This window comes from Emydura macquarii, unplaced genomic scaffold (assembly GCF_026122565.2).
Source record: "Emydura macquarii macquarii isolate MOO-44397 ecotype Brisbane River unplaced genomic scaffold, CSIRO-AGI_Emac_v2 contig_1253, whole genome shotgun sequence".
NCBI classification, from domain to species: domain Eukaryota; kingdom Metazoa; phylum Chordata; order Testudines; family Chelidae; genus Emydura; species Emydura macquarii.
This window is the reverse complement of record NW_027131390.1, coordinates 43,804,038-43,875,844: the sequence shown is the minus strand read 5'-3', so window position 1 is coordinate 43,875,844 and position 71,807 is coordinate 43,804,038. Positions and strand designations below refer to the sequence as shown.

Genomic DNA, 71,807 nt, shown 5'->3' with positions numbered 1-71,807 from the left:
TGTCCTCATATCCTGATGAGGTTTGAGATAAAAGGCTGAAAGCTGAATAAGCTGATTTATGTGGAATGGGAAGTCACCTTGTGAGTGAACTTCGGATGGGTCTTAGCATGACCTTATTAGGGAAGAACACCATGAAAAGTGGTTGCACCATCGGAGCCACTATTTCCCCTATCCTTCCTGCTGAGGTAATGGTGATGAGGAATACTGTCTTCATGGCAAGGTGAGCTAATGAGCAAGTGGCCATTGGCTCAAAATGGTGGTCTAGTTAGCCCTTTTAACACGAGGCTGAGATTCCACTGAGGAGTGGGAAGTGTAGGCTGTGGGAAGAGGTTCATCATGCCTTTGCGAGACCTCTTCGTAGCTGGATGGGAAAAGACTGAGTAATCTTCTACCTGTTGGTGGAAGGCTGCAATTGCTGCTAAGTGAACCATTAGTGAAATAATAGAGCTGATTTTCTGAGAGCCAGCAGGTAGTCCACCACTACCGATAGGATGGCTGTATTAAGAGTGATGCCATTAGGTTGGTGCCATATCTGGCATCTCTTCCATTTTTGTAGATAGGTACAATGAGCACTTCCTGTACCTCCTCAGAGCAAGATGTCTCTGTCTGCTGGAACCGTGGAGGAGCCAAAGGATCCATAGGGTGGGATGCAGAATGCATCTCTCGTTCTGTGATAGGAGGTGAGGAGTGATTGGAAGAGTCAATGGTGGACAGAATGATAGGTGTGACAGGTAAGGGTGCCATATCTGTCTGGGCCATGTGGGAACAATCAGTATGTTTGTTTTTTCTTTTTTTTTCAACAAGACTTTCAGTAATAGAGGGAATGAGAGAAAGGCATAAAGAAGGTCCTTGTCTAATGGAAGAAGGAGACCGTCTCCCATGGAGTATCATCCGATCCCCACTCTGGAGCAATACTTTGGACATTTCTTGCTCTGGTAAGTAGCGAGCAGGTCTATTACTGGTGTCCCCCATTGATAGTCAATAGTACTCCATGACATACTCCATCTCCCATTCGTGATGGTGTGGGAACTTGCACTCTGAGACTGTCAGCCATCATGTTGTGTATTCCCGGTAGGTAGGCCGCTGATATTAGGGTATTGTGAGAGATGCACCAGTTCCATAATTTTAGTGGCTCTACACACAGAGAATGAGACCTGGCACCACCTTGTTGGTTTATGTAATATATGCAGGCCTTGCATGCATGTCTTTGCTCATTGGGAAGAAGTGAGTGCATGAATTTCTGACCCCTCAGTTTGAGAAGGTTGATGTGGAGGCATGTCTCTGCTGGAGACCATTTACCCTGTATTGTGCGACCATTGAGATGCGCACCTCGTCTTATGAGGGATGCATTGGTAGCCAGGGCTAGAGATGGAGACATTTACTGGGTCTTTCCTCCAGGCCAAGGATTCCTTGACCCTGGTGGGCATCAATAGAAGTTTGCTTATGCTGTCTCTGTTTGGCCTATAACCAGTTCGGTGCTGCGTTACCAATTTTAGGCGGGTTCGGTGCTGATGGAGACAGGAATCGTTTTCAGCTTGATCGGGGACTCAGACCTTCTCTTAGTGGTCTTGTGTGAGTGGCTCGTCTCCCTCAGCTCACCTCCCTTTGACGTGAAAGGTTGCAGGGAGAGTTGCCACCTGGATTCTGGGAGTTGAAGGGTAACTCCATGAGCAGGAGTTTGAAGACTTAATTCTCTGTCTTTCCTGGACCTGGGCTTCAGTTGTTGGCATAAGCCACGCTTTTGTGAAATGTACTTTTCCTCCCGGCAGAGAACACACTGTGAGTGTCTGTAAGTTACAGGGATAGACTCCTTGCAACTGAGCACTTTTTGAAACCTGGGCAGCCGGGCATACCCTTGTCCAGGGGGTCACTGGAGGTTAACAGGAGGCACACCCTTCATCCTTAATTTTTTCTTTATTTTTTTATAGCATAGCCAAATAAAATGTAAATGAAGTAGCAAAGGAAAAAAAGGCTTGATGGTAAGCTAAAATCAGCCAGTCTAAAAGGAGTTAATGATTCGAGAATAGACAGCTTTAGCTCCATCTCTAGCCAAGGGTGGTTGAGAAGGAACTGAGGAGGATCACCTGCGCATGTTGCTGGGCCTCATGGCAGGGGAGGAGCAGCGCATGCGCGGGCGGGACGGACGCTACCAAAGTTCTCATCAGCAGCACAGTGCACCACACCTACAGTGGATCATACAGACTGACACTACTCGAAGGAGAACTATGGGCTGTGCACAGTGTACAGGTATTTTGGCTCACAAGTTAGCCTACAGGGACCTACAGTTGTACAGGTGACAACTGCGCTAGTCTTAAACCTTGAGCCTTGCTATATTTTTTCCCCTCTGTTATTTTATTCGCTAAGTGGAGTAACACTCCCTAGGCAATGCTATCTAAACACAGCCACATGCCTAGCCCTGGATTATCACTGATAAAGACCTATAAGATTTAGAGCATTTTTATCACCTCATTTGAAAGAATGCTTTAATTTTAATACTAGTGGACTAGGGCCAGGTTTTCAGACTAAGAATAATATTTAGCACTTGTGTGACACTCTTAATTCAGTCTTAATTTAGTCTTTAAAGTGCTACAGGACTCTCATTGTTTTTACTCTGAATTCAGAGATCTCAAAATGTTTTGAAAACATGGATGTGCAGTAGGGTACAGAGCAAATCAATGACAGAACCAGTAAAAGAACCCGGGCATCCTGGCTCCCAGCTCAGTACCCTATGTTGTTAGATACTGTAATGTAAAGTACCAGAGCACTCTGTGACAGAGACTTTCTTCTTTGTAACATGGCCGTGCAGCACCTAGTGTAAGGACCAGGATCAGTCCTTGTCTGTGGTTCCCAGGTGCTACCATAATAACCATAATTAATCCTTAAGACTTGGATAGCGGGTACAATTCATATTGCATGGCAGGATTGTGACCATCATTAAAAAGAGAGAACCAGCATAAATGCATCAACTTCTAATGCTTAAGCTTTGAATAGGAGCTGATGCTTTCAGGTCTGATTAGGTGCATCTTAACATTCCACTGACGTTCATCCAAAATCTATGGATGAGGACAGCACAGCCACAGTCGTGGAGGGCTCGTAGTGGAAGGGTTAATGTTCTGTTTGAATCCACCCCTTTTGGTGATTCACACTCAGTTTAATTTTAAGTAGTTCTAATTGGATGGTGATGTCATCCCTAGTTCTAATTGGATAGTAATTGTTCCCCAGCCTGCAAAGGAATTGTTTTGCAGAGTGCACTGTGATGGGTCTTCCCTGAGCAGCAGGTGCTGTCCTGTTTAATATGGATAATCCAGCCATTTTTCCATTTGACAATTCCCTTGACGTTCAAGGCAAATGAGTCATAGCTTAGCCTTGAGGAGTGCTGGGGCTGCACTCTGAGATCTGAAAGCCTTTTTAGAGTACCAAGTGAGCTGTCAGCAAAGATGTGCCTTCAGGATTTGTCTGGTTTCATGGGCCTCTGAGGCAGGATTACAGTTTACTAACTAATTACTAACTAAAATTCACAGCACCCTAGTTAATAACTATTATGGTAGCTCCAAATGAGGTCAGGGACCCCACTGTGCTAATAAAAGGCAGTCCTGACCCAGGACAGCTTACAATAAATGGAAAAGGCGGACAGAAGAAAGAATGCTATCCCCATTTCACAGGCAACAGAGGCACAAAGACATTGTGATTTAAGTCATACAGGGAGTCCTTAGCAGAGCCAAGAATCAAACACAGTCTCTTAGCTGCGGGATAGTTGTTTATTCCTAGTTTACAGACAAGCAAGTCACATAACTGTGCTATGTTTCAGCTTCTTTAAGGCCACAGATCAAATGAGAGTCAGAGCTGGGATTAGAACCAAAGATTTCCCCCCCCCCCCCAGATCTCTGCTTAGTTATTAAACCATGCTACAAGGCACTGTGGTTGGCTCAGGTGGTTGGTAATGGATATAATGTTCTTATCTCTGAAGAACCTGAGCTTTGGTTACTTCTATAGGTTAGGGAGATAGGACTAAGCAGTGAAATTCAGATTGTATTTGAGTCGGAATTTACCTGAAGTTTAAAGGGGTTGGGAGATTTTCCTGTTTGTTTTTGTCATCATTTTTATCCCTTGGGGCTATAACACAAATAGGCCAAGGTGCTGATGAGCGCACACTTGCTGCAACCACAATGCTGTTGGTATGGGTGCTTTACACTGCTACTGCAGCCCTACAGAGAAAGGTGGAAGTGCTTTTATGATACCATTAACCCTAGGGAGAAGAAGGATGATCCAGTGGTTAGGGCACTGCCCTAGGACATGGGGGTACTCTGCTTTAAATCTGTGCTCTGCAGCAGCCTGCCGACATGACCTTGGGCAAGTCATTTAACCTCTCTGTGCCTCTGTCCCTCATCTGTAAAATGGGCCTAGATTTGAGGTGGCTGGCAGTCTAGGTACCAAAGCCAAAAAACCAACAAAAGTCGGACTTATCCAACCTCTATATTTGAAGTAGGAGATAATGACTAATGCCCTAGGGGAGATATGTATTTCAGTACTGACTAACCTCTCTTCACTCGCCATTCTTCAGTAATATTTCTTCTCAACCCTGTTGTTCAGTTTGCTCGCTGATGTTTCTCTGCAATTTGAAGTGGTTTCTACAGCAATCTCTGGTAGTTAGCAGGCTATGGAGAGAAGTGTTTTCCCAGTAAAGAGTCTGTAAGAGGATGAGAGGAGAGATTCAGACAGGGCTCCCAAACAGATCTGCTTACACAATTGGGACCTAAGAGCCATGGTTTGAAGCAGGATCTGAATGCCTCCAGAATTTTCAGCACTCTTCAATCTCCGGGTGTCACTTCAGTTCAGGCCTATCTCTAGAATCGGCCTGGCTGATCATCATATTATCTGTCGGCTATGCTAGGCTGAATGTCAACCGATTCAGTACATATTTATTTACATATCTGATATGAAAATACCGGTTATCAAACAGGGCCACCTGCACTGAACGTACCATAAAAACAGTGTCTGGAAATCAAAAGCATTGGTCTGCCATTAGAAACATCCATTTCTTATCTGTATCGTGTTTTTGCCATAAAGTTGCCAGTGTTTTGGCAGTATCACGATGATACCCACCCCCAATGCGGGTAGGAAGGGCAGATATTGATATTCCCACGGACAAGTATATAAAGATGACCTGAAAAGGGCTGGTGAATATCACAATGCTGATTTCTTGTGAACTCTCACCGCTTCATTGAAGGACTAGAAGTAATACATTTTGCCTCTGTTAAAGATTTATTTGGCAAATGGAGGCAAACAGACTGGCCAGTATACATCATAATAGATTTGCCTGACAAAAATGCTGCAGACACCTAAACAAAACAAAACAAAACTATATTTCCCAATTTAGCTCTTGTTTGTCTGTATTCTCACAGACACCCTGAACTTGTACAGCACAGGTCTGAGCAAAAGATTTTCAGCAAATAACGTGCTCATGCATAGAGCCAAAAATCTGCCCTCCATCCTCCCAAATCCCTGAGGATTTGAAGTGCCAGACTTCAATCCTTATGTGGTGTTATAGTTGCATGTGATAGAATGATTGATTTGTTCAGTCCTCACCATGTGAATTAACTAAACCCGTGTATGGTTTTTTAAACACCCTTTAAAACAAGGTTTATATTTTTTTTTAAATGATAATCTGTCATTGATGGCGCAACACACAACAAAAATATAGATGTCAGTCATGTGTCACACATTCTGATTGCCGGTGTCACACACCAGCATCTAGAAAGGTAGGGACCAGTACTCCATATTGAATTGGGAAAGAAGTGGAATGTGTGGTGCATAATACAGAAATGCCCTAGATACCTAGCCCACCTTTTAGACCATGGATCTGAAAAACAGCTGACCCAACAATGAACCATATAAGTACCTATATGGAGAACAAAATATTTAATAATGGGCTATTCAATTTGCACAGAAAGCTATACCATGAGCCAATGGCTGGAGGTTGAAGCTAGACAAATTCAGACTGGACAGAAGATGTACATTTTTAATGGTGAGCGTAATTAACCGTTGGACCAATTGACCAAGGGTCATGGATGTGCCATCACTGACGATTTTAAAATCAAGATTGGATGCTTTGTCTAAAAAGAGCTGCTCTAGGAATTATTTTGGGGGAAGGTCTATGGCCTGTACTATGCAGGCGGGCAGACTAGATGATCACGGTAGCTGTGGTTCTATGCCTTTCTAGCCTTTCCTTTTTTCTCTTATGTGCATGGAGGGAATTTTACATTTACAGATTATATATGCCACACATGCCTGCGCCAATGCATACGATCTCCTGTGTGCCACAAAAGCTGCTTATTCCAGTTCTGAGTCTTTGTGTTGCCATAGCAACCCATGAGCAAGATGGCCGCTAGCATAGCAAGGTGGGCTGTTCAGAGCTGTACCGTCACTGGCTCTCATGGGCTTCGGTCAGACAGGGTGGAGGATTTTTATAGGCTGCAATATAGTCATACCTAAAGTAACCCTGATGGAAAGCTTGTCAATGAAGCTTCATAGCAGATGCTTAATAAATGGTCATGATTGCTATGCGAGCTCTTTGCAGATGAAACCCCCGCGCCGTCTCACTAATGGGGAGGGGAAATGTGCTGCTGGTTCACTCCTGCAGCAAAGGGATGTACAAGAAGCACCTCTTGTGCTTCGGTGCGTCCAGAGCAACCAGTCCAGAAGGGCTGTTGGGGTCCCGCCAGCTGACTGCTCAACAGGACTTTAACACAGCAAACCTTATAAACAGGAGCTAGTGACATCACCAGCGATGACATCACCAGAGGGGGGTGGAGCCTCTGCAGAGGGGGTTGGGTCAAAATGACAGTTGAAGGATGGACGTCATAGCGTGTTTGCGTCCAAGGTCACAGCATCTAGCCCGACCTCCTGTATAACACAGGCCTTAGAGCTTCCCCACACACACTGACTAGGGCAGATCTTCTACAGGAACAGCCAATCCTGGTTTAAAAATTGTCTGCGAGGGGAATGCACCTCCCTCAAGAGGGGGAGACCGGGGAAGGGTGGCAGGGCATCACAGCGAGCCAGACAAAGGGTCTGGCCCCACTTGTCTGGAAAGAGGGGGCTAACTTCAGAAGGGTTAGTAGAGCTCTGAGGGGGGAACCTGAAGAGAGCTCAGCTTGGTGTCCCGAGCCCCAGCTGCTCCCCACCAAGTTAGATCGTGGTGGGTGTTGGAGAGGAGCGATTCCTCAGAAAGTGAGGGACTTCTAAAGCCACCCCAGTTCCCCAGCAGCAAGGGTTGGTGCTGACAGCGGATACTAACAGGTCATGGCACAATGTCTGACTATTTGTGGATAGTCAGGAAGGCCAGGCTAGTCTCACGCTGGGTTCTATGAGAGGTTTCAGTGTAGAAAAGCATTTCTTTCGTGCTTCTAGTTCCATGTTAGAGTACATTTGTTCCTAGTATAATAAACAAGACTGGTTATTTTCAGGACCAAGCCTGATTTGTACTGCTAAGTTATTTAGACCCCTGGCTGTTACTTCTCAAAATGATGCTGCATAGTAATTACCACATGCAAGAAGAGTGTATCTCTGGGTTCTCCAGTTCCTGGGGACAAAAGCTTAAAAACTTTTAGTCTAAAAGAGACAAGGCATGACTAGTGGTTGGTGGCAGAAGTGGTAACAGATAAAGAGTCACCAAATATGTGTATGTGTCAGCTGTTCACTCAAGGGGGCGTTATATACTGCACCTGTATCATGCAAGTGCACAATGTTGTCTTTTTCTTTTTTGGTGTCAGTGGTGTGACAGGAAACAGCTGGTGGAATAGCACTGCCAGGCATGGGATTATAGCAGGAGAGGGTGTTGTGACAGAGAGAGCAAAAGCAAAATTTTCCGGCTGGAAGAGTTAACAAAGACCCAGTCTAACAGAGAAACTTGAGTCAAGCGAATTCCCCGAGCCCCAGGCCTGAAGAGGTCAGGGACATGCCAAGGTGACAGCTGGAAAGTCTGGTTACCTGACTTGGCCAGTGACCATTGGGCATGTGACTACGCCAGTTGAAAGGACAGTTTACTTGATTTACCAGTAATAGGGACAGTTGGGCTGTTTGAAAATTCAAAAAGCAAGGGAGTGAATGAATCAAGGTTGCTAGGCAACCAAGAGCCCTAGATCTAACCTATTTTTTTAATAGACACATGAGACTCTTGTTATCTCATGCTGGCTCCCTGAAATCCTCCCAAACACCCTGGATGCCCCTTCCAGGATCTTGCAGTCCCTAGAAATGGCCTCACCTATCGCTTTGTTCTGGGCCTAGCCCGCTCCCGGCTCACCTGCACCTTTGCCGGCTCCCATTTTAGCTTTCCACTGCCCATGCTAAGTCCCAAGTAAGACAGCAGCCATTCCAACTTGGCACTTGCTGGCTTTGAGTCAGAGTCCCGCATTCCCTTAACCTCTGTAATACCTGTCTGACATGGTTCAGGTGTTCACCCTATCTATTACTAAATAAGGCAAATCGTCCATATAGGCTCCAGCATTCTACACTCCAGGCTATCATCAGCAATTTGTGATACATATAGCTACATCTAATTTTGCCTTGGGGGCAGGTATCAGTCGAGTAAATTGTAGGGGGAAGGAGTCCCCAGGAGTTTACTTGAGCAGAAAGTTTCAGTCATGAAAGAGGTATATGCTACTGTAGAATGCATTAGCACCGTATAGCATATATTTGTATGGGCAGGAGTTCATAATGATGACAGAGCACACTTTACTATCACGGTTGCATTGGGGATGCAGGGATAATGCAAACCTCTTACGATGGCACATAGACCTGCTGCAGTACTCCTTTACCAGACCGCACCAGAAAAGAGCCAAGAATGCAAAAAGAATTGGACTGTCATTATGGAGACATCTCAGGCATGGTGTGGGCTGCAATCTTGAGATGGTCATCCAAGCAAGGGGGAAAGAAGTGTGAAGGAACTGCTAAGGGGAGGGCAGTTGGACCCTCGGGGCAGTTTGGCTAATGTGACAGTTGGGGTTTGGCTCTCGAGAGGGAGATATGGGTATGGTGACGGCAGCACAGGGAGTTGGAGGGCCAGACAGAAGGGCTGGTTAGACTTGCTTGGAGTGGTGGGCTAGCTTAAAAAAGGATTAGTAGAGATCTGAAGAGGGAAGCTGAGGAGAGCTCAGCTTGGTGTCCCAAGCCCCAGGTGCTCCCCCCATAGATAGCTCATGGTAGATCTGAAGGGGAAAACGTTCTCCGAAAGAGTAAAGGACTCCCAAAGCCAGCCCAGTAACCCACCACAAGGCTAGATCACAGAACACGGACACAGATAGGTCACAGTACAAAACATGTATATTTGAAAATAATTGAGACGTGGGGCTGATGTGTTGTTCCAGTTTTGGGGCCTGTTTCCTTCCATTCCCATTTGTGGTTGCACAGTAGGCAGGTTTTTTGCTGCATCCATAGCCGAGTGGGAGTGCAGGGCTCCTTCCAGGGTGGAGTAGCTGTGGGAGGTCAAGTCTGTCCACCACAGGAATCACATGACCCCTACAGTCTTTGAGCTGTGGGATTGGCTCCCTGTAATGATGGGGCCTAATGCTGAACCCTCCCGCTTCCACCCATGCCCTCAATCCCCAACTAGCATCACTCTCAGCCTGGCATCCATGGCCCATGCTACTGCCCCCTCCCCTCACTGTGGGTTCTTTCCCTCCATGTCTCCTCACAGCTTCACTCCTAGTCCCTCCCCAGCTGGCAGACCCATGGGGCAGTCATCCCCAGAGTGAGGGGGACAAAGCTGGGCTCTGGGGTAAGTGATCTGGGTTCATAAGCACTTTTACTCTCATTTGCCCCTAAGAAAGAGGGAAGTAATGGACTCATCATGTAGCGGAGGCAGTTTCAGAGGAGGGGCTTGTGACTATATGCGCAGCTGGGAGTGCTGACCTCTCTGGTGCAGTAGCAGCCGGTGGATCCCCTCCCCTGCCTCCTAATGTCCTGTGCTGCATCTGGGATGTAGAGACCCAGCTGTGCTACAAGCTGCCCTATCCGGAGGAAATCAGATGAGTTCTAGTGCAAGGCGGAGGAGAGCGGAATCCATGAGCGTTTCATCTTCAGCTCCCAGTCTCTTTTGGACCAGGAGTCTCTCCCCTCCCGTGCCCTGTGTAGAGGCATATGGGGAGAGGAGCTAGAGCCCTAATTCTCTCTACCCCAAAGGCGGCCTGGAGCAGAGGCACTGGGGCAGCGCTCTCCATGAGGACTCATTCCCCCAGCTGCTGCAGGGTGACAAGAAGGGCCCAAGCCCGGGCCCTATCAGGCTGCAGTGGCTGTGGAACACAGACCCCAGGGACACCACTGAGCCAGGAGAAGAGGAGCTTGCCTCAAGCATAGCTAATTCCCAGCTCTGACTGCATCCCCCCAGGGCCGCTCCCTGCAGCCGTAGATCCACCAGCCTGCCTATGCCTGGGACAGTACACGGGGGGGACCAAAGGTCACTTATGCCAAATCCTGGGAGCAGGGTGGTATATTGGAGTTAGGGACTGCTGGTCCTCATGGCCCTGATGTTCTCCTGGGCAGCTCTAGCTTGGCAGAGAAGCCAGTGTTCTGTGGGAGATGGAGGCAGGGCATAGTCAAAGGGTACAAATGAGACCTCATGGGGCTGAGATTTTGTGTTGCGGGTGGGGAGGGCCAGGGAAGATGGGACTCACCAATCTCAGTGCTTTAGAAAAGGTTTGCAGCACCCAGAACATTGCCTGTGTCCTGCCAGTCACAGCCCATCATTGGCTGTAGACTGGGACACTGTTCAGTCTCGGGGCTGGTCCTTTCCTCACTAGTCCCCTGAGTCACAAACAGCTTGTCAGGCAAGAGACAGACCCCTGGGCCCCACCCAGCTCTGAAGCCCTCCGTGGGATGGAGGGGGTGACGGCGAGGACAATCCTCCCAATGTCCTTTGCAAAGAAAGGCTGACTTCCCCAAGGACCTTCTTGTATCTCAGGGTCTCCCCAGGGAGGAGCCAATGTCCCTGGTCCTTATGGGGGTTTGAGGCACTCACTGCCCAAGCCAGCCTGGTACACTGTGAATGGCTATGCCACAACCCCGCCAAAAGGGGTCTGCAGTCCTTTGCAGACCCAACCTTGACAGCCCAACTCCTTCCCTCTGTCCCCCACAGGAGGCGGACAACACTGCATGTCACTGCCTGCCATGACCCATGGAATCCCAGCTAGGGGGCCACCACGTGAACGTGGAATGTCCAGTCTCTCCTTTGTAGCCCCGCCCCAGGCAGAATTCCCCTCAGGCCCTGGCCCTCCCCCCTAAGGCATGCTGGAGCTGGTCTGTGTTGGGGGACGCTGCTGGTAGGCTCCCCAGAATTATATCCAGGTTCTCTGCCAAGGCCTTGTGCAGAACCCACAAAGGGCGTGGGTCAGCGTCATGGAACCTGGGGTACACCTGCCATGGGCTGGGTGGGGGTGGTCCATGGGGAGCCCTGGTAAGACCCGCCCACTCAGCCTGGTCTCTCCATTCCAATCCCTCACGGTGTAGCTAATAAGAGCGCCTGGCAGGATGACAGCATGCCCCTCAATCCTTGCGCTCAGGGGTTCTCTGCTGAGAGCCTGGCACACAGCAGGTAGGGCAGTGCCAGACTGCCATGGGTGGGAGCTGGGTTTGTGGGCAAAACCCAGGCTCCAAAGCACAGAACAGGGAAAGACAGAATCTCCCATGGAGGAAGCCCCCTCCTACCCCTCTGACCTCTTCCCATTGCGGTCCACCCTACCCCATCGCAGCAGCTCCAGTGAGCTGAGGGAGCAGGGCCCACAGGCTACGTCTGCTCCTGGCGTGGAGGAGTAGGATACAGTCCTTGTCCATGGCAAACACGCTGTGCATGGCAGCCTGCAGGAGTCACGATCGAAGCTCTGGATCCAGAGCAGTTTGTTGGCAGAAGAGAGGAACCAGTATTAGACTTTCCAGTGCAGGGCTGGGACTGGCACTAAAAGGGGCATGAGACTGTGAGGACCTAGACGGCGAGTGGAAACTGAGGCACCAAGCAGGGGAGTGGCAGGGCTGGGGTCACCAGCCAGTCAGTGGCAGGGCTGGAATGGAGCCCGTTCCCCTGCCCCCTGGGCCTTCCTGCCCCTCCTGTGAGATCCCTGTAGTGATCCTCTTCTTGGGGCCATCACAGTAGACAAATCCCCAGCCCAGCCAGGAGGGAGGGAATGGCCCAGCCTGTCCCTGGCCAAAGGAGGGAATGGCTGCAGGTGGGAGGTGACCTGACGGGTGTGCAATGACACCCGCTTCTGGACCTGAGCAGCACCAGGACTCGGGGAGCCAAAAGAGGGAGGCGCTGGGTCCTGAGGCTGCTCACAGTGCCCATGGAGTTGGATGCAGAGTCCAAAGGCAGCACCTCAGTCAGCGCCTGTGAGACCCAAAGGAGACAAAACAGCATGTGAGAGTCAGGCCCCACTGAACCCTCGGGTGCTTCCCAGAGGGGAGGCTGACAGCACCCAGCCACAGACAGCAGGATCCCAGCCCAGCACTGTTGGACCCTGTCCTTCCAATTTCCCCTTCCTCAAACTTCCCACACATCCCACTAAGCCACCCCATATCTCCCTACTCTGCTTCTTAGCTGCACGCCAGACCCACCATTGCCCACTTGCCTCTTATCAATTATGCCCAGAATTTCCCTTTCTCGGCTGCCCAGTCCTCAGCCCCATGCTTTCTGCTGCCCCCCCACCAGCATCACCGATCCGCCCCCCCCCACTCCCCCGGCGAGGCCCCTCATCTCCTGCTCTCCCCTCACATGCCTAAAGCAGTGATGCATTCACCACCCAAGCCGCTTTTGGAGTTGGGTGGCTCCAGGGTGTCCTGCCCGCTCTTCGGTGTGGCCAAATACATGGGGGGATGGTGTGCAGGAACCAGATCTGCTCAGCTATGTCCTGAAACCAACTGGATGGGATGGGGACAGAGAGCGCCTGTTAGTCAGAGACCCCGCCCCCACCAAACTGGTGCTAGGGCGCACGCAAGCCATGGGAATGGCAGGAAAGAGCCCCCTCCTTTCCTGGAGCCAGAGCCTCCTCCAGCACAGGCAGGGTCAGGAACTAGGATAAACCCTGGCCGGGGGGGGGGGGGCCCAGCTTGTATGGGACAGCTGCCCTCTTCTGGGGAGACCCACATCCACACTGATGAATGTCCCCATTGGGACATCCCAGATGTTGTGCATCCCAGACGAGCCCCCGCCCCCTCCTGCTGGGAGCTAGGATGGGCCGAGGGGCAGGATGGATTTGGTTCCCACTTAGCTGTGCAATGTTTGTACCTTGCCGCCACCCTGGAGCTGCTCAATGGTGATCTGCTGGGCAGCTTCCTCCATGGTCAGATCCTCCTCCTCTGGGGCCAGATCCTCCTCCTATGACTGGTCACTGGAGGGGGGGGGGGCGGTGTCACTATATCAAGGCAACACGGGGCAAAGGTGGCTGCTGCTGCTGAGGAGGACAGGGCACAGCAGAGAGAGAGAGAGCGGTGTTAATTTTTTCCCTCTCCCACATAAGGGCCCCATGGCAGAGACAGCCCCCACTGCTCCTCCCACAGACCCCTGGCAGAGCGGGCCCAGCACTGTCCCAGCCTCCCTGGTCGCTCTCCACCAGCGCATCAAGGACCCACTTCCCAGCAGCTACCCCAGGCCCTGCTGCAGAGGGCTGTTGTGCGATGGCAGCCGGTGTCACTGGGCTCAGGTCAGAGCCCTCCAACGAGTCTACCAGAGGGGGGGCATAGGGTGTTCCTTGCCCAAGGCTCTCCTCACCTGCAGCGACGGGGCACTCAGCCGCCAGGGAACTGCCGCTGGCCCCTCAGAAGCAAGCTGAGCTGCTGGCACCACTGCTCGGGCAGGTATTCCCCCATTGCCTGCCCTGGGGAGATCTCCAGGCACGGTGATGCTGGCCCACAGGCCTGGGCTCCTGGGGGGGTCCAGCAGAAGCTGCCTCAGAGAGACGCAATACCTGGTGCCCGTCATGCACTGGGTCCCACATTGTGGACCCCCTCCATCTCAGCAGGGAGGTCAGCTCGCTTCCCTCGGTGCTGGCTCTGACAGAGGGGCTCGTCCTGGGGAAAGTTGGGTACATCCACCTCCTGGGCTGGCTGGGAGCGGGGACAGAGGGGCTGCGCCAGGGCCACCTGCAGAGCCGTATTTCTGAGCACGTCCAGAGCTGGGAGCACCCCCAAGCCTGGGGCAGGCAGCTTCTCCCCACTTGGCCTGGCTGCCCCCTGCTGGGCGATTCCCCTTTACCTGACGTTCCCCCCAAGTGGTCCCTGGACTGGGCTCTGCACAAACTGGCTGGCGCTCACAGGCCAGGCTGCTCCCAAAGGCCCCTTTGGCTCAGGGGTGTCTCACCTGTGCCGAGCAGTGGGGGCAGGCACTGAAACCTGCAGTCAATCTGGACAAGCAGCTCCCTCCTGCAGCCTCAGGCCGTCCTCTCTCCCTGGCCTGAGAAGGCAGAGAATCTAGGAGCCTGGGCCTCCCCTGGGAAATTTCCCTGGCTTCGCTGCAGAAGGTCCCAGTCATGGGCAGTGGAGGGCCTTGATTCCCATTGATTTCAATGGGGGGGTTGCTGGTGATCAGCTCCCCACACAGGAGCTGGCCTCGCAGAGACTCCCAGCCTGGGGCAGTGTCCTACAGGGGAAGGGCTGGGAGATTTCCAAACACACTGGAGCTGGCTCTGGAGAACACCCTGCAGGGAGCGTGCTGCCCAGCCCCAGAGCGAGAGGCTCCAGGGGACTGTTCTTGGAAATCAAGTCTCTTTGGGGGAGATTCCTGCCCCTCCCTGGACAGAAAGGGGACGCCGCTAACGACCCCCCCCCAAAGGCACTCACTCACTACAGAACTGGGAAGGGGTTTTGGGGGGGGGGGGGGGAGCGGGAGGATTTTCTGAGTCACTGTCTGCCCCTCTCCTGCCGCCTCGCTTTGCAACCCCAGTGCGGGCTGCAGGGGTCCTCCCCGAGGCATTACACTGCACGGGGCAAACAACATCTGTGGAAACAAGAGCAGGCCTTACTGTCAAGGGACAGGTCCACTCAGGCCAGCAGCAGGGACCGGAACATTGACCCAGTGTGTGCATGTGCATGCACGTGCGTATGGGCGGAGGGTGATGCCTCCCAGCTCATGATCCCCCAACACTTGACACACATGCCTGAAGCCTCCCACCTGGGCTGTAGGGATTGGGGATCCAGGATTTACTGATGAGGAACTGTGGCCTAGGCTGGGGAAGCCACTGGCTCAGCACCACAAGAAGAATCAGTGACAGAATCAGGGTGTCACCCAGGAGTCCTTTTTTCCAAGGCCTTGCACTAACCCCTACAGCACATTTCTTCCCAGACCTGGGTCTTGCACCCAGGCCCCTGGCTTGGCGAGAGAGAGAGCGGGATCTGCTGCTGTGACTGCAGCAGGGACGCCTGGGTTCGGCGGTTGGTTCTCTTATTGACTTTTGGGCAAGTCGCTCCCCCTCTCTCCGTAAAATGGGGATCTAACACTTCTCTGCTGTTGTACAAAGCTGTGTGATTTACCCAGCGAAAGTGGCTTTTGATTCCACATGCAAAGATGTGTTATTATTGGCTTTGGATGGTTAGCAGCAGGAAAGCAATAGGGACTCTTGCAACAGACACCACTCATCCACTGTCTTGAGGTCAGAGGAGTTACCTGATCTGCTCAATTCCAGTCCATCCACACAAGGGGGTGGGGGAACCTCTTCTAGTAACCTGGGACACACAGGGTGCCATCCCCTGGGGAAATCTTTACGCCAGATAGTAAGCTACGAGTATAATCCAACACCCAAGCAACAAAATAATTACCACAATACCCAAAGTAGCAATACAACAGAGGGTGTTTTATTAGGTACAGGGAGCAAAGGAAAGAACAGGCGTAACTAGAACCATCAACAATACCTTAAACCTTCCACTCCAGAGCATTTACAAGGGGCCCAACCCCCTCAACTGTCCCCAGCCCCTGCCTTAGGCAGAATGGCAGTTGGGTATCAGGTCTGTATTGGATGGTGCCGAGCCGTACTCATTGGCTGGCTTAAAACTCACAAGCAAAACCAAACAAACACAGGTGATCTTACAAAGTCTTCACCCTAAGAGGCAGGGGCTCCCTGTCTGGCGGTCAATGGACAAGTTGCCTGGCTCTCAGTAGCCTGACCAGGAATCACTCCTCAGCCTCCTGGGTTGCTGGTCTCTGCTGGGCTGACACACGTCAGTGGCCAGTAGCCACCAGTGAGGTCCAAAGTCTCTCTTTGAATAACAGTGGAAAGGTCAATGGGCCTCTCCCACGCTGTGATGCGTCTCGCTCCGCTCCATTCCACCAACAGCTGACATCCAAATGTAAACCAAACCCTTTGTCTAGGAGTTCAAGCTGCTGAGTGGGTCTGATGATAGAATATGCTGGAAGCTATCTCCGCCCTGCATTCCAGGCATGCTGGGAAGTGGCGTCCTGAGACTCTGCAGCCATCGCTGCTGTTGTCCAGAGCGAGTCCCCTCCAGGCTTAGTGCAGTATGTCAGGAACAACCAACTCCAGAGAGGGTTACAGGTAGGATGAGTTCTGTGACCCAGGGAGAAACGCCAAGCCAAAGCAGGTTCTTGCCCCCAGTGGAAGGTGCAGGGGGAGAAAGGCAATGTGGCTGAAGCCGCAGCAGCACGTGATGGCTTTGTGGCGTGCTCTCCTAGACCCTCCAAGTCTCCCAGCTCAGATCTGCAGCATTCAAATGTAGAACCTGGGTTGGAGCAGGGGCCGCCTGTGTTCCATTGAATCCTCCCTCAGCGCTTGATGCTTTCCTGTGAGAAACCCATGTGGGAATTAATACAGAGCTGCCAAGTGAGGTGCAGCTTCATGCGACAAAATGATCAACTTGCAAATATGCATAAAACCACAAGCTGATTGTTCTGTGGGGGGGACCAAGCTGTTGTGGGGAGGCAGGACCTTATTCCTTCCCTCCCTCCCCCAGGGCAGTGGGAGAGCTTGCAGAGAGCCAGAGGTAGCTTTGTAGAAGGGGGACTTGGGTAAACCACAGCAACCTACAGTAGGGACGAGCCAGGTAGTTTCTGGAGTGAATCTAGGAGGAATGCTCTGGGCTGGCTGGCTGTTCCCTTCTTGAAATCCAGCAGATGAAGTTATGATACACATCATCTGCATGTGGGGGTGGGAGGTTGGCCAAAGCGTGTGGGGGAAGAGCCTTGTTTGGAGGGGGGAGTCGACTGGACCGGGCATGGCTGAAGCAGGCATCCCAGCTGGAGTGGGTAGTGGAAGGAGGCCCAGCTCAGCATGGAGCTTGGGCTAAATAAACAAAGAAGTGTGTGACTCTTCAGTTTACTGCTGCCTGTGACATGTCTATGCCGCAGGATAGGGAAGGAACCAGCAAGGAACAACTTCTTAGATGTTAATGGCTTCTGCAGTACCAACTAAATGGCTTAATGGGCTGGGAAAGAGAGAAGGAGCTGGAAATGTTGGTGGGGGCTCTGTGTTCCAGAGAATGGTAGGGCAGGGGGTGGAGAAGAAGAGAGGACACACCAGTCTTCTTTCCCGCTTTAAGTTACTGTAACAAGCAGGTGATACTGTCAAGGTTTCAGGACAGCCCATGGATGAGATTTCTCTCACTGGCCCACACATTGCAAATATTTCAAAGCATGACCAGTCTCCCCATTCCACTATACCAAAATGTACAGAGGGGAGAAGAGCACTGAGGAATCACATAGCAAGCAGGTGACCTAGTGGAAAGGCCACCGGACAGGGACTAATTCCTATCTCGGCCACTGGCCTGCTGGGTGATGTTGGACAAGTCACTTCAACTCACTTTTTGCCTCAGTTTCCCCTCTGTTAAAGGGAGATAATGATGTTAAGTTCTTTAAGTCCTGATGAAAAGCACCATTTAAAAGCTAGGTATTCGGATAATTACCAAACCACAGTAGCACATCAACTGCAAACCTAGGTGAGAACTACAACTGCCTAAATGACCACATAACTACTACTAACAAACGTTTCTATTTTGTTAAGATTGCCTGGTGATAGCACCTGCCCATCCAGGACACTGAGTTCAGTAAAACTCAAATGTCTGAAAACCAGGAAATGCTGAGTTCTGGTGAACTCGCATGCAACCGTAATGCTGCCCTCTTTGAATGATGCTTAAAATGCCCATACACCCCAACTCTGCCTCGGCACCATAATGGACAGGTTATGGGGCACTTGCCCTATACTCAGACTCTGAGTCGATTCCACCAACACAATATCAGACTTGGAAAATGTAACAACCACTTCATGCTTGTTTACAACCTAACCCTATACTTTGCCCTACCCAGAATTAAATCTACTGCCTGCTCTCATCTCCCACCTCACTACTGACAATACCCATGGTAAGCAGCTCCCTGTACCCTGCTGCTGACACAATCTACACAACGCCGTATTGAAATGCTGCAAATGGAATGATCCACATGCACCTCTTCCCTCTTATAACACGCGCCCGGGGGAGGCGGGGGGAACACGGATGGACTCGGACCCAGATCTCCTCATATCACGCAGTTCATCCAAGCTGCTGCATCTTATTTCTCCACCATTCAAAACAGCTACAGCTAAAACAGTGAATGCAGCTGGATTTCATGCACAGAAGACCCAGTGGCTATTGCCAGCTCCAGGGGAGAATTTAAGTTGTGTGGGCGTTTACCTTAACTCTGCCTTGGTTTTTTTAGAGAAGCTTGAGTTTTGCTGAATTTGATGTTCTGGAAGGGCATGAGCTATCACAGGGCAACCTTACCTCTGTGTCAACCAAGTTTTTTTTCCCCATTTAATCATGATAGACTCAAGGAGCTCAATCTAGGTAGTCCAGCAAAAGACAAGAACTGAAAATAAGGTTTAAATGTTTAACAGTGAGAGTATTTAGCCATTGGAACAATTTATCAAGGCCAGTTGTGGATTGCCTGTTACTGACAATATGTAAATCAAGACTGGATATTTTTCTAAAAGATCTGCTCCAGTTCTAATAGGAATTAATTTAGGGAAGTCATATGACTTGGGTCATAAACAGTCAGACAATGATCTTTTCTAGCGTTGGACTCTGAAAAAAGAGTTCAGTCTTCTTTCCTAGTTGTTTTGTTTGTGTTGTGATTATAATTTGATGAACAAATATCTGATGCCGAGGGGAACTGGTTTGCAAAAGAGAGGGCCATGGAATAAGTGGCCCACCCCAATTGTCAGTGTATGTGGATAGAAGTTTATAAAATCCAGTAAGGAACTGGTAAAGGAAGGCCTGGGGGCTGCTCTATACTGCACCAAAGGACTATGGTCCCTTAAGGACCATATGCCAGTTGAGGATTCCCAGAGCACTTTGCATTGCAGGCCCCCTCACACAGACTGGAGAGAGGGAAGCACACGAACTGGCTGCTCTCCTGTGCTAGAGGTCGTGACACTGGCAGACCCAGGTGTCAGCTCATGACACAGTCCCCATACCTCAGTAGAACACTGACAAATACCCAGCTAGAACTAGCCTGGCTCACCTGTGTGTGAGCATTATTATAACAGGTATTAGGATTATAAGAATGTGTTTACAAGGTCTTCAGCACCCTCTTTTTGACTGACTCTCTCTAAAGGTCTTCAGTGCCCTATCTGTTAAATGTTTGTTCGTTGCTGCATTCATTAATTTCATTTATAACATCTGTATCCCCTATTGTAAAGTAATATTTGAGCAGTTGTATTATACACCTCTATAACTGTATTAATCACCAGAGAGGCGAGAGACACTAACTAGTGGGAAATGTGGATCTCCAACAGTAGGTGTTATGTCCTGCCTGACAAGGAAGGCCCATCAACACCAGAAAGACTAGAGTGGAACATTAAAGTGGACAAAAGCTATTGTTGTTTAATCCCCTCCTCTCCATCCCCCAAGATGACTCTTGCATGCGAATTCCTCCCATCAGCTGAGTTTGCAGCTCAGAGCAGAAGGTGGGAAGGGAATAAAAACCCCTAACAAAGAGGAACTGTATCTTTTTGATGCATGAACTCTGAAGGGCAAGAATTACTAAGCATAAGCAAAAGATCCCCACTGCTAAGGCCAAGTTAGCCATAAAGGACATGTAAAGCTTATTATAGAAGCTTTTATTACTTTTAGAAACTTAAGTTTGGACGTCATTTGTGCGTATGTTTGCTTTAACCTTGTAAATAATTATTTCCCTTTTCTATTAATAAATCTTTAGTTTATTGTAGGATTGGCTATAAGTGTTGACTTTGGTGTGAGATCTAAGGTGCAATTGACCTAGGCTAAGTGACTGGTCCTTTGGGACTGAGAGTAACCTGATATTGCTGTGATCCTTAGTATCAAGCACCATCTATCACAAAGGTAGAGCCACCTGCATGGCAAGACAGATCTCTGTACCCCAGGAAACAGTCTATGACTCTAAGTTAAGGCTGTTACAGTGCCTGAGGAGTTTATACAGGATATACATTTATGACGTACATTTCATCATAACTCATAATTTGGGGTTTGTGCTCTGGCTCTGAACAAGCTGCCCTGAGGTGGGTACTCATGCTTTCGAGCCACTGCAGAACAGCTCTAGCTGGTGAGTTAGGAGAGACTTCCACTCTTGCACGAATTGAACTATTCAAAAGGAGCAGAGCAGGCCAAACACTATGAATAAGAATGAACAAGGATATAACTTTTCCCACTAATTTCGTGCAATGCTTGAAACGGAATTCTAAGTAAAAGCAATTCCACAAGAATCCGTGTTCTTTATTAACATATGTATCCAAAGGAAATGTAGGGAAGGAAAACAAAAACTGACCCTTTGCATACATCACCTGTGAAACTGTGTAGCATTTATAAATACAAAATACTTGGAGCAGGTTTACAAACTTGGATCATTTGCCTTTTTACATGTTGTGCTGCATTGCATTTATTTTAATGGAGCAGCTACAAAGGTCTTCAGTGCCCTATTTTTACTCTCTATGTACTGCTGCCTCCACTGCTCTTTCCAGAAGTTCCAGTCTTCTGGAGCCTGCTAGCACTTGGCTGCCGAGGCATTCTTTGGACAGATCCTTCCCGGCTGCACCGTTCTGCCAGACCTTGGGTCCCGCTGACTGAAGAATTGGTTTTATTTCTCCCTAGATGGACAAATAAATACATTAACTTTGAAGTTCCGATCTGACATCATGACTGCACTGCACCCATGCTGCTAGTGTTCCTTGAGAATTCATATCATAGGTAGGGTTTTATTAGATATTGCGATTTTACCAGTGTCCAATATAGATACAAAACTCATGAGCTGTAATTTAAGAGATGTCAGGTAGCATAAATCTAAAACAAAGCCTACAATAGTAGGACTAATCATATTCATCACAGTTTGTTCCTCAGATAAATCAAATAGCACAAATCACTTCGTTCTTTAAATGTAGGCACACGTTTAGCACAGGAACACCAGCACTACAAATTGCACCGAAGGAAAAGCATCTAATTTAAAGAGCATCTAACATGTCATGGCTAGGACAAGTGAACCAATGTTCCAGACTCTATGCCTCTCACAAGCCCACAGGTGACAGGGTACAACCCTGCTGAACCTCTCCCATTTGTCATTTGTCAGATTAACAGACCTCTCAACTCTCCTGGTATTCCGGTCATGCTCTAGAGTTTTCTGGCAGCATTTTGGATGCCACACAGGAATGGACATTCATAGATTGCCTTGCTGGGTTCAGAAGGGAGCTAGAATGCTCCTCCCAAGCCATCTTGCTCTTATCCTGGCACTGTTAGCTGTGTCTATGATGCAACACAGCTGCAGGATAAAGCACTAAGTAGCACTGTGTAAACCAGAGGGCGGGGAGGACAGGAAGTGTGGTGCACACAGCTAGCAAGAGGCCTGAAGGGGAATCCTGTAAGGTTCAGCGGGAAGAGAAAGGGAACAAACAAACTTGCTGCAGGCAGGGCAAGTGAGGGGGAGAAAGAGAGAGTGGACCATGAGAAGAGCAGGACCTGACACACCTCCTTGCATTTGGGAGAGGATTGTCTTAGAGGAGCCGCATCACGTGTGGTAAAGAAAAAGGCTAAGGTGGAAATTACACAAATGAAAGGTCAAAAAGAAACATGGGAGAACAATCTACCTTAGAAAGAGATGAGAAGGACAGAGCTAGCAAACAAAGAGCAGGCTCCAACGCTTTTAAAAGAGTTTTAGTAAAACTCATACCAGTAAAGAGATAAGAGCAAAAAGCAGGCCCTTGGAAAGTTAATTTAAAACATTTTTCTGCACAAATTAGTTACATTAATTACCTGCTTAGGATGTGAAAAGTGCTGTAAGACAACCAACTGATGGTGACAATATTCAGTAACATCCCACTTATGTTGTTTAGAATCCATCATCTCTGCAATTTGCATGGCCAATAGAACAGTGAACTTTAGAAACTTTATTCCACTACTGCATTACTTACCAAAGAGTTGTTTCTATGTAGCAAAGTTCCAGTTCCTTAAAAGCCACTACTGACAGTAGTCTATTGCACTCGAGAAACATTCAAATGGCTCCCAAAGAATAAAAATGGAAGTGGCCCATTTGCATCTGTCAATAGTTTGACCAACTAAAACCATAAACAGCAAATGCATCCATTTGCCTCAGACATGTCAGTTGCTCTTTAAGAAAAATCTACTACTGCAGTTATCAGCCCAAAGCCAGCCAGCCTTGCAATTCTCTTTGCTGAAGCACAGAAGCCCTCAAGCAACTTTACTAATGCAAGTGCTGTCAATGAATGCGCACAAATTGCAGAAGAGAAATTAAACTTTACTTCATTTAAGAGCAAGAAATGAATTGACAGCAACAAAATTGTCCCCAAAGATTATTTGAGTCTTTTAGGAACCAAGCAAGCAGGTGCACATTTGTGTATGTAAATATCTTCTTCCCTTGAATGTATATAATCCCATAGAGAGCAAATCCTTCATTTACATGGGCACCAACCCACGTAAGTCTCTCTCTAGCCATGTGCACACAAAAAAAGGATCTGGGTACACAGGATAGGCAAACAAAAGCCTAACTAGCTGGCTACTGGAACTCTGGTCCTTTACCCTCTAAATGACACAAAATGCCTGGAAATAAAGAATGATCACTAACTATATAGACAGTGATCTTTAAATAAAAAGTATGACTTCAATCCTCCCATTTCAATCAATGGCAAAGCTGCCATTGATTTCAGTAGGGTAGGCTCAGACCATATTTGTGGAAGCAATGCAGCAATCAGAGTGGGTGTGCTGTGTGCACTTCTGCCTTAACATTTGTATTAAAATAACACTGATCAGGGAAATCAAGGCACATTAGTGTAACCCATGAAAGAAAAGCATTTCAAGAGACTTCCTCCTTCAGTAAGGGAACTAATATTGATGCTAACAAAAGGCTCTCCCACTTATTTGAATTGACATATGACATCCTGTTACTCTGAGGTGCACTTTGAGTTGTTTTTCATAGAGACCCAGTGTTCTGCAAAGATGTAGCATGATATAAATGCGAGCGATATTCCACGTGAGACTTCTGACTTCTTTTCAGAGCGTGGAGTACCTCAAAGCCCAAAGAAGATGACTCCAACAGGAGCAGTCAAGTGTGTGTCCTGCAAAGGGGCTGATGTGGGTGCATACAACGTATACCAGCTTGCAATGGTCATTCTTCCCTCCAAACAATACTGAGATAGATGGGTTTAAAACCTCGGTGTTCAACAGACAGATGTATGCAGAGGACAGGCAAGGCTGCGTGGTTGCACTAGGGAGATCGCACTGGCAGCAGACGGGACTCTGCAGTGGCACAGAAGCAGGGTCATGAAAGTGAATCAGGCCCCAGAGAAAGCTTCCAGTGGTCCCCAGGTGTTTTTAGAAGTAGCTACCTACTGCACTGCTTTCTTTGCCTGTCCTCTGCCCAGGCAGATGGTGCTGTCCCCTTCATTCCTCGGTAGCAGAAAGGACTGTGCAGGTTTCCCATCCCCTCTGGAGCAGTGTTTTCTTGTCACAAGGAGATACCCAAGCCTCAAACTCCGCGTTTCAGCTCCCCTCTGTTTTTCTTACTATTCCTGTTTGTAACACGGTGACAGCAGTGCTCCCAACCAGGCTCCAGCCTGGAAGTGGACATGAGGGCTGGGACAATCTAGTCAATTTCAAAACCAGAGTTAAAAGTCCACTGCTGCTGCCTTGCCCTGAGCCCCTGCAAAGAGCCATGTGTGTGTTCATAATCTATGTATCTATATTAATGCATCTATATTTTATATTTTTTCTTTCCCTTGTAGTGAGAGACCCAAACGAATAACTGGGGAAAGTGACAGCCTGACCTTAGTGGGAGAGCAATAACACCGACTCTACACGCAGGCCTGTCGACAACACAAAAGTTAATTTTTTCAGTCCCTTCTTTCAGTTGTAATATTAATTGTTCCTGGAAACAATCAGAGGCAGTGGGTGATTTCAAAGGGATGGGGTGCCCTTTACACAATCTACATGTTAATATAGAAAGGTGTCCGCCACCTAGAGCGCCTTCTAATTCATGCATAGAAAGGAAATTAGCACAAACCTTGCTTGAAACATTGGCTGGTTTTGAAAATAAAATGTGTCCTCAGCAGCAAGTTTTATTTCTGTGGCCTGGCTGAAAAGCACTGACAGCTGAGTTTTTCTCCTCTCACGTGCCCCACAAGCAGATTACTAAGGCTAGACAGCTCTGCTCCTGTCTTTCCGTCCCTTCTTCCAGCAGATGCTTTACTCCCTACTCACCCCCAGTTATAACAAACCTCATCCAACACTCCTTTACGGGGAACACATACCTCTAGCCCTGACTCTTGTGCAGTGCAATCCCCTGGGTGAGTGCCTGTGTTTATGCAGAGGACCCCTGAAAGGGAAGACACCAGGTAACCAAGGTAACGGAGAAGTGAAGGATCCAGCTCTCCCATACCTCCTTTCCTTAACTCAATGACTCTGAGGTCAGAGAGCATGCCAACAAAGCACCCTGTCAGCTGACACAGGGTGTTCTGACATGAGGGCTTAACTAGAGCATGGAAAGAATCATAGAAATGAAGCACTGGAAGGGACCTCAATACGTCATCTACTCCAGTCCCTTGCACTGAGACAGGAATAAGTATGATCTACACCATCACTGACAAGTTTTTGTCTAACCTGTTCTTAAAAACCTCCAGGGACCTCCAGATTCTACAATCCCTCCAGGTAATTTGTTCCAGTGCTTAACTGCCCTTACCATTACGAACTTTTTCCTAATGTTTAACCTAACTCTCCCTTGCTGTAATTTAAGCCCATTATTTCTTGTCCTGTCTTCAGAGGATAAGCACAACAATTTATCACCCTTCTCTTTATGTACTTTTTACATACTTGAACACTTATGTGGCCACTCAGTCATCTCTTCTCCGGACTAAACAAACCCATTTTTTCCCATCTTTCCTCATAGGACATGTTTTCTAGACCTTTAATCATTTTTGTTGCTCTCTCGTCTGGACTTTCTCCAATTTGTCCCATCTTTCCCAAAGCGTAGTGTCCAGAACTGGACGCAGTACTCTGGCCTTATCAGTACTGAGCAGAGCGGAATAATTATTTCTTGCGTCTTGCTTATACTTCTGCTAATATATCACAGAATGATGTTTACTCTTTTTTTTTTTTTTGCGCAACAGTACTACCTTGTTGACTCACATTGAGTTCGTGATCCACTATAACCCCCTTCCCGATCCTTTTCTGCAGTACTCCATCCTAGGCAGAAATTAAAAATGGTTGCGGTGAGGGTGCTGATTAAGGTGAATCACTGGTTGTAAACACCTAGAGAAATAATCACTGCCTTGGGGAAGCTTGCATATACTGGTTCAAACTGGGTTTCCCAGAGACCAACAAATAAAGGGCTTTTGATATAAAAAACTGACTCAGGGCCTTCTTTCTGATCCTTCTGTCCAAAGGGGACCCAACCCTTGCAGAAGGGTTGGAAGGACTCGGGCCTGCTAGGGCCTCATAGAACTGATGGGCGACTCCTGCTAGGTTTAGTGTGTATTAAATCTGTTTATTGATTTTATTAAGTTTTCTCTGTAATCCTTTTATTTTAAGAATAAATTGTTTGCTATGAAAGAGCTGTGTTGTAACTTGTAACTGCTGACAATACACTGTTCATAGGCCTCAGAGAAAACCACTGCTGTCACTGGTCTTTAGGCAGACTGGCTTGCTAGAGATATCACAGCATAAGGCAGGGAAGTGGGACAATAGTCTCCACCCAGAGATAGATGATGGCTGGGGACCTGAGACTTGACAGGGGCACTCCTAGAGTGGACCACACAGGGGGAGCAAAATAGGTGCAGTTACCCTGTGACAGGCTGCACCTCTCCAACCAAAGAAAATTCTAAGCTCACAGTGAAGGTGGCTTAAGCACCTAGATGGCTCAAACACTTGTCCCTCCACACTGAGAATTCATGAAAAGAGAATCCAGTCTCCTTTGACGCAGCTCTCAGATCAGAACAACTATACCAATCAGTCACAAACATGAAGAATCCTTTCAGAAATGTGGCTGTTGGAAGATGAGCAGAGAGCAGGATAGAAAGCAGAGATGGCAGCCAAACGTACGTTAATGGAGTGGTTTTAAGCTCTTGCAATGGATAGCCCACGTTTAAAAGGAACAGAGCATTGTTGCAGGCCCACTTGTCTTTATACTGCACAGGTGGGGAATCTCTTCCAGTTCAAGGGAGGAGGTTTGTCTGGTCAAAAGATTCCTGTCTCTCAACAGGATCATTTGGACGTCAGCAAACCCCCTCACTCAAACATCCCAGTATTAATTCAAACTGTTCACCTAAGAAACTTTGGACTCTCATGGAGACTCTCACCTTGATCTTGAGACAAGGGGTCAAGGAGATTAGAAAGTAGGACTGGTGACTCAGGATGTTGGAATAAAAAAATCCAAGCTAACAGCATTTTGGCTGATTTCTAATAAGACCTCCCAAATCAAGGGAATTAGAGGAAATGCACAGAGGAACACTGGCCGGCAGCCTGTGACACTGGGTCTTGTTCATCCCTGAAGCAAACCTGGAGGTAATGGGTGTGAAAGAGACCTAGCTGGGACTTCCCTCATTCACAGAACAGATAATGCAGGATTGAGACTTTGATAAACCGCTTATGCTGTTGATTATAAACTCTGAACAAAGAGTTTGCCAAGACACTGGCACTTTTGAAAATTTTACCCTACGTCCCATTTAATTTTCAAAAAAGACTAAGGAGCTTAACTCATTGGAAGTCAATAGGATTTAGGCACTTTTGAAAATCTGACCCATACTCAGTCAGACACACACACACACACAAATTAGACATTGGAGCAATGCAATAGGGGATGCTCCCAGTACATAGTTGGCTAATTCAAATCTTTCTTTGATAGTTTGGATAGTACTTCAGCAGTAGATCATCAATCAGAATTCTGTCAGGTTTGGATCTGATGAGAGGCAGAAAGCTTGCAGGACAGACAAAGCTCTCAGCTCCCTTATCACCGATTTGGAGCCCCATCTCCTGCAGAGCTCACACACCTGAAGAGGGTGGAGATCTAAGTCTAGGATTATTACTCCAGATAGCAAGTAAAACAAGGAGATTGCTGTGAGGTCTCTCGCAGTAAAGCATCTGGAATCTCCTGAGACATCATGGCCTAAGTGTCTAGTGTTTAGATGCTGCATTCACAATCAGCCATGCAGATGTCTCGGACATAGCTTGGTGAAATACAGCACCAATAAGGGACAGAGAGAGGAGTCTCCACCACTGGCAAAGATTCAGGAGCAGCTGACAGAACAAAGGCCACTAGTGCCAAAGGCAGTGCAGTTCAGAGAGTGATGACACTTTCTTTCTATGGTGCTTCTCCCTTGTTTCTGGGGAGTTCTTAATGAAATACTCTTTTCTCCTTATGTTTCAAACAGATGAGCAACTGCACTTGAACCAAAGTCTGCAGATCTGAAGATCCAGCAATGGCAGTAGATTGGACAACAGAGCTCTTTGTGGCTCACCTTCAGCATGGAAGCATTTGCCTCGGAAATGGTGGTATCAGCACTAGCCTTTGGGGCCTTATCTTGCTTTCAAGGACAGGCGTCTGCCCTCAATTTAGTCTGGATTGGATTTAGAGCAAAAGGAAATCAAAACATTGACAGAGACCCACTAGGCAGAGAAGTAACCGCTATTTGGGCCAGAGAAGGAATTGTCAAATGTTTTGATGAAAAGGGTGTCTCAGCACTCAAGGAGATCTGGGATGACTCCACTTTCCCCACCATCAAATCCAGCCTCATCTCAGAACCAGTCTTTGTAGCAAGTGGCAATGAAGATTTTGGAGTTCACAAAGGCCATTCCAGGCCCAGCAGAGAATGTTTGCCTCGAACCTTGCTGGTTCTGCTGACCTTGCCGCCAGGAACTCCCAGAGCAAGAGGCCAGTTGATTCTGGCAGGCTCTGGGAGCAAAAGCCCAACAGATATATCTATCCAGCAGGTATGCTTCCCTCAGACAGAGACTCTGGGCACATGACTTGAGGATTACCATGGGACAGAAGGCATACTGCTTCAGGGATGCAGAATCAGTGACCTGGATGGATCCAGGGGGCAACTTAATTGAGGCCCCAAAGAACAAAAGAAAGATTCTGGAAGCTTGTGGTGCAGATGCCTCGATCCCACAAGTGGGAATATGCAAATACCATTTCAAAGAGTAACTTCATATTTCAGGGCTTAAGCCAATCTTGGGGGCATCTTATCCTTACCACAGGGTTTCTTACACTACCTTAGTAGCATCTAGTGCTGGCTAATGAGACGCTTGGGTCTGATCCAGTCTAGCAATTCATATGACTTGAGGTGAAGCTGACAGATCAAAAGCAAAGACCTTGTGTATTGGCAATGGTTGATTCTATGCAGCATTTCAAATAGTTTTGCTGCTATTGTTGTCACAGCTAAGTTTCTATTTAAACTGAATTTTGCATCCTTTCTAAACCCTACCAAAAAAGTCAGATCGGCATGCAAACAGGTAGGTCTGGGGCCACGGTGGAGTTCGTGGAGAAAATCAGACGTTATTTTGACCAAGGTGGGTGTAGCTTTACTGAAGGCTCTGCTTTCTAGAAAGCTTCAGGGCAATCCACATTTGGATTGCAAGCATGGTAAATATTGGTCTGACAGCCAAGAGGGCTCATCAGCTTGGCAGTGCTGGTACCTAGGGGAAGCTTCTTCACCAGATAAAAAGGAAATTATAGAACCAGGGGGTGGGCTGGGATGACTCTCCTTACGCCTTCATGCTGTTGGAGGCTGTGGGAAATCATGGGTATTGAAAGGGGAGGTAGCTCACAGGCAGAGCACCAAGCAGAGATCCTTTATGGCAATTCTCCTCCATTCCTAGCACAAACCTCCTTTTTCCCCTGCTTCCAACCCCACAGCTCTTCCTGCTCAAACGGCTGCCCCACTGCCTTCCATGCCCTAGGGAAGATAGTTTCTCTTCCCTGGAAGCCAGCCAGTGTAATCAGATCTCCATCAGCACAGTGACCTCTCCATCGAAGACCAGAATCTTCATACTTTACCCTTTCCCTGACTGCACACCCAACTTCAAATCAAAACTCCTCTTTATCCTCAATGTTGTCTGTGGAGCACCACTGACCTTGGGAGCCTTTGCTGCTCAACAACAGATCACAGGAGGAGTTAAGTGCCATAATGTTCCCAGTTCCTCTTGTCATCGCTACAGGAAATGTGTTAAGGCTGGATTGTTATCAAAATAGTTCTGTTTTTCCCACTTTTATAAAGTCTTTTTATTGTAATGCTAGCACTTCCGTAAGGGATAGATAAGGATTTTAACTGAGTTTTCTGATTTGCCACGGTTTTGGAAATTCTTGTGTTGTAGATGGTTGTAGTTGGCTGATGAGGACAAGGTAGTGTTTAGTGCATGCAGCCTCAACTGCACACTAACAGACTTTTGAAAGTAAGGTAATGAGGTATTTTGATAGTTTTTGAAAAATGCTTGTATTCTTCAGGGGGGTTGAAACCTAGCGTAGGTACAATGTTATCATGGAAGCTATTTAGTAACTGATCCTGCGATATAATCTGACTTTTTAAAGGAATAGTAGTATTTTTGATCTTTCAACTGGAGAAGCATTGCTCAATTCCATTCACATTCTCAAGGGGAAAAATATCCATTTCACTCTAAGTTACTTTTTTTTTTTTGGGGGGGGGGGGGGGAGGGGCAAGTTACAGATTGAAATTTGTCTTCATAATACAATAGTGTTTGCAATCTTAGCTAGGATGCGACCACCCCCATTCTATATTTATTGGAGTACTTCGGAAAGCTATGTAATCAGATACTGACCAAAACTTGCAGTTTAATCCTCCGAACTTCCTTAAAAATCCAACCCTGTTTGTCCCAACAGCTAACAAAAACATCCATGTCCTAATCATCACCTCTGACCTTCCAGACCCTCACATTGTTCATCTTCCAGTTTGTCTAGGACTACTTTCCTTAACCAATCTGACCAGGTCATTTTTTGCCTAGAATCCTTCAACTGGCTTCCCTGCTTGTCCTGTCCATCCTATCAAAGTTTCAGCTTCAAAGCCCTGCAACATTCTGCCACAGGTCTTCACCTCAGACGCCATATCTTCATGTGCCCCCTGATTTCTGACAGAAATGCCTGCCTTTGCTACCCCATTTGACTGCTTTTTCAACATTCTCATCTCTACACCTTTTTCCATATTACCATAATGCTCCAAACCACAGGATTTTTCAGTGCTCATTGTCTTATATTCGTTTCCTAGGTCTCTGGGTTTTTTTGAAAAGAAAAATCCTCTTGCCCTTTAAGGTGCATGTGTGTTCAAGTTATTGCTTTAGTTCAAAAACTGTCCCCAAGAAATACTTCTTAAAAGAGAGTGGACAGTCTAACGTTTCAGATTTTATTTGTAATGTTCATCTGTGACTCAGCTTTTCTCAAGCTACTTTAGAGTTCAAATATTTTCATGAAGTACCTGATGCAATTTGTTTATGTTTCTAACTGCAAAGTTTAACTCTAAGTGACTCACTCTCACCATGACAAATAGCTGTATTACCAGTAGGGGCAAGTCAGATGTATTCAAACAAAACTGATAGTCATGGAATTTTGTTCTGTGTAACTAAACATTGCATATGAAGTTGCTTTCTATTATTACTCCATTTTACTATACTGCTTCCATGTTCTTCTGTTTAAGTTTTATTGAATACTACTTCTAATCACCCAGGTTGTATACTATTTATAACTTTGCCACAGTACTACAGCACTCAACCTGTGTATCTAAGTTTGTACATGGTCATATGTAGGGCCCTACCAAATTCAGGGTCCATTCTGGTCAATTTCATGGCCACAGGATTTGAAAACTAGTCAGTTTCATGTTTTCATATGTTCACATCTGAAATTTCAGAGTGTTGTAACCCTGGGGTCCTGACCCAACAGGGTCATGGGAGAGTTGTAAAGCTCTTGCAGGAGGGTGGCAGCATCGCAATCCTCACTTCCGTACTGCCCAAGGCAGCAGCCCTGGAGCTTCCTGCGGCTGGAGGAGGCTCCCTGAGGGGGAGGTGAGTCTGATCTCCCCCATGCTACTAGGAGCATCCCAACCTGGGGCTCCTAGCTGAGAGTGGCTGTGCAGGGGAAGAACAAGTTCTGTTCCTCCCAGCCTGGCTGGGACTAGCAGCTGGAGCCCGGGACACAGTAGGAGCCCCCTGCTGGGGCACCACCAGCCCCACCCCCTCCAATAGCTAGATTTCACATGGGAGGTCTGATTTAATGGTCTGTGACACATTTTTCATGGACATGAATTTGGTAGGGCCCTAATCATACGGTATATTATAGCTGGACGTGTCCATTGCGTTAATGTTGCCCAGCACTTTCCATTAGAATACTGTTTTCAGTTGCTTGCACTGGGGCCCAGGTGCCTCCTGCAGTATTTTGCACTGACCACATGGAGGTATAAATGCATCTGAGACATGAGCATGATAGATTATCAGCCATCTCCCCCGCCACCCCAAATACTTTGGGGCCAGACACAGAACAATGAGGATAAAGGAATATTCAACTGCCCCATTTACAAAGTGCCATCCATCTTGTGCACTGAAGGCGGCAGGGATCATGTGGGGGAAAAAAGTATGTGAGCATGTAATTGGAGACCTCTGCAATACATACACAGAGGAGGCAGAATTAAGACTGAACAGGCTACCTTAATTTTGGCAGCTCCTGACTAAAGTGCATTTTTAAAAAGTTAACAGTCTTGTAATGTACTTTTTAAAAGTGGAATTGGATATCTCTACAATTTGTAGCACTAGTGCTTCAGGCAGTAAATTTCTGCTTGCATAATTTCTAGAACTACTGAAGACAGAAATCTCAATCCTATACTGTTCTGTAGCAAGTTTCAAGATTTGCATGTGTAAAAAGAAATTGGTCTATGGAAGTTTTAAGCTCTAAAGGTTTAGAGTTATCACGTTTTTCCAGCAAGGTATCCCAGTTCAAAGGCAAGCAGGCATTTTTCTCAGCGACAGCAGCACACACTGAAATGGCTAAACTACAACTTGTTTGGCAATGGATTTTAAACTTACAAACGCACACAATGGCTACAGAGGTGTGTGCATATGCTATGTGTAACATTTGTGTTCGCTTCCTTACCTCAGCCACAATCTTTAAAGTTTAGTTTTAAGACAATGACAGAAGTCACCCCATCCTCACTCAAAAACAGCTAAAGGGATTTTACTCAAGCTTCCAAAGACAATTTACCAGAGACAGAAGAATGGAAGACTTCACCCCCAAAGATAACTTTCTGAAACACATAGGAATCTGAAAACACAGGCATTAAATGAAAACAGGTTTGCAAGGCTTAATGCTAGTTGCCAAGGGATATGACCAGTATAAATTCAAGCATTTGTCTTTATACTGAATCATCTCCGCACATGCTCTCCTGTACAGCGCATGCACCAGTCTGTGTTTATAAAAAGTCCCTGATAAAAACCTTGACAAAAATATCGACCAAGTTCTTAAGTTCCAATCCTGCCATTCGTTGAGAATAGATAGCCTTCAATGAAGCTCTGAGAAGGCAAAGCAGCTCGCCCTCATGCAATGGTTTGCAGGTTCTGGGCCACGGTAGGCAATTCCTAAACTTACTTCTCTTGGTTGTTTATACATATGGCACTTTCTACTCTAAGACAGAGAGAATTTTTCAAAATAGATTTCAGTCTCTTAATTCAACAACAAAGTGAATTGGTTTTAGCTTTTAAAATAAGATTTACATTTTATTTTTAACCGGTAAATGTTAATTATTTTTAAAATAACCCATTCTTGACAGTTTGTTAACATTAGAATGAATAGTTTAGAAGGTACACAGGTTCTTTTAGTCTAAGGGACTCACAATGCAAGTGTGATTCCTAATGTCCTAACAGACTGCACCAACCCCAGTAGATAAACTAATAAACACAACCTGCAAAAGGAGAGAACAGACAGCAAGAATACTGGAAGGAACCAGGGGAACCTTGAGAGAGAGGCGAGCAAGCATCAGCAGGACTGCAGACCACAATCTTAGGGGCTGTTAGTCTTGGAGATCGAAGGGCAGAGGAAAAGGAGAGTGGCGCAGGGATTTTACTGTTCTTGGCAGAGAGAAATGAGACCTCTAATTCAAAGAGAGACATAGAAACACATTAAAAACACCATATGTCTATTGAAAAAAAAAGAACAGAGTTGTGAATGTAAATGAATGCTCAAATACCCTTAAAGAAAAAGAAGAAAAGTTGTCTCTTGAACAATGGTAACATAGCTTGCATGCTTTGTTAAATATATCAGTATCATCATCTTAACAGTCCACTTTTAAGTTCCCCCTCTAAAATTTTAACGTCCCCAGATGAACAACTTAGACCTGAATAGTTATTACATTAAAGTGCTGTTAAAAATAATTTCATAGTAATAAATGTATAAATATTTTTCTGAACTGTTTCAAATATAATTTCATAATTGCACTTTCTTCATTGCTTGCCTGCCATTAATATAGTAAAACAAGTCTTTTAAACACACTGTGCATTCTCCTGAAGGAGTTAATTGGTATGTTGAGTTAATAAATCCCACCATTAAATAAAAAACACATTCAAAGTTAGAGAATATGAGGTACACTTGTCTTTGGACAAGTGTACATCATTTCCTATGTATTATCAAAAAGTAAATGTGATGGTTTCCATTTTAAATACCTAAAAGACTGTTTTACTATTGTTTTAAATACCCAAAATGAGATCCTTTATTATGCTACTGAGATCTCTTCATATTCCTTTCTATTCTGGACAAAGCCAAGCCATGTGGAGTCCCGCTGACCTACATCATTCATGATTGTGTCTCCTTTATACAATCACCCACAGCCGCTCACTGTAGCCAGGTGGGCCGAACTGGACTTTTGTTTTAGCATCTTTTAGTTTTGATCAGGTGTAAAGGGGCAAAAGGGTCAGACCTAATCCCAAAATAAGCATGCCACTTACACAGCACTTTCAACTGCTAACAATTCAGACTAAGAATAAAAGCCTTGCCAGAAAACATACAAGTCTGTATCATTCACATGAACAAACAGCTCTCATTTTCACTTTCAGCATCAATTCCAGTTTTGTTTTCCTATGATTTAATGTCAATGTTTCCAATATTAAAGGCCCCGAAACAGCTACTTCCAAACTAGTTTAAATTTGGCATGCCCAGTTTTTGTAATCCCTCTGAAGCAATGCAAGCGAGGCTCAGCTGCTCTGCCCCATCAAGGCCAGTAGAATCAACAGACTGAAACTGATGAGACGATTCTATCAGTGATATCTTTGCTAGTGATTCTGCAGGTATGCTCGAGGAAAGAAACACTAAAAAATAGGGAATGAAAACTGCACACCATCAGGCCCTGCACCTAGACTATGGTTTTTGGTCCCAGATGAGCCTAACCAGGAACAAACAGGTTTCTGGGAGGGGGGGTAAAATCTCTCTAAAATGCTCTTTCTGCTTGTCACAATATCTATACCATGAGCACCTGCTGAAAGCCTAAGAGAAATATCTAACTGATCACTAGATACAGAGGAAGGTACATCCAGCTCTCCTCATCAGGAAAGAAGGTCACCTCCACCTGAGATGGGGGAAATTGAGATACAACAATATGCTTCCAAAAAAGGATGGCAAGGGAGAGAGAGCAGCAATATAATGTACATATTTTTAAAAAGAAAAATAAGTCTTGTGGCCTTTTTTTTTTTGCTTCTTTCTAGTGAAAAAAACAGTCTAATGTTTTTATCAAAAAAGGTTTCTTCCTAGACGGTGTTAAGACTAGAGATGACAAAAACTGGAGAGTTGCAGTAAGGCCTGGTCTACACTTAAAAGTTTTACTGGCATAGCACCCTCAGGTTTGTGACTTTTTTTAGGGGAGGGGGAGAGCCAACAAAACTCTTCTGGTTAAAGCCATGGCATCAAGACAGTTACACCCATGTAAGAGATCACTCCGGGGTTTGTTTTTGACGTTTTCAGTATGCCGGGAGAGCAAAAGTGGCTTCAGTCCAAACTCAAGTGAGACCATAACAAGCCGCAGGAGGCACAGAGAGGAGGGATGAAAAGGGCAAAGTTTTCATTCCCTCTGTTTAAAAAGCCTAATGAGCAACCCACATAAAAGGCGACTGCCAGCCCGTTAATGAAGGCCCCAGCCCGTCTCCTTCCTCCCACTAGGCCTGCAACCAAAGCAGCCTGTGCCCATACAGCCCCCTCCTTCACCCCGGCCCCCGGGGACAGGGCTGAACCGGGGAGGCCCGATAAACCCGGCTCCTGACCTCTGCTCTCGGGGGCGGGGGGGCCGCTCTCGGGGGTCCCGCTAGGAGCCAGTCTCTGCCCGGCGCACATGGACTTCAGCGTCTGGAACACGGCCAGGGGCGCCACGTTCATCCGCAGCAGGTCCAGCACGATCCTGGGGGGAGGGGGAGACGGGGGTCAGCCCGAGCCGCCCCCACCGCCGCCCCGGATCGGGTCGGGTCAGCTCAGCCCCCCCCTCACCTGAACACTTCCGGGTCGAGGCTGATCCCCGCCGCCTGCGCCAGCTCGAACAGCTCCGCCTCCTCCGCCGTCGGCAGCTTCCGCCGCGTCCGCAGCGAGACCCCCACTTTGCCCAGGGCCGCATCCAACCCCGAATCCGCCCCGCCGCCGGCAGGGCCCGGATCCGACATCCCGGCCCGGCAATACGGTCACTCCCGCCTCCCCGCACCCAGCCAGCCTCCTGCCACCTCCCCCCGCGCATGCGCCGCGCCGGAAGCTGCCGCGCGGCGGGTGGGGACCGCCTGTCACCGGGGGCAACAAACGCCGCTTCCTTGTTCCACTGGGCATGCGCAGTCCTGGGCTTAGCCAGACATTGTCAGCAAACAGTTCTTGCAGAAATAGTGAGTAGGCGGATCAATATTGCAAAAGCCGATTGCAGAACTTATTCTGAGGACATGAACTTTATTAGGAATTAATTAGTAGGGAAATTCCTTTGCACACCCATGCATTGTACGTCTGCAATGTCCGTCTCAGAATTGGCAAGGAAACCTGTTTTCTCTCTCACAACAGGAGAGAGATTTATATAGCCAACAGGAGTGTGATTTTATCTCAGGATACAAAGACCGTATGGTAGGACACAGAATCATTATTTATGCCTCTTGACAGCAGCAAAACGTTAAAATGTTTGCAAACAAATCAACACCAACAGAGTGCTGCTCCAAAACTCGGAACTTCTGAGCTACAGCAGGAACTAGGGACAGATCCTGCAGCCTTCATGAGATCAAGTGTATGAGTAGGGATTCCTTGCAGAGTAAAGGTTTCAAGACCAAATTTTTGGCTCCCGCTGCTCGGTTTCTGCATGCTGCCAAGAATAAAGTAAGGGAAGGAGGGAACCCAGGCAGACAGAGGGAGAGATGGACCCATCTTGCACTAGGGCTGAGAAGCTGAGAGATGGTGGTCACTGATAAAAGTGAGTGAGATTTCAAGGATCTAATCTGAGACGTATGACTGAAATTATTTGTAAAATACACAAAAACAATAATGAATAACCCCATCTCCCCTAACCCCTTCTGCACTCATGTGGGGAAACTGACCTGGATGCACAGAGCATGTGGTGTTGCTACTCATCCCCTCTCAAAGTTCCTCTGTCCCCCCCAGGATGCTGGGGAAGGGAGTTCAGGGAGCAAGCAGCAATGCCAGATGCTCCTTGAGAGGACAAGGATACAGTCTTCCAATTGAAGGACTGACACCCAGGCAACAATTTCTTCAAAAGCAAAGTATTTTTTATTTAAATTACTAATTTTCAATGTCAATGGATTCTAGATTCAGCATACAACAGAATGTAACACACAGCATAAGCTATATAACATAATACACACTAACAAGTCATATAACCTAATGCAGCACAAAATAAATCATATATACACAGGGTAGTGTAGCATAAATCATAAAGATACAGTGCAACACATTGCATAACACAACACAAAGTGACACAAATCCCTTCAATGCATAGTAACAAAATCACTGCACTATACAATAAAAGTAGAAGTTTAGAACAGCAGCATTCAACATGTAGTGATCAATCACCTCTGGAATGTAAGCAGCAGTTTCTCTATTTAAAAACTTCAAATCATATTCATTCATTCCCAATCATCCAGCTTTGTTATCTCAATTGTACACATTCATTCCTTACATTAAAGATAGTTGTGCTTACTTCTTTAGAATGTCTTCAGTTCTTCCTGACTCATGTCAGGGTCCTTCTGATTTGTCTAGTGATTTCAGCTCTTTTAATTGTTTCTGCCTTCTTTTCTTAACCTTCCATTCTGCCTCTGCTTCCGGCTTGCTATTCTTCTTGACTGCTGTGACACACACCACACTCTTCAACTTCTCCAATGCACTCACTCAAGCCAGTCAGCGCTTTGCCTTTTATACAGATTTTGACCCTTTCTGATTGGCTGCTCTTTCAATTCTAGTACCCATTCTGCCAATTAGCTGTAAGCTGTTCTGCATATTCATGCCGGATTTGGTTGAGAACTTGTGCTTTTACCTGACTGGCCCCTCCCTTCAGGTATTTGAAGTGACCTTTATTTCCCCCCAGTCTATCTGCTCACTAGTGGTCAAATCATTCTAAGGCCGCCATTTTGATTTTCTCAGGTAAAATACCTGCGGCCGCCACTTTGGATTCCTAGCTGTAACCACTTAAACTATCTTTAATGTTAACTTTATAAACCCTCTTTAAATTAAAATAAGCACATATACATGTTCACCTTATCACTATGGTTCACTGTCACCACTCTAATTATGCTAATCAAAGCATGTCAAAATCACATTTTCCCCATTCCAGCTTAGTGACAGGGAGCTGTCCTTGGTGCTGCAGCCCTTATGCAGATCAGAGCAACTTGAAAAATTGCTTATATCAATGGCTCACTTCTCAAAGACTTAGATGTCAGTCAGGGAGACAGCACTGGCACCCGAGTCCCTAGAGGTACAAACCTGCATTAACTCATCCTCCCAGGGACTCTCATTATGCCACGTAGCAGTGAATCCATGTAACATACAAATCTCAGCCATTAGCAAGGCTCCAACCTGGGTCCTTCAGCATCAGCCTCCCCCCAGGATTGCAGGAGAAACTCCGCGAGTTTGGAATAAGTAACAGGTTCTTGTCCTGGATCCAGGATGCAGGTGCTGCAGGGAGTTCCCATGCTGATCTGATGCAATGCCCTAGCTAAGTGCCCTTACTTGCTCCAACCTGGTGGAGTTCACGTAGGCCAGGACCCGGCTGTCCTGGGGCTAATGCTGGCTCCACAGCTCTGCATCCTCATGGATGCTCAGCCCAGGGGGACAGCGGGACATGGCTCACGATTGTCGTTCCAGTTTCGAGGCCTGTTTCCTTCCATTCCCATTGGTGGCTGCATAGGAGGCGGGTCCTTGGCTGCAACCATGGCCCAATGGAAGAGCAGGGCTCCTTCCAGGGCAGGGTAGCTGGGGGAGGGGTCTAGCCTGTCCATCACATGAATCATGTGACCCCTACAGTCTTTGGGCTCTGGGATTGGCTCCCTCTAATGATGGGGCCTAATGCTGAACCCTCCCGCTTCCACCCATGCCCTCAGTCCCCAACTAGCATCATCCCCAGCCTGGCATCCCTGCCCCGTGGCCCATGCTACTGCCCCCTCCCCTCACTGTGGGTCTTTTCCCTCCATGTCACCTCACATCTTCTCTTCTGGTCCCTCCCCAGCTGGCAGATCCATGGGGGGCTCATCCCCAGGGTAGGGGGGACAGAACTGGGCTCTGGAGTAAGTGATCTGGGTTCATAAGCACTTTGCCCCTAAGAAAGAGGGAAGTAATGGACTCACCATGTAGCTGGAGGCAGTCTCAGAGGAGGGGGTTCATGTCTATAGGGTCCCAGTGCACAGCTGGGATGCAGACAAAACTCGGTTCCCATTTAGCCGTACAATGTTTGTACCTTGCCTCCGCCCTGGAGGCGCTCCATGGTGACCTTCTGGGCAGGGTCCTCCGTGATCAGATCCTTCTCCTCCTCCTCCTCCTCCACCAAGGGCTAGATCCTCCTCTTCTTTCTCTGGGGCCAGATCCTCCTCCTATGACTGGTCTCTGGGGGTCACTGTATCAAGGCGACAAGGGGCAAACGTGACTCCTGCTGTTGCTGAGGGAGGAAGGGGAAGGACGGGGCACAGCAGAGAGAAGGGTTAATGTTCCCCCTTCCCGCATAAGGGCCCCATGGCAGAGACAGCCCCCACTGCTCCTCCCACAGACCCCTCAGCCCCATGGCAGAGCAGGCCATATCCCTGCCTCTCTGGTAGGTGCCTGCCCCCCAGAACATCAGGGACCCACTTTCCAGCACTTCCCCCCATTCCCTGCTGCAGGGGGCTGTTGTGCGACTCCTGCTGGTGTCATTGGACTTGGCTCAGGCCAGACCCCTGGGCTGGGATCCCTCCCATGAGTCTAACAGGGCACAGGGTGTTCACAGCCCCCTGGCCAGGGATCTCCTCACCTGCAGTGGAGGGGCACTCAGCCTCCAACCTCCAGGAAGCCTCCAGGGAGCTGCTGCTGTCCAGTCAGAAGAAAGCTGAGCTGCTGGCACTACTGCTAGGGCAGGGATCCCCCATCTCATGCCCTGGGGAGGGCTCCAGGGAGCAGGCAGGGTGATGCTGGCCCACAGGCCTGGGCTCCTGGGACTGGGATTCCAGCAGAAGCCGCCTCAGAGACGAAATACCCAGCTCCTGTCATGCACTGGATCTCACAACGCGGACCCCCTCCATCTCAGCAGGGATGTCTGCTCTCTCCCCTCGGCACATGCTCTGGGAGATGGTCTCATCCTGCTGAGGAAGGTCAGGTACGTCCACCTCCTCGGCTGGCTAGGAGCTGCTCCCCCCCCCCCCCCGGTGGAGACAAAGGGACTGCTGTCCATCTGGGGCCACTGGCAGCCTCACCCTGGTTCCCTCTAACTTGGGCCTCCTCCATCTCAGCAGGTTTGTTGCAAAGGTAAATGATCAATTCCCTGTGACTTAGCCCGCAAAGCTCCTGAGTGGAAGCAGATCCCACCATTCCAGTTCTAGGCCGCCTTGCACCTCAAACTCTGTCAAAAAAACCTCAGTTCTGACCTCCAATTTCATTTACTGACACAGCTCAACCAGTGGGATTGAAGTGATGGTGCAGGGCACCTCAGAGAATAATTGAACATTAGGGTAGGTAATTAATTATTTTTATTTAAAAAAAAAATCAAGTTCTCTTTATTTAATTTAAATTAAAAAACAATGCAGATAAATAGTTTTATATTTAAAATAAACCTATTTAAATATGAAATGATGATAACCCAAGTTAAGGTCCAATTCTATTAAAATCATTTACATTAAATTGCAAAAGGAAAATCACACAGTAATTTTGCACTATGTTGCCAAATTTCAAAGAAAGTTAAACCACTGAACTGGTGGAAATCATTGGCTAAGCACTTGCACCAGATTTTTTTGAAGTGCTAAAACAGTTTTTTGACAATTATAGCCTCTTCTACATAAGAAGAGCCATACTGGGATGGACCAATAGTCCATCTAGCCCAGTATCCTGTCTTCCAGCAAGTGGCCAATATCAGGAGCTTCGTAGGGAATGAACAGAACTGGTAATCATAATTACACACAGAGAGAGTCACACACAGGCACAGAAAGGATTTTTTTTAAATTATTTTGGTTTATTCAACTAGTTCAATTCAATGACTAGATCATTCAAATAAGAAACTAACTGGTGGATGAAAAAGCAGGAAGGCTTGTTTTCTGCTTCCTATGAATGAATAAAAACTATCTGTGAGAGGATGAGATCTACTATTTCAAACCACATGATGACCAGAAACAATCACTTCTAATCATTAGCTACAGATAACACCTCCTTTGTTTTATAAATCAGTTAATTTTAAATGAATTCCAGAGGGGTAGCTGTGATAGTCTGTTTTTAGCAAACCAGTAAGAGTTCTGTGGCACCTTAAAGACTGTATTTGGCCATAAGAATGTATGTGGCCATAAGCTTTCGTGGGCAGAAACCACTTTGTTGGATGCAGGAAGTGGAAACTTCAGTTTGGTAGGTATATATACACATGCAAGGATGGGAGAGTTACATCACAGTGAGGAGGGCAAGTGTTAAGGAGGTTAATTCAGTCAGGGTGGATGAGGCCATTCACAACAGTTGAGAAGGTGTGAATGTCAAAAGAGGGAACATTATTTTTGGTAGTGGGCCAGCCACTCCCAGTCCCTATTCAGGCCTAGGCTGATAGTGTCAAGTTTGCATACGAGTTCCAGCTCTGCAGTTTTGCGCTGGAGTTTGTTTTTGAAGGTTTTTTTGTTGAAGTATGGCAACTTTCAAGTCTGTTACTGAGTGTCCAGGGAGGTTGAAGTGCTCTCCTACTGGTTTTTTAATGTTACCATTCCTGATGTCTGATTGATTTTAATTTTAAATGGAAAACATGTTTTGATAACAGAGCTTGAAAAAGAATCACAAGTAAAAAATTAATAATCTAATAAATAAAAATGCATTAGTCTCCATTTTTTAATATAACAAACATGTAAAAATTAGTAATCCGAATAAATGCAAGTTAAGCTAAATGCCTAAATAAATGTGTTTAGAAACCTCCTTGTTAGCAAAAAGAAGCACCAAACTAAATGTAAAGGCTATCTTTAGTTGCCAATCAACATGTTATAATGGTTACTAATCAATGAGAAGCAACCGCTCTTTAGGAAAATAAATAAAATACAAACGTCAGACCAGATAAAAATTAAATGGATGATTTAATTCAAGGTCTCCTGCCTGGTGATTTATATCACGATTAAAATCAGTGATTGAAAATGGCTTGGATTTAAATCGTTCCATCCTGTTAGTCGCTTGGGAGTATCTGAAATTCTGTATTCTGTTAATGTAAATAGTTAAGTGTTGTTGCCGTGTTTGTCTGGAAGAGGGAGCGCCAGGGGTCAGGGGCATGGAACCAGGGGCTACACAGGCTGGATATGAGAGTTCCAGCAGGAGCCCAGACACAGCCAGCAGGATCCCAATCCAAGTAATGAACACAGCAGACTCCAGGGCTTCATGGGATTTTCCTTCGGGGTTTTTGAGGAGGGGGTGACGGACAGCACCTCTCCTCCCCTCCCCACTCAGAAATGGTCAACGACAACAATCCTCCCGCATGCTCAACAAGCAGGCTTCAGGGGCAAAGGCCAAGCAACCAGCTGGGATGTGGGTGAGATCCAGGCTGAGAGGGTCGAACAAGCTTGCAGAAAAGCCGCATGCCCAGCATCCGTTTGGACGAAGCAAGCAGAGCATCCTAAGAAGGCAAGCCATTGTCACTAGTGACTCCATATGGAGGAGAATGCACAGCGAATCCAGCAAGGGACACTAGGGTAACAGAAGGGTGTGCAGGCTGCCTGGAGCACAACTGAGATATTTGGAAGGTTGGATGGAATTATGATTTGCCAAAGATTAGCATGCCCTTCCTGGGATAAAAATCTCTGACTCAGGTCTTGGGCTAGTGGGTCTCATGTATGGTCACAAAGCAAGAACTGTGCTGGCTATATGGAACAGTTATGCCTTGAATGATTCCTTATGGCCATCAAAAATTAGAAAGCTGCCCAACGCTGTTTCACCCAAAATAGGATCCACCCATGAAGGTAAAAAAATGGTTCGGCTCAGGCGAGACACTTTGTTTAACCATAGATCAACCAAGACTGGGCATTCCGCTTCCCAAGCACAAAAACTAAAATAGCTAAATGAGAATGTTGTTAATCATCTTGGCAAGAATCTCTCATACTCTGCCTCGCATCCTAGCTAAAAAGAACACCAAGTTGCCAAGCTAGGGTCAGACCCAGCTTACCTATGCAAAGTGGCCCATTGCACATTGAGTGGCTCAAGAGATGTGTGGGGAAGCTGCAAGTTAAACAAACTAGAAATGTGGATGTACGATTGAAGGTCAAATTGGGCAAACTGCCTGTTTCCCCAGGAAATCCAAGCCCCGTGTTTTCATCCTAACTCAGTGGCGTACCTTGGGTCTCCAGCACCCAGGGGCCAATACTGGTATTTGCAACCCCCCCCCCCCCCCAGTCGATGGCAGCGCCCCCAGGGGGAGGTCTGCAGACCTGTGTCCCACTCTCCCCCCACTGTGGGGGCAGCAGCAGTGGCGTATCGAGGGGGACTTGCCCCTGGGCGCCAGCCTGGGGAGGGGGGCTGGCCGGCCCTTCCTCAGAGAAGCCAACCCTGTTGACATCCCTGGTGGCCGTGCCGACCCAGCCCTCCATGAGTAGTGGGAGTGACAGGGGCCGGACAGATGCCCCTGGGCTGCCCAGTGATGGGGGGTGGGGCTACCTGGCCCCTGTGCAGCTGGGATCCCCGCAGCTCCCTTCTTGTGCCCAGTGCGGGGGCGGAGGGGCTGGGAGGTGGAGGTACTGGGTCAGCACAGCTACTGGGGATGTCAGCGGGGGGCAGCTCCTCCAAGGAGAGCCCAGCCAGCACCACTCCCCCCGTTGGTACGCCACTGTCCTAACGGCACATTATTTTCTTTGTAAATCAAGTACACCATGGATAATCTTTCATCCCAAATTAGAAGCTTCACATCTGTTTGCCTTGAGTCAGACCTCCATCCTTCTATATGTGAATGGTGTCTCTTGTTCTATTGTAAGTCCTAAATAAAGTGAACTGCTTCTGTGCAATCAACGAATGTATGGAGCATGTCCTCCAAATTAGGAGACAAGGAATTTGTTGTTTTTTATTGTAAATAATTGTGGCATTCTAAAAGAGATAGGAATTGTCTGGCAGAAGGAAGAAGAAATGTTAAAAGACATCAACCAGGGTTTAACTTTGGGATATTTAGAGAAATTGCTTAAAAGGGTCTAATAATGAAATACAATCCTTGAAATGAATCAGACTTTAAAAGCCTCTGCTAAGAAAAGGATTGAAGACATTTGTTATACACCACCACCATCTACTGGATACCGATGAAAGCAGCATAGAAACAGAAAGAGCTAAAACCAAAGTGCTCCCTTGGCATATGGTGTGTCCAATAGGAATCAGAGGGTGGCCCCCTCCCATGAGCCCTGAAACTAGGCCATAGAAACTGAAGTCATCATGCTCAAGAGATTTGATTGAACTCAGCATAAGAAGCTTCAGAATCCTAAATGTGACCAAAGCCTGGACCAGTCATGTGGAAAGGAGTCTCTCCCATCCGAGGTGTGAGGGGTATGTGTGTATAAACCCCACACTAGAACCAAAGGGCTTCAGGAGCAAGTCTGGGCAAAGCTACCCACCCAGCCGCACTGGCAGAACATGCTCCAGCTGGAGGGGAACCAGACAGTGCAGGGCAGGGAGAGACACAGACCCTGAGAGCTCCTGAAGAAGGACACTAAAGAAGCATTTTCTGGGAAGAAACAGCCTGCCTGCTGCACCCAGAGAGGCTGAAGATTCAGTTTCTCTCCTTTTCTTTTGTTACTGTGTCAAGCTGCAAGACTTTGGAAGGGGAGTGAGTGATAGGAAGTGGCCCCAGGAGGCACACCGGGTGTCAGACATGGTTGCTTCTCACACAGCTCTGGGCCAGAGTCCAGTGGAGTAGGAGGGCCCAGGCTGTGCTGCCAATCACCTTCTTATGGAAGACACTGTGACATTCCCCAGGGTGCAATCCAGGCTGTTGAAGGGCTGTGTCTCCTCAATGCTCCAACCTTTTATACTGCTTCACTGAGAGAGCAACCACTCCTGGTCTGCTCGCACCCAGCCTGCAGCATGTAAATCACTCCCAGCTATCGTGTATAAGTGCTATATGTAGCCACCCATGATTTACTCTGCACCGGCAAATTTCCAGTCCCAGTCTTTCCCCAGAAATATGTGTCTTGTACTACCCAGCCCTCTCCTGAACAATACAAGCTCATGTAAGGTCCATCATTTATTAACAGAAAATGATATGCACCCCTCCTGTTATCTCAAATGGAATTGCCCCAAACACTTCAATCCGAGCACAGTGGCTTAGGTAGAAAAATAACCGAGTTTATTAACTATAGAAAGATAGATTTTAAGTGACTACAAGTAATAAAAGGTGTAAAAGTAAGAATTGGTAAAAGGTAAAATGCAACAAATATGTGACTCAATAAGCTAAATGAATTCAAAGCAAAGGTTTGTCTCACCACATGCTACAGCAATCTTGCTGGCTGGATTTCCTTCAGCCAGGACCTCTCCCACCTTTCAGTGTTAAATTCTTTGTTCCTTATGTCATAGATGCCATGGGCAGAGAGAAAGGAAGGAGTCTTTTGAGGCATCTGTTTCCCTTTCTTATAGTTCTCTTTTTCTTTGAAAATCATCTCCAGCTGAGTTTCAGAAGACAGCAAGTGTGTGAAGGCGGGAACCGCCATGTTTCTTTGCCAAGCTGTACATTTCTCACTCACACCCTCCTTCCTGCCAAAGAATGGCCTTTTGGCCAGGTGATAGCCTGTTTGATCTTGTTGACACCTAACTCAGGTGTCATTTTGCCTTTTGGTTTGTGGCTGTTTCCCCAGATTTGGATTATGTCTGAGGCCATGTCTACACAAGAGAGTTTACAGCGGAACTGCTGTACCAATACAGCTGCACTGCTGTAAGATTGCTTGTGTAGCCGCTTTATGCCGTCAACATAATTAAACCACCCCCAATGAGTGGCGGTAGCTATCTTGGCAGGAGAAGCTCTCTTGCTGACATAGCGCTGTCCATACAAATGCTTCTGTCAGTGTAATTTATGTACTTTAAGTTATACCGACAGAAGTGGTAGTGATAGCCTTTGTGACATCATAGAGTAGATTCTTTTAACTTCACATACAATGTTGCCACACTTATTTTACCAGGACAATAATGATCAGCAAATTATGCATTTTCAAATGATACCTCACAAGACATACTTTGTACAAAGTTTATCATAGGCTTGTAAAAAGGGTGCACATAAGGCTTCTAGCAGACTGTCACAGGCACAAAAACCTTCTCATCCAGCTCCCCCCCCCCCCCCTTGGGGAAGCCCAGAGAGGTTAAAGACTTTTACCAATCCAACAGCTGTGGCCAAACACCCACAGGGGACGCTAAAGAGACTGAAGGTCCTTCTCTCACCCTCCCCATCCTTTGAGAGGGTAAGGGACCCAATATCTTTCTGGTGACTGTTATTCTGGAGAGGGATATGGCTAATTGGCAACCTGACCAAAGGTTGGGTTGACATCCACCAAAAGGCTTACCACTGCAGGCAGAGAGCTACTACCCTAACCACTAGGCAACACCACCAGTGAAAGCCACCCATCGCACCAGGGTTAAGAGGATAAGAAGTGGTGAGATTTCATTTCAAGACTCTATTTCCCCTTCCATTCTTTAATATGAATAACTGTAGGTTATCTTGCTGAGTCTGCACTCTCGAGTGAGCCCTCAAGGAACCATATTTTAGCTTTTAACTCTTTTATAAGTTCAAGAAAACTGGCCTACAACAAACTGAAAAGAACTGTGTGACCCTGGGACAGAAAAAACTAAGCGACTTTGCAAATTGCATGACCCAAATCTGACCTTTAAAGAAATTAAAGGAAAATGCAAATGATAGCAAGAGTCATTCCTTACAAGAGCTTTGATATGCAAGTGTATGTTGGTAGTTATTTGATAATGTTTACATTTATCTTGTTAGAGGTTAACAAAGAAGATAAACTGCTTTCCTGTGTACTACTGTTCTATTGATTAAAAATTCAAAAGGAAAATATTAACATTTAGCTGGAACTTGAATGTAACAATACTAATGTTTTTATTTCTCTTTGAAATGTAAGTAGTAAATATCTGTGAATGGTTGTAAATGGCCAATTGCCTTGTGCTAGTGTAACTAGTTACCAGTGTGTAGAAGACATAGGAGATGATACTACAGAGCCACAAGTAATCACCTATTAATTGTTCAAGGCGGTACCTGCTGTGAAGAAGATATCGGTCAGCCTGCATGGATCTATAAAAGACTCTAGTTGACTGATCCTTTTTATCTCAAATCTGTCCTACTTGTCAGGGAAAGTTTGGATCGTAAGATTGGGATCCCAGCACCAGCCTGGAGTCACTCTGTTAATTCTCATTGGAGAATTTGAATGAACTCTGCACATGGACTAGTTAGACTTCATATCTCTGGACTGGATTTCTAACAAGAAAGCTCTAAACAAGGACTAAGGACCCCCCAAGCTGTTTGGGTCATTTCAGAGACATAGCAATTTAAGAATTTTGCAACTCAGTTATCACCTCTACTTTGAAACTGACTTAAGAACTTATTTTCATCTGTGTGTGTATACTGACCTTTTAACCATTATTCTCTTTCCTTCTAAAAATAAATATTAGTGTAGTTAATAAGCATTGGCTTTAAGCATGTATTTGGGTAAGATCTAAACTGTTCATTGACCTGTTTGGTAATGTGTCCGATCCTTTGGGATTGGTAGAACTTTTTTACATATGATGGATAAAGATATGCAGAAATTCCCATCATATTTGACTTGGCTATCTGGGTGCTAGCCAAAGGGCTGGATAGTTCCAGAGGGGTAGCAGTGTTAGTCTGTATACAGCAAAAACAATGAGAGTTCTGTGGCACTTTAAAGACTAACAAATTTAATATTTGCAGGCATAAGCTTTTGAGAGACTTCATCTCTCTTCTTCAGATGCAGTAATACAGAAAATAGGTAATACAGAGGTTGGATAGTTTAAGGGAACTGTGTTTTGTCTACTGAATGACCAGTGAGGTGATCAGAAACTGTTTGTTGCTGGCTTGGTATGTCTTATGGAAGAAAAATCACCAGTATTTAGGACTTTCCTACCCCACTCTTTGCAGTTTGCCCTGTTTAAGCTATCAGCATGGCTCCCCTGAAGGCCAACGTCACAAACTGTTTTAAGCAATTGTTTTTAATACTCTAAACTTATCCCTTTTGAACCAATCCAGTCAAAGGGAAATAACCACACTCTTAAAAGGAGCCTTAAAGACAAGTGCATCCTTGGAAATATGATAAGTAGCTTATAATCATTATTTTCAATTCCTAAGTAAAGGTAATAAGAAACCTTGGTCATTTTGCATTGTTCCTTCATAAAACCGCTGAGCTTCAACTCTAGTCTGTCATAATTGTTTGCAAGAATGTACTGTGTGTGTAGTACAGACAATTGGTTGTATCTACGTTTGAAAGATGAACTGCTGATTGCATCTGAATGTGGGTCTGGGTGAATTAATAACTTGATGGTTGGTTTAGAATAAGCAAAAGTAAGTCAATCATCCTGACATCTGCTGGAAGAGCAACATTGCAGAGCAAAAACAATCCAGGAAGTTTTTGGATAGTGTTGCAGACAACTTCCTGGTGCAAGTGCTGGAGCAGCCAACTAGGGGCCGTGCTTCTCTTGACCTGCTGCTCACAAACAGGAAGATTTGGTAGGGGAAGTAGAAGTGGGTGGCAACCTAGGCAGCAGTGACCATGAGATGGTTGAGTTCAGGATCCTGACAAAAGGAAGAAAGGAGAACAGCAGGATACGGACCATGGACTTCAGAAAAGCAGACTTTGACTCCCTCAGGGACCTGATGGGCAGGATCCCCTGGGAGGTTAATATGAGGGGGAAAGGAATCCAAGAGAGCTGGCTGTATTTTAAAGAAACCTTATTGAGGGCACAGGAACAAACCATCCCGATTTGCAGAAAGAATAGCAAATATGGTAGGCGTCCAGCTTGGCTTAACAAAGAAGTCTTTGGTGAACTTAAACACAAAAAAGAAGCTTACAAGAAGTGGAAGCTTGGTCAGATGACTAGGGAGGAGTATAAAAATGCTGCTCAAACACGCAGGAATGAAATCAGGAAGGCCAAAGCACAATTGGAGTTGCAGCCAGCAAGAGATGTGAAGGGGAACAAGAAGGGTTTCTACAGGTATGTTACCAACAAGAGGAAGATTAAGAAAAGTGTGGGCCCCTCACAGTAATCTTATCAGCAAGTTAAAGAAGGATGGGTTGGATGAATGGACTATAAAATGGATAGAGAACTAGCTAGAGCATAGGGCTCAACGAGTAGTGATCAATGGCTCCATGTCTAGCTGGCAGCCGGTCACAAGCGGAGTGCCCCACAGGTCGGTGCTGGGGCCGGTTTTGTTCAACATCTTCATTAATGATCTAGAGGATGGGATAGATTTCACCCTCAGCAAGTTTGCAGATGACACTAAGCTAGGGGGAGTGGTAGATACCCTGGAAGGTAGGGATAGGATACAGAAGGACCTAAACAAACTGGAGGATTGGGCCAAAAGAAATCTGATGAGGTTCAACAAGGATAAATGCAGAGTCCTGCACTTTGGATAGAAGAATCCCATACACAGCTACAGTCTGGGGACCGATGAGCTAGGCAGCAGTGAGGCTGCATTTGGAGTACTGTGTCCAGTTTTGGGCTCCCCACTACAAAAAGGATGTGGACAAATTTGAGAAAGTCCAGCGGAGGGCAACAAAAACGATTAGGGGGCTGGAGCACAAGACTTATGAGGAGAGGCTGAGGGAACTAGGCTTGTTTAGTCTGCAGAAGAGAAGAATGAGGGGAGATTTGATAGCAGCCTTTAACTACCTGAAAAGGGGTTTCACGGAGGATGGAGGTAGGCTGTTCACAGTGGTGGTAGATGACAGAACAAGGAGCAATGGTCTCAAATTGCAGTGGGGGAGATCTAGGTTGGACATTAGGAAAAAGTTTTTCACTAGGAGGGTGGTGAAGCACTGGAATGGGTTACCTAGAGAGGTGGTGGAATCTCCATCCTTAGAGGTTTTTAAGGTGCAGCTTGACAAAGCCCTGGCTGGGATGGTTTAGTTGGGGTTGGCCATGCTTTGAGCAGGGGGTTGGACTAGATGACCTCCTGAGGTCCCTTCCAACTCTATGATTTTATGATTCTATGATTCTAAATGCCCTGATCTGAGAAATACTGTTTGAGTTAAAAAGTTGGCCTCAAAAAACGCCATCATTAAAGCTAGTAGGCTAATGGTCCCCGGACTCAATAAAAGAGGTTAGCCTATTGGATTATCATATATTAGAAAACCTAATTTGTTAGACTTCAGTTTTAAAGTCCTGGCAAATTCATAAATTGACCTCTTTTCACACTTCCAGCCAGAAATTGCAGCAAATCGGTATATAAATTTATGTGCCCCAGCCTGTACTTGCATCTCTTGGTGAATTTTCATAATATTTAGCAGCTACCTGATGTCCAATTCAGAGAAGCTGGTCATCAGTAGAGATACCAGACTCTATCTAAGGAGAACCCATCTAGACTCCTATATGACTTGGGAGATATGACCCAAAGATGAAATGGAGTATAATCTGTCTCATCAGGCTCAATTCTCTATTTCCAGCAGATGATTCTTCATATTTGTGTGTATATAACTGATAAGAAGGAAGGAGATCTTCAGCACTGCTTAGAGAAGGAGCCTGGTTTGTGCATTGGACAGTAGCCCTCACTTTTTCCTTCATGGCGTGGAGCCCTGAGGAACAGCGAGGCCCGGCAGGGAATGCAGTCTAGACCATCTAGCCTTTTTGATGCATCACAGGCCAGGTTGGAAGCCTATTAATTAACCTGTTTACATCCAAATCCAATTGCAGAAAAAAATCAAAAGAGGTGTAAGAGATATCCAGAAAGGGAGGCTGTGGTACCCTTATCTCAGGAGTGGGCTCAAAACCTTCTCTCTGCATTCTTCTCTTCTTCCACTGAGAGTAAAGATAATAAAGAAGTTGATGAAGGAACAGGCCACAGGGATTATAAACAAGTCTCATTCACCCTCAGGTCTTCATTTTCAGACCTGACTTAGGTGTGTCTGAAACCTCCTTGCAACACAAAATATCTGTGGTGACTTGGAATCCTACTTTCGCCGTCTCCAACTCAAGGAATATTTCCACCACACCCCTGAACAACACACTAACCCACAGATACCTTCCTACTAATGCTACAAGAAGAAGAATTCTGCATGGACTCCTCTTGACAGTTGAAACAACAAACTAGACTTTTACATAGAGTGTTTCCGCCGATGTGCACAAGCTGAGATTTTAGAAAAGCAACATTGCTTGCCCCATAACTTCAGCCATGCAGAACGCAACGCCATCCACAGCCTTGATAACAACTCTGACATTATAATCTAAGAGGCTGACAAAGGAGGTGCTGTAGTCATCATGAATAGATCAGACTACGAACAGGAGACTGCCAGACAACTCTCCAACACCACATTCAACAAGCTACTACCCTCCGATCCCACTGAGGAATACCAAAAGAAAACTAGAACAAAAGAAACTAGAACATCTATTTAAGAAACTCTCTAAAAAAACACAGTAATAAATCTACATGGACACACTCCCTGAGCCCCAACCAGGGTTATTCTATCTGCTACCCAAGATCCACAAACCTGGGAATCCGGGATGCCCCATCATCTCAGGCATTGGCATTCTCACAGCAGGACTGTCAGGCTATGTGGACTCTCTCCTCAGGCCCTATGCTACCAGCACTCCTAGCTATTTTCGTGATACCACTGACTTCCTGAGAAAACTACAATCCATTGGTGATCTCCCAGAAAACACCACCCTAGCCACTATGGATGTAGAAGCTCTCTACACCAACATTCCACACAAAGATGGACTACAAGCCATCAGGAACATTTTCCCTGATGATGAGATGGGCACACCTGGTAGCTGAACTTTGTGACACAACTACTTCAGATTTGGAGACAATCTGTACTTTCAAGTCAGTGGCACAGCTATGGGCACCTGCATGGCCCCACGGTATGTCAACATTTTTATGGCTGACCTAGAACATCGCTTCCTCGAAACTCGTCCCCAAGCACCTCTTCTTTACCTATGCTACTTTGATGACAGTTTCATCATCTGGACCCATGGGAAAGAGTCCCTCGAAGAATTCCACCAGGATTTCAATAATTTCCACACCACCATCAACCTCAGTCTGGACCAGTCCACAGAAGAAATCCACTTCCTGAACACGACAATACAAATAAGGGATGGTCACATTAATACCACCCTATACCAAAAACCAACTGACCGCAATACATACCTTCATGCCTCCAGCTGCCACCATGGACACATTACATGATCCATTGTCTACAGCCAAGCCCTAAGATACAACCAGATTTGCTCCGATTCCTCAGACAGAGACAAACACTTACAGGATCTCCATAAAACAGTCTTAAAACTACAGTATCCACCCATGGAGGTGAAGAAACAAATTGACAGAGCCAGACGGGTACCCAGAAGTCACCAACTACAGGACAGACCCAACAAAGAAAACAACAGAACACCACTGGCAATCACCTACAGCCCCCAGCTAAAATCTCTCCAACACATTGTTAAGGATCTACAACCTATTGTAGAAGATGATCCCTCACTCGCTCAAGCCATGGGAGGCAGGCCTATCCTTGCTTACAGACAGCCCCCCCAACCTGAAGCAAATACTCACCAGCAACTGTACACCATACAACAAGAACACTAACCCAGGAACCTATCCCTGCAACAAACCCCGTTGCCAGCTCTGCCCACACATCGACTCTAGTGACACCATCACAGGTCCTAACCGCATCAGCCACACTATCAGGAACTCATTCACCCGCACATCTACTAATGTAATATATGCCATCATGTGCCAGCAATGTCCCTCTGCCTTGTACATTGGCCAAACCGGACTGTCACTACGCAAAAGAATAAATGGACACAAATCAGACATAAAAAATGGTAACATCCATAAGCCAGTAGGAGAGCACTTCACTCTCCCAGGACACTCTGTAGCTGACATGAAAGTTGCCATACTTCTACAAAAAAACTTCAAAAACAGACTTCAAAGAGAAACTGCAGAGCTGGAACTCATATGCAAACTTGATACAATCAGACTGGGTCTGAATAGGGACTTGGAATGGTTATCTCATTACATGAAGTAATTGTCACTGTTCACACATTCTAATCAACGGTTGTGAATAGGCCTCATCTACCCTAACTGAACTGATTTTGTTAGCACTTGCCCTCCCCATTGTTACGTCCCTCACCCTTGGATGTATATATACACCTCCTATCTGTGGTTTTCACTTCATGCATCTGACGAAGTGGGTTGCAGTCCACAAAAGCTTATGACCACAGAAATTTGTTAGTCTTTAAGGTGCTATAGGACTCTCGGTATTTTAACACAGAACAGTGCAAATGGGTCCCAATGTCTAGCACTGCCTAACCTGTCAGCTGAGAGGATGTAACTCCTATTCTAAAATGGTGAGAGAGACTCTCCTAATATTTCAGAGGAAATAAGTGTTGTTTCTGAATCACCTGAGGTTGAGATGTTGAGGTTTCTATGGACACATCTGAGTAAGGTCAGCTGACGCAAAGGATGTTTAGTGAGTTTCCAAGATGACTTGACCATGGGATCAAGGCCAAAATTTTTGGAAAGACAAGTCTGCAACATCAAGCATATTGCACTGTAAGAAACCCATGAGAATCTCTCCTCACCATCTCACAGCAGATTCCTGAGGATCACTACTCTTAACCGTCCTCTGGTAACATGCAGGTCCCTGCCATGATTTTGATCTGTGGGCTGTAAATCCTAAAAAGCCACCATTCAGCTTCACAGCTGGTAGAGCTCTTCCTCCTCTCACTGAAAATATCTTACCTCCTTCTACCTCCTTGTCCAAAGGGGTTTTGGCACTTGAACAGACAGGGAGATGAGCAACTGTTACATCTACTTGAAAGGAACATGACTGAGTTATGTCATCTCCTAGTGACATAGGAGATACATGAGTCCTTAAGAACACAACATTTAAGGAGTCATGTATCTATACTGAGAATTATTTGTGCATATATTTCACAATGATTATGACAACCAGTGAACTACTTGCTCTCAGTAGAGACCTTAGATACTACCTTTGGGGACCTATTAAGTGTATATTTGACCCAGTGAATTCCTGTAAAACCCTAGTCACCCCTTGTGCCCTCTGCCAATTAGCAGCAAGAGATCCGTAGGTCACAGCACTACAGGGCCTTCCACGGACATCCTTGCCCCTGGTGATGCAGTGTTTGGTATCAAGATGATATTACAGAATGAGGTGTCCCAGGAACCCTTAAATTCCTTTTCAATCATATATGGTTAAGTTGAGCCCCCTCCTCGCCAAGGCTGTTTTACTGCTTTCTACATCCCCCTCCAACGACAGACTGACATGGAAGGGACAGGGAAAGGGACAAAGTCTGGATGACCTGTGAATCTCCATTCTAGGACTCTCCATGTCTGACAGCGTGACCCTCCCTTGTAGGATTGCATTATGTTTAGAGTATTTTTCTGGCAATTCCTCATTTGTTATTTTAGTTTGAAAGGGAAGAGGGTATTCCACCAGGAAATCCCTACATTTCGTGTCAAAGGTCTGCTACAGGGACTTGATTTGAACAGCACTTTTCAGCTTGTCTATAGTTAGCATCTTTCAGCTTCAGAAGTCTCACTCGGGGGTGTTCTTCCTGAGGGGTGGGCCTATGCCCAGGCTCTGAGCAAAGATCTGGTCAGCCTCTGGTTGTTCTGGAGACAGGGAGTGTCCCATGGGATGACTGACATGGAGCGTCTTAGAAAGAAGATTCACAGGTAAGGCTGTATTTTCTCTCCTACCTGTGTAGATGTTTATCTGGCCCTCATCACCACAGCATGTGAGCATCGATGAATTTAACCTTCGGTTGCTTCCTGCGAGGGAATGAAGTGTTATCCCCATTTTACAGATGGGGAACTGTTGCAGCAACCAGATGATGAGACTTGCTCAAGTGCACGGAGGAAGCCCCTGCCTGAGTCAGGAATTGAAGCCAGGTAGCCCATTGTCATAGGCCAGTGTCCTACTATTAGAACATTCTTCCTATGCTTAGGTGTACCTATATTTGGTGGTCATTAGACCACCTTTTAAATAAAAAGTGGCTCAGTATGATTGAAGTGGAGAGAAAAGGAAAAGACTGGGCTTGATTCTCCTCTGTCTTGCCTCCTGTGTTGTCAGTTCCCCTAATTCTACTTTACGGCCCATGTCTTTTTCATTAGAGCTGGGCAAAATTTTTTGGCCAGAATATTTTTCCGCCCACTGAAAAATGGAGATTCTGGTCAACTGAAACATTTAGTGAATTCATCTCAAATTTGCTGAATTGTTTCAGTCAAACCCTGGCCCCTCCGCTCCCTGAAAGAAATTAGAAAACAAAATCTAAATGTTTCACTTTCAACCTTTTCAAAAATCAAATGTTTTGACTTTTCAAAACTTTTTGTTTAGAAATTTCATGGAATTTCATTTTAAATTTTTTAAAAGCTCAAAAATGAAACAAAGTCTTTCGTTTAACCAAAAAACTATTTTTTTAATGTTTTGATTCACTCAAAACATTGTATTTGAAAAAATCAGTTATGCTCACAGCTCTGTTTTCCCTTAAGATTTATCATCTTCAGCATCTCAGAGAGAAAGAATCCTCAAAGGAATCCCGACTTAAGTCACCCTTGTCTCTGAACATGCAGGTAAAATCTGCTGGGGATCAATCCAAACCCCACTGAAGTCAGTAGTAGTAAGTGTACGGTTGCTTTGGAAAAAGAAGGCACAGCCAGAATAAAAGGAATTAGCTAATGTAGCCCCATTCTCCCCTTACAGAAACAGCTCAAGAAAGAATGAGAGTCTCTGGTTTAAGTTTAGAGGTGAGAGCAACAAGTGTGATGTCATGGTGGGCCTCTGTTTTAGACCACCAGACCAGGAGGATGAGGTGGACAAGACTTTCTTCAAACAACTAGTGAAAGTTTCTAGATCACTGACCCTGATTCTCACAGGGGACTTCAATCACCCTGACATTTGCTGGGGTGCCTTGAGCCATAGTGGGAAGTGTGTATCAATGATTCGTCATGGTAGCCTATTAAGTTATGACAGCCACTAAGGAGGGGAATGTTGGAGGGCCAGTACAATTTGAGTTACTTGACCACTGTCCTACAGGCCTAGCATAGCTTCAGTTGCTTGCTTGGCTATTCTGACCTCTGTAGCATGACATCTTCCAGTTGGCAGAGACTGAATAACCTTATAGATGTCTCAGTTTCTGCATAGCATGGCACATAATAAGACAAAATATACAACATGTTGTGCTTGCAGCTGCACATAGATAACGATGATGGGAACAAGTTATCCTTGAACGTCTGGGGTACAATGTTTTTTTGCCAAGGGGCATACTTTGACTCCATCCCTCCTATCATCAGTTGTTGTTTTGACGACCCCAATTATTACGGTGAGAATGGAATGTAGTTAAGGGTGGAAACCCAATGTAGGTAATTAGCATATATGATAATGAGAGAGAGAGATAATTAGGTGAAGGTTGTTTATGGAAGGATATAAGTAGTTATCACTTAGACAAAAGGGGGCGCTCCATCAACACCTGACTCTGCGGGTGGTGCTGCCGGTTGGACCAGAGGATCCACTGACTCCCTGGCGGAGCCCCTGAAGAAAGCCGTTCCTGTATACAGCCTTCTGAGTAACTGCTTAGCTCTCCAGGCTTAGTGAGTATGATATATTGTAGTTAATTTTAGGCTTTGTATCTAACTAGTATATTTATAGAAAACCTTGTACATTAAACCTTACTGATCTGCAAATCGGGCGTACCGTGTCTCACTGGTATCCACACTGATCACAAAGTGTCCAGAATCAACACTCACAACCAGGGAAGATTTGGTAGGGGAAGTAGAAGTGGGTGGTAATCTGGGCAGAAGTGACCATGATATGGTCAAGTTTAGGATCCTGACAAAAGGAAGAAAGGAGAACAGCAGGATATGGACCCTGGACTTCAGAAAAACAGACTTTGACTGCTTCATAGAGCTGATGGGCAGGATCCCCTGGGAGACTAATATGAAGGGGAAAGGAGTCCAATAGAGCTGGTTGTATTTTAAAGAAACGTTATTGAGGGTGCAAGAACAAACCATCCCAGTGTGCAGAAAGAATAGCAAATATGGCAGGCAACCAACTTGGCTTAACAAAGAAATCTTCGGTGAGCTTAAACACAGAAAGGAAATTTACAGGAAGTGGAAACTTGCTCAGATGAGTGGGGAGGAGCATAAAAATACTGCTCGAGCCTGCAGGAGTGAAATCAGGAAGGCCAAAGCACAACTGGAGCTGCAGCTAGCAAGAGATGTGAAGACTAACAAGAAGGGTTTCTATAGATAAGTTAGCAACAAGAAGAAGGTCAGGGAAAGTGTGGGGCCCCTTACAGAGTGGGGCAGACAACCTAATGACCTGATGTGGAGAAAGCTGAAGTACGCAATGCTTTTTTTGCCTCTGTCATCACAGACAAAGTCAGCTCCCAGACTACTGCACTGGGCAGCACAGAATGGGAAGGAGGTGAGCAGCCCTCAGTGGTGAAAGAACAGGTCCAGGACTATTTAGAAAAGCTGGACATGCATAAGTCCATGGGGCCGGATGCAATGCACCTGAGGATACTGCGGGAGTTGGCTGATGTGATTGTAGAGCTATTGGCCATTATCTTTGAAAACTTGTGGTGATTGGGGGAGGTCCTGGATAATTGGAAAAAGGCAAATATAGGGAAGAAGGAGGAAACAGGGAACTACAGACCAAACGGCCTCACCTCAGTCCCTGGAAAACTCCTGGAGCAGGTCCTCAAGGAATCCATTTTGAGACACTTGGAGGAGAGGAAGTTGATCAAGAAGAGTCAGAATGGATTCACCAAGGGCAAGTTATGCCTGACCAACCTGATTGCACTCTATGATGATATGACTGGCTCTGTGGATGTGGAGAAAGCAGTGGACGTGATATACCTTGACTTTAGCAAAGCTTTTGATATGGTCTCCCATAGCATTCTAATCAGCAAGTTAAAGAAATATTGGTTGGATGAATGGACTATAAGGTGGATAGAAAGCTGGTTAGATCATTGGACTAAACGGGTAGCGCTCAATGACTTGATCTCTAGTTGGCAGTCGGTAACAAGCAGAGTGCCCCTGGGGTTGATGCTGGGGCCGGTTTTGTTCAACATCTTCATTAATGATTTGGAGGATGGGGTAGATTGCATCCTCAGCAAGTTTGCAGATGACACTAAGCTAGGGGGAGTGGTAGATACCCTGGAGGGTAGGCATAGGATACAGAGTGACTTAGACAAACTGGATGATTGGGCCAAAAAAAGTCTGATGAGATTCAACAAGGACAAGTGCAGAGTCCTGCACTTAGGATGGAAGAATCCCATGCACAGCTACCGACTGGGGACCAATTGGCTGGGCAGCAGTTCTGCAGAAAAGGACCTGGGGGTTACAGTGGATAAGAAGCTGGATATGAATCAGCAGTGTGCCCTGGTTGCCAAGAAGGCTAATAGCATATTGGGCTGCATTAGTAGGAACATTGCTAGTAGATCGAGGGAAGTGATTATTTCTCTCTATTCAGAATTGGTGAGGCCACATTTGAAGTATTGTGTCTAGTTTTGGGCCCCCCCTCTACAGAAAAGATGTGGACAAATTGGAGAGAATCCAGCAGAGGGGAACAAAAATGATTAGGGGGCTGGAGCACATGACTTATGAGGAGAGGCTGAGGTAACTGAACTTGTTTAGTTTGCAGAGGAGAAGAATGAGGGGGGATTTGATAGCAGCCTTCAACTACCTAAAAGGGGGATTCAAGGGAGAATGGAGCTAGGCTGTTCTCAGTGGTGGCAGATGGCAGAACTAGGAGCAATGGTCTCAAGTTGCAGTGGGGGAGGTCTAGATTGGATATTAGGAAAAATCTTTTCCCTAGGAGGGCGGTGAAGCACTGGAATGGGTTACCTAGGGAGGTGGTGGAATATCCATCCTTAGAGGTTTTTAAAGTGCAGCTTCACAAAGCCCTGGCTGGGATGATTTAGCTGGGGTCGGTCCTGCTTTAAGCAGGGGGTTGGACTAGATGATCTCCTGAAGTCCCTTCCTACTCTAATCTTCTATGATTCTATGAATTAAAACTCCTTATAAGTAAGGTGCATTTGTTAGCTATACCCAGCAGATAGAAAAGACTTGGAGGGTGTCATTACCTGAGGAGATGCCAGCTTGTGCTGCAAGTGCCATTTTTTTTCTTTATTCATAGCTTCATTAGGCAGTTTGACACAATTGTCAGTCTCTGTTCTGGATTATCTCTGAACTGGAATAGCAGAAAATGCACTGGACAAGACTGAAATGCATTGGCAGAGCAATGTAGTGACGTGGGAGTGGACAAACATGGGGCGCTACAGATCAGGTCTGGTATATTGGAAGCACTTTCTGGAGACAAAAGGCTGGAATAATAGGGAGCACTGAAAATCAGGACTGCAGTGGATTGGGAGAGCTCTGTGGAAATCTGTCACTGAAAGAGAAGCAGCCACTTCAGACTGGGATTGAATTGCTTTAACTGAATGTAATGAGGGTCCTAGATTGGAATAGCAATTCAATCCCAATCTGAAGTGGCTGCTTCTCCCAACAGCTATGTCTATTATCACACTCCTGGTGGGAGAATCTTTCAGAGGGCCTGTTAGTAATATTCTTGGCCATATGCAATGTTTCCACACAAAAAAAAGACTCTCTACCCCCAAAACAAGCAAGATGAAGAAAAGCAGTTCATGGTGTACATATAGAAAATGTGATCAAATGCCTGAAATCTATTTAGGAGTATATCTGTTTGTTGCACTTGTGTTTAAATGATTAAACTACCAAGGAAAGGAAGGAAGAGAGTTTATAAGAATCAAGGTGTAGTCACTGCTATGGGAGAGAGAACCAGCTAACCTCATGCATTAGCACAACAGCTGTGACTCCTTTAAACTAAGGGAAATGAAGTTCAGCTTAGATTGCACTGATTGAAAATCCCATGGCCAAAAGCTAAGACTGAATCAAATCAACATTTAAGTTACAATGTCTTAAGGTATTACATAACGCTCTCTATACTGAAAAGCAGAAAAGTGGGGGATCTTATTTCCAGGTACTGGATATCTGTTGTGACTAGATCCATATTTATCCTCCAGTACATAGGGGTTTTTTCCTTGCAGTGACCTTAGAATGGCTTGAATGGATAGAATGTAGAAAGCTACAATGTAATAAGTTGAGATGCAATATATTTAAGTCGGATGGGGGTACCTAAGCTTCTACCCAACTTTGCTGGTAGTACCATATACATTGAAACTAAATGGAATCCCAGAACACACAGCCAATGATAAGAGGTGAACAAATAACGAGGTGAGAACAGTGAGTTGTTGAAAGGTGAGCTATGAATTTATAGCTGTAACAGGGCAGCCTGGCCCTTTAAGGGCCAGAAGGCCTGGGGCAAATCACCCCTGTTAAGTTAGCTCCACCTGGACACGGTGGTGGACATCAGAGCTGTAACTAGACATTTTAGTGCTTGGGTCGAGCAAGCATATTTGTGTCCCCTACCAGGATGCTGAGATGCTTAAATACTATAGTAATGGGAGAGCAATAAAAAGTACCTTAGATAGATTTATTACATTTCTTATATGCACCTCCAATTTTCAAGTCTATTACAAACAGAAAATAAGCTTTCCTGGCAAAATTTATTCTTTAGAAACCTATGTTAGGGTTCCCATTACCCTTTAGATGTTTGGTGAATTTTTCCTCATTTTTTACATTATTTTACTATGGATAGAAGTTAAACTTGTAAATCAGTCTTTGCCAGGATCATTTTTTTCTTGTTAATGTTTCAGGGTTAATTTTATCTCTCAGTGACTGTTACAAACACAAAAAGACAAACTGTTTGTAAACAATATCTTCTGAAAATATTTTCAGTTATCTTAAGTTTGTTAACATGCATTTATCATTCTCATATGAAATAAAATAATACAATGTTATTTGGTTTTAGAGAAAAATTACAACCAGTAGAGAGATTCAACCATATAAAATGTTGTTGCTGCAAACTAGTCTAATCAAAGGAAACTTGATTTAGCTTGAAAATTATTCGGGAAGATATTATTGCCAGAGGCATGAATCTGGTTGCTTGTTCTCATTATGTGATTGAAAACATATCTTCAGGGAACTACTGTGTACCTGAAGAAGAGCTCTGTGTAGCATGAAAACTTGTCTCCTTCACCAGCAGAAGTTGGTTCAATAAAAGATATTACCTCCCTTGTCCACAGTCTCTTTAAGAATTATTTTTGTCACCAGTAGTCTTACAAACGAGGGTGATGGAACGTTTGTGTCATATGCTCGATAGCTTCCCATCCTACCGGCCACACACAATCTCATGAGGGAGAGGGAGCCTATGGCCGGAATGATGCAGACACTGATTCCACAGGTGTTGGATTACCTTGCCAAATGCTCACCTCTTTCCAGACCTCCAGTGCAAAGGGAGCAGAGGGTGCAGGAGAATTGTGGGTGGGTCAGCATCATTGCAATCACCTGCAGTAGTTTGATGCAAATCACAATCATGTAGGGTATAATCTTCTTGAGCAATGTGAGTGAGGCAGGGAAGATGACAGGCAGAGATATAGAAAGCTCGGAAGAGGGCACCCTATTTCAATAAACTGCAGTGACACAACTCAGTAGCAAGGCAAGGGCTTCTTTCTTAACCTACCGGATATGATTTTAACTTTGAAGTTATCCCCATAATTTGTAGTTAAGTTTTGTTCTGTGCACTGTAGTGGAATGATTCAGTACAAACACAGTGCTGTCATGGAGCTTGTGCTAAGATCTCAAGGAACAAGCAGCGAGCATCCTTCTCCAGGAACAGAAAGAGCCTGTCCAACAAGTCCTTTCTGAGGAAGTTGTTTCAGACTTGTGCCTTCCTTTCAGGGGAGCTTCTTCACCATCTGGCAGGAGAGAGCTCAGTCTACAGCCATCAATGTTTTCTCAGGGCCATCCTCCAAAAGAGACCGCAAAAGGCTGAGCTAGATTGCTTATTAGGTGTCCAAGTAAGAAATGATTCAGAGAAAGCCCTCGATGGCAAGCTCAGTCCTGTGATTCATAAGAGATGTCACTGTCCTCACTCCAGTGCTTGCCCGTCCTTTTCTTCCTATTCCTTTCCGCCATCACGATGGCAGCCACCACAGTAATGAACACCGTGAAGGTAATGACAAGCACCGTCACCGTCTCAGCGATGCAGAGCTGGGTGTCTACCAACGCCAGGGGCAAGTGTCTCAGAACTTGTGGCTCTCCGCACGTCATGTTGTCATAGTCATCCAAGATCAGCCGCCGGACGCTGTGCAGCTTTGCGAAGACTCTCTGCAGGTCACAGTCACAGAACCATGGGTTGTCGGAGAGCAAGATGTGTGTCCCAGGGGTCTGGATGGTTAGGAACGTTTTGAATCGGATATGTTCGATTTCATTGTGCACTAAGTTAAGTACTGTTAGGCTGTTCAAGGATGTAAAGACCCCCGGAGCAATCATCTTTATCCTGTTACCCCCCAAGTTCAGGACCTCTAAGTGCTGCAGCATGGAGAACACCCCATTGTGGAGGTTCAGGAGGTGATTATTTTGAAGATGAAGCTGTCTCAAGCGGGTCAGACTCCGGAAAGCTCCCATTTCTATGGAGGAGATGTTGTTATTTTGGAAGTTGAGCTTCTGAAGGTTCTCAAAATGCTGAAAGCTCCTGTAATATAGTTCCTGGAGCCTATTATAGGACAAATCGAGCTCTCTGAGAGAACTGAGTCCTGTGGAAAAACTGCTTCCAAGCACTGTAATCTCATTTCTATGGATATCAAGTTTCTGGAGCCTCTCTAGAGAACTAAAGGCTCTGTCTCCGACTTCAGTGATGTAGTTCCGGCTCAGAAGGAGAACTTGTAACTTCCACAGGGATCTCAGAGCTTTGCTTGGAACAAAAGACAGGTTACTGATGGACAAATCCAAGTGCTCTGTCTCAGCAGGAAAGAGGAAGTTGTCAGCCACATTGACTCCAGAGCAGTTGACAAACTTGGCCCCTTCTTTGCAAAGGCAGATTTTTTGACATGAGTGATGAAATTCAGAGTCACCAAAGGAGAAGTGAATCCGAATCCAAATCCAGACTAAGTAGTGGACACGCATCTTCCACTTACTCGCATGCACGCTAGTGTATCTGTAGAAGAAGAATAAAAAATGTATGCCTATTTTACAACCATATGCAGCATATTGGGCATAATGTAGGAAGAAAAGTACATCTTTCAATGTTACAGGCTTCTACGGGGCTTCCATTACCCTGTACTGGGGTAAAACTATCCCACTTCTGTCACGGTGTGTATAGACCCTGTTCTACTATGGCCAGGCAGGGGTTATTGGGTTGGCTAGCTATCTCCTTAGCTGCAATTCATTGCCGGGCAGCAACAGCCGAGGGGATAAGAGAGCTGCCGATCTGAGGAGAGGGGCAGCTACCAAACAGACAGACAGAGGAACTATGAGAGAAGACTCCTTCAGCAGCAGACTGGCTGGAAGCTGCCCAGGAAATTGGTCATCCAGAGGGATAATGGGAGTCTGGAAAAAGTCTACAAGAGAAGTGAGGAAGGAAGTAGCCCAGGAAAACAGCATGCAATGGTGAGGACCTTGTCCCAGCTGCGTCATGTAGGGTCCCCGGGCTGGGACCCAAAGGAGTGGATGAGTCTGGGGTTCCACTACACTTTCCAGAAAATGGGATAGTAAAATGTCTTGGAGCAAAGGTGTCAGGATCTGCAGGGGTTGGGGATTATCCACCCTTTGGGCTCCAGGTCTTTCAGACCCTATTGGCCCGGAAGGGGAGAGACTATACATGACTCGGCCAGAGAGCCGGAGTCAGAAGAAGCAGCTACGTGACATAGGGCCAAATAGCTGTTGGAGTGGTGAGGGGAAACTGAGGCAGAGTTGCTTCAACACCACCCACAGCTATGACAGGGCGCTGGCCGGCAAAGGCACCCCTGGACAACTTCTTTGACAGCTAGGTGAAAACTGCAGATGCTAATGGCTACATCAGCTATTTCACAAGATGGACAACACACAGTGGTCTTAAAAAGGATTCCATTTAAACATTTATACTTACTGAAACAGAAGGTGGAGGAAGAAAAGAGAGAGAGCGTTCATTTTGGATTATACTTCTGGCGACTTTTCAATTTATTTCCGGCTTATACTATACTTTTTGGTGGCGTCCGAATTCACTTCCAGCTTACATTTTTCCTGCACAGATATTTGTAATAGGTACAACAATAACATTGGTGTAAAAAATAGCATGCCTCATGCACTGCAACACACAAGGCAACAGTGCCGTAGAACAGGAATTCTCAACATCATAGTACATCCCAGTCACTATCACACAGAGCACCTTTCCCCATATAACATTTCTCTGGGAACTGCAGCAAACTACTGACATGGAAAACAACATCAGGAGAACATTTCATATATTTTTAGGCCTCTTTGAACTAATGCAGTTCATCAGCTGTGAACAGCTGGTTTCTAGTTTGAGAAAAATTGACTTAGACAATCCTGTATTGGCTCTTTGAAAGAGCACCATGCTACAGTCAGTGGCCTGGTAGCCAGAGGCCTAACCTGCGAATCATAGCTGGTACCCAGTACAGCAGACCTGTGACAAACAGATCAGAGCTGTTTTAGACAACTATGACTCCCAGTCCCATGGCTTCTCACTCCCCTGGCTAGCAGGGTCTGGGAACGCTGCTGTGATGGTGTGTTTAACCCCAGGCAGGGAATGCTTTGTGTCACTCAATCATGACCCCTTGAACTAAATGGGGAGCAGTAAAGACAAGCTCCAAGGGTCGCCTCTCCTTCTGTCATTTACTGTCCTTGGATCCAGAAGTCTTGAGACCTGGAATGGTTGGAGTGGGCAGAGTCAGAAACACAGCTTTCTAAGTAAGTTATGTTGAGATCTCCAAGGCTGACTTACAGCCATAACTTACTGAGCAAGAACCATCCACCTAAAACATTACTAAAGGTCTCTTTATCTACTTATTGGAAAGCACTTACACCGTGGTCTTTTGCTTGCTAACATCAACAGAGCTTATCAGCTGAGCTATAGCTTCATCTACTTGAAGAGAAGATTGCTAAATACTGAATAGCCTAAGATAATGGTTACATTTAAATATTAATGAAAAAATATCTGTGAAACCAATGTGTAATCATAGTAATCCACCTTAGCACCTGCAATTTAACCCAGAAGGTCTCCCCGCATTTCGTGAAACCTGTTTTTACTTTTCCTCTTTGCTCCTTGTTTTGTTACAGGTGCAATAACCTAAAGCAGTTTGGAGTTTCACCAAATGAAGCAGATCTTTTGCAAACCCTTTAATGATATTTAGTACAAATATTTTCTCTCCCTCTTCTCCATTTCTGCCTTCTGACTACCTGCCAGGTCCTGTGCGTGGTTCTCAGGATGCGAAAGGGGTTTTACTGTGGCGGTAAATGTAATCTTTATTGCACACTCACTTTAAGGGTCCTTTACGCTGCCAGCAGGATGTAAAGGGGATTTCGTACAAATGAGAATGACCGTCCAGGGCTCACCACTTCACAAAAGTGACAGTGAATCCACATTGATTCCAGACCCGCTAATAATCTGATGAAGAGCATTGATTCATCTGATAGAATTTCCTAACCGAATAGCAGAGAAGGTATATTTGGAAAGACAGACAGACAGACATTAATGAAGGATTGGTACAATTAAGTCACTTTCATTCCCACTGCTGCTGAGCCAGCATTTCACACAGACGGTGTCTGTTGTTTTTGGCACTGTAAGCAGATGGGCGGCCAAGCTATTATTCTGTTATTGTCTACATCTCGGCCAGCTGTCTTGGCAGGATTAAATGTAGCTAACAATTTTTACAGTGGATGGGGTTCAGAGGAAGGATTTGGAAGGTCTTTCTTCCTAGTCCTACGTTTTCAGTAACAGCTCAGCTTTCTTTGTACCTTCCTGACAGCTGTTGGTGTTTACTATTTGTTTATGGTAGTGCCCACAATGTGGGAAGTGCTTTCCAGACATTCAAAATAAGACAGTCACTGCCCAGAGAAGCTCCCTAGCTGGGGGTTATTATACTATGAAATAGTGTCTCAAATGAAATAGCAGAAACCTCATTAGTTCAGCTATTTAAGACTTCACGGGGCAAGGCACTAAAATTGTATGGTAGGACGCAAGCCTCAGGACCACAGGAATGGGTGCGATAACTGAATGGGACTTTTCCATTTCTAATTTCTATATGTTATGATCTTTGGAAAAGAAGAAGAATTAAGGTTACTGCTCTTCTATTTCCCTAACAAGGAGGCTAAAAATAAGAGAAATGCAATCAGGCTCCGTCTTCCTTTGTGAAAGAAATATTTCACTGGCTAATTTCCACTGACTTTCACGCTCTGTTTTTTAACTATTAGAATAAGTTGCAATTGTTCTCTCCCTATCTTTACAGTAGCTCTTCTGCAGCCTTCACTCTACTTTCTTCCACAAGAACAGGCTGATCAGCAGAAAGCTACAAAAATCTGTAATGCCCTTATTTTGGGCCGTTAAAACTGGGATGCTTGATAACACCTCTTTAGCTTGAGCTGTATTTTAAAATAAAATACACAATTGTTTTCTGGGCTCTGGATTGCAAATGTTTAGCAACAGAGAGAATGAGGAGTGTGGTGGATATATTACATTGCAAGCTCTTTAGAGAAAGGGACCGTCTCGAACTCTGTCTGTCCCACAAGTAGCACAAGGAGATTTCCATATAAGTCAGGGTCTCTAGGCATTCTGTAATGCAAATAAGTATTGCCATAATAAATGTTCTGCAAATCTTGGGGCGACCCTCAACGGATCATAGCTTAAAGTTTATAGGAAAGCAATGTATTTTCCCATGAAGCCAAACGTCTCCCCATGCCTCACAAAACAATTCACACACACACACATATATATAAAACATATTCACACATACACACTTGTACACTTGTTTTCCCCAGCCAACATTCATGGCTACACATTACAAGTAACTCTGCCATCAATAAAAACACGAACACACTCATTTTGCCTTTCCAAGGCCTTCCGAGGATTATGGCACCTAGTAACTGCAATTAACTAATTAGCTCCTGCTGGAGACAATAATAAATATAACTCTCCACCCCCATTAGAGTTCATAATCAGAATGATTAAATCACATCGTTTGGATCTGCAATCTTTGCCTCGTAAGCCACACCCACAGATATGCTGTATGTTTTTACCCCATGTTGGTGCATGCTGGAAATTCAAAGTGTCCTTACCTTTCTAGTTGCCTGATACTCTGACTGCTGTGCCTCTGTTGGGTGCCTTTCATCCATGAGTGAGAACTGATGGAAAAAACAGAGGCGGAAGTGTTGAGTGTTGCTGTACTCAAAGAGACCTGTTGAAGTGTATGTGTGTGAGAGAGAAGGGGTTGGCTAGAAAGGCAAGTGTTAATAATTCAGACAGCTGGAGGCAGGAAACTAACAAAATGACGCTTGCCACCTGCCTCTCCCGGCAAATAGCTTTCATCTCCTCACCAAACAGGTGAGACCTTAACAAATATACACAGAGCTTTCCGGGGGTCCAGTCATCTTCTCTTGCTCTACAATGTATGTTTCTTCATAACTTGTGCCATGCAAGCTGTTCTGAGATGTCAATCTAATTTAAAAATATACATGTGCCTTTCCTGATCGAATGTATATCTTCCGCAAGAGGATTACAAGCCTGAACACCAGGCATCACCAAAAAAAAAAAAAAAAGGCTTCCCAAGCCTGTTAAATGTACAGATCACACATCTATATTATATACCAAGGCCCTGATACAGACCCCACTGAAGTCAGTGGCAGTCTTTCCATTGACTTCAATGGCATTTGGATCAGCCCCCAAGGATGCAGGAGTATACCAGGACATAAGTTAGAAGGTGCGCACAGCCAAAAATCTGTGTTAACCGCTACTCTTTTGCTAAATCCTGTCCCACAGCAAAATAACTGGGTGCAATTCCTGTATCAATATGTTCTCAACATCTTACACTGGTGCTTTCCTATTGAAAAGCTTGCTTTGGAATGTGCTGAGCATGTAAAATGGTAGGTTATAGCTTTAGAATCATTCTGAATCTTCAGAGTATATTCCATACGAAGTATGTGTACGTGACAAGTCTAGCAAGTGTTGGGGGAACTTGTGTCAGCTATTCAGCTCAGCAGTACATTTGCTTGTGGTGTGTGCAGCATGGCTCTTGGAATGAATTTGCAAATGCCAAGACTGTTTTCCATTCAGAGGACATTCATGGATGCGAGCTAATTGCTGAGGACCCTTTGCACTGCCCCAGCAACAAACTGGGAAGCAGCTTTGGAATCAGAGTCTGCCTCTCATTTTCCCCTTGTTCCAGGGGGAGGTGCCCTGTGGAAACCTTATACCCAGACAGCATATGTCACAGAGTCATAGAAGATGAGAGTTGGAAGGGACCTCAGGAGGTCATCTAGTCCAACCCCGTGCTCAAAACAGGACCAATCCCAACTAAATCATCCCAGCCAGGGCTTTGTTAAGCCGCACTTTAAAAACCCCTAAGGATGGAGATTTCCCCACCTCCCTAGTAACCCATTCCAGTGCTTTACCACCCTCCTAGGGAAAAAGTTTTTCCTAATGTCCAACCTAGACCTCCCCCACTGCAACTTGAGACCGTTGCTCCTTGTTCTGTCATCTGCCACCACTGAGAACAGCCTAGCTCCATCCTCCCTGAAACCCCCTTTCAGGTAGTTGAAGGCTGCTATCAAATTCGCCTGGTCGGCAGGTCAAGCTATGCTGGCTGGTGCTCTGGGAAGAAGAACCAACCCCCCCCGCCCCACTCACCACCCCCGACGTGGAAGTGGGAACAGTGGCCTTGCAGACACTGCTTCTACTCATTGCACTGCTGTCTGCGCTGTGGGTTGCTGGCACAGAGGCATGAGAAGGAAATGTATGCATGTATACTGGGCCGTAAGGATGGCCCCCAGTCTGGTCGCAGAAGCGGTTAGGGATAGGACAATGAGGCTGGGGCTCTACTTGGAGCTAATGTTATCTGTATAGTGAGGTAAGGCTTCCCCTGGCTGGTAAATATTAGCTTATGTCTTCTAAAAAAGGGTTCTGTACACAAGGTGTGTTTGTGCTGGGTGTAAATGCTGCTGAGCAAACACTTTTGAATGAATGGTACTGGAACACACCTGACAGCACATTTTGGGGACTAGCACACAGTATGTCTCGTTGACGCATAATGTGACCAAATACATTTTCCTTCCGTTTCTACACTATGGGTCTTAGCGCTGTCAATCTTCAAAGGGCTCTATAGCTATAAACCAATCAATCTCTCAGTTAGAAGCAATGTGCACCGCTGAACTCTTGCTCTCACTGCAGTTCAAGACCTTCAACGTTTACTTGATACAAAGAGGATAATTAGAAAGCATCCTATCTAGCATCCTAGGCTTACCTTCCTTTAGTTACACTCTTTAACTCAAACACAATGGGCCACTGCTGTTCCACCGCTGACGTCAGTGGGATTATATCAGGGAAGACTTTGGTCCAATTAGTGTCATTGCACTGTCCTTAGTCTGCACACACACAGGTTGGTTCAGCTGGTGAGGATGTGCATTTGACTCAGTCACATTTCTCAGTTCACAGATGAAGAGCTCTACACATGTATCAGTGGTAGGCTGGATGACCTGGTGCATATATCACACCTTTACATAGGGGACGCAGTGGACAGATGGCCAAAGACGGATCAGCCGAAACAGCCTATTCCAAAATCCAGAGCTGGATCTGCTGGAGGACATGTACCCTTGTTTTGGCCTCCACTCTGTGGCAGTGTGCTCCCATGACAGCCATGCTATCAGGGACTCCTGCTGGTGAAAGCCCTTGGAGGTTCTCATTGGTGGGGAAGTCAGAAGACATATTGAAAGCAGATTGAATTTTGGTAAATCCCATGGGGTAGGGACTGCGGGAAGGAGGAGATTGATGAGTGTGCCGCCAGCTGATGTTACAGTGCTATACTGCACTGAGGTGCCAGCCAGAACATGAGGCACTAACCGGACAAAACAACTTATTATTCCCTGGCTTCACTCTTGGGCCATTTTGGCTGAAATTTAAAAAGCCCACAAACCTGGAGGTGGACACACGGCATGGAATGTTCAATCCTGACCAGTTAAAAGTCTGGCAAATTTATAAGCAACTTAAAATAGGGTCTCATAATGGGAAGTGTCAGACAACCTAAATAGTACAACCAGTCCACCTATAAAATATATAAAGTTCTTTTAATATATTATATATATCACATAAAATATGTTAAAAGAACATGATTAAGATTGCAAAGTCAAGCCCTCAAACGTTAGGAAATACTAGAATTCAGGCAGCCTGTGCAACTTCAGTTTGGCCCCTTTGTGTGTATGCATAATGACACAGTCGTTAATTACATGTTCAGGTGCTATTTCATCCAGAGGATCCCTGCCTCATTCAGTGCACGGGATGGACAGGTGCTCACTGAATGAACAGCTATTCGGTGTTTTGTTTTATTCTCATTGCTCGGTGTGTAGCCTCAGGCCTTATGTAGTACACTCTATTCAAATGATCCTTTCAGTCTGGAATTATTGATTTCGTTAAAGCTTTTCTATGGTGATTATCGCTATAGTATCTGAGTACTTCACAAACATTAATTAATTAATCTTCACAACACCCCTGTGAGATGAGTACGTATTATCCCCATTTTATAGATGAGGAGCTGAGGCAGAGATTAAGTTCAAAAGTTTCTACTAACTTTGGGTGCCCAATCTGAGACCCCTAGGACCTGATTTTTCAGAGCAGTTAGCGTTACACAGCACTTTATATGTTCAAGCAACAGTTCCCAATGACTTCAGTTGCAGCTGTGATCGCCCAGCATTCTGGAAATCAGCCCCCGGTGTATCAAGTCAGACATTCAGAAAATGAGGAAAACTCCACTGGTGACCACGTATGAAAAGTTTGATTTAAATGACTTGCCCAGCATCAAACGGCAACTCTGTGGCAGATGTAGCAGAATCCAGTTCTCCAGGGCAACATTCAACTGCCTTAACCATGAGACCCTCCATTCTCTGCCCTCAAAGCCCCTGCCTAATTCACTACCCACCTGTCAAATTCTGCAACAAATCAGGCAGCTGCCCTACAGACAACAGTCTCCTTCATTGAACCTACCATTTAATGTATTTATAACATGTATAATGATTAGATATAGCATTTATAGTAAGAAATGCCTTAATTTTTGTGTGTGAGATCATATGATTTTAAATAGTACAAACACTGTTCAATTCTACATTTGTCATATATTCAAAACTATCACTCAAATGTACAATTTGAAACATAGAACAAGTACATGGAAACAATATGTAGCTACTTAAAATTTTAAATTCCTTTTTAAAAAAAGAGGAATATTATCTAAAAACAGATTCAGGATTCCTGTTTCTCAGATGAAGCAGCTGAATTGCACAATGACAAAGAATTCACAGCAAGACTGTAGTGTGCTACATATTCTATAAGTA

The 71,807-nt window shown here is 45.9% G+C and overlaps 2 protein-coding genes across 13 annotated transcripts; both read right to left on the bottom strand.

The window, feature by feature from the left end:
- Positions 1-15,809: 15,809 nt before the first annotated feature.
- LOC137153379 (mitotic-spindle organizing protein 2-like) lies at positions 15,810-36,190 on the bottom strand. 12 transcript variants are annotated; one of them, XR_010919784.1, is made up of 6 exons: positions 35,954-36,184; positions 35,734-35,867; positions 33,390-33,578; positions 25,624-25,680; positions 20,781-21,083; positions 15,810-16,774 (listed from the first exon to the last, which is right to left on the bottom strand). XR_010919784.1 is itself a non-coding variant. In XM_067548632.1 (5 exons), exons 1-5 carry the CDS (start codon positions 36,121-36,123, stop codon positions 20,926-20,928), a joined length of 708 nt encoding a protein of 235 aa, XP_067404733.1. In that variant the 5' UTR covers positions 36,124-36,184; the 3' UTR covers positions 20,692-20,925. The 12 variants fall into 12 exon arrangements, 9 of the variants coding, with proteins under 9 accessions (XP_067404737.1, XP_067404739.1, XP_067404741.1 ...); XM_067548632.1 differs by lacking the exon at positions 15,810-16,774 and having other exon boundaries at positions 20,692-21,083; XM_067548633.1 differs by lacking the exon at positions 15,810-16,774 and having other exon boundaries at positions 20,692-21,083; positions 33,441-33,578.
- A 26,143-nt stretch (positions 36,191-62,333) lies between these two features.
- Positions 62,334-63,404, bottom strand: LOC137152977 (phospholipase A2 inhibitor beta-like). Its single transcript, XM_067547903.1, has one exon. The coding sequence runs from the start codon at positions 63,402-63,404 to the stop codon at positions 62,334-62,336; it is 1,071 nt and encodes a 356-aa protein (XP_067404004.1).
- Positions 63,405-71,807: the final 8,403 nt, after the last annotated feature.

Coding starts and splice junctions, on each gene's coding strand:
- LOC137153379 (XM_067548632.1), bottom strand. CDS start 36,123: ATGTCGGATCCGGGCCCTGCCGGCGGCGGGGCGGATTCGGGGTTGGAT. Junction 35,868..35,953: donor CTCGACCCGGAAGTGTTCAG/GTGAGGGGGGGG, acceptor CCCTCCCCCCAG/GATCGTGCTGGACCTGCTGC. Junction 25,681..33,389: donor TCTGTTCTCTCCTTTTGCAG/GTTGTGTTTATT, acceptor ATTTCTGCCTAG/GATGGAGTACTGCAGAAAAG.
- LOC137152977 (XM_067547903.1), bottom strand. CDS start 63,404: ATGCGTGTCCACTACTTAGTCTGGATTTGGATTCGGATTCACTTCTCC.